Source organism: Dipodomys spectabilis, unplaced genomic scaffold, assembly GCF_019054845.1.
Source record: "Dipodomys spectabilis isolate Male_0828 unplaced genomic scaffold, ASM1905484v1 ptg000297l, whole genome shotgun sequence".
NCBI classification, from domain to species: Eukaryota; Metazoa; Chordata; class Mammalia; order Rodentia; family Heteromyidae; genus Dipodomys; species Dipodomys spectabilis.
The window spans coordinates 13,527,013-13,599,101 of NW_024870974.1; the positions used below are offsets into that span (position 1 = coordinate 13,527,013).

Here is a 72,089-nt window from a genome sequence, read left to right on the forward strand (position 1 = left end):
GGGCTGCGGTCCGTGCGGACCCTTCGCGGAGCCGGCCGTACCCGGCGGGGGGCCGGGGGGCCGCGGGCGCGGCTTTCCTCCTCCCCGTAGGAAATGGCGCGGTGTCCCCGGGGCGGGGTCCGGGATGGGCGGCACCTCCATCCTGCACCTGTCACACACAGGAAACGGGGCTCGCCTGCCTGGCAGACAGACAGACAGACACCCGACCCTCTCCAGGCGCGCTCGATCTCGGCCTAACCCTTGGAGAAGTGGAAGACGCTCGACCTCCGGAGCGCGGGGCGGTAGCCTCCTGGGTGCGGCGTGGCGGCTCGTCGAGCCATTTACCTGACAGGTGCGTCCCTAGTGCGGAGCCCCGAGACAGAGAGATTGTTGAGCCCAGGCCTTGGACGTAATTACCCTCGCGATCACCTTCCCACCAATGAGGGCCTCAGCCTCAGCGCGGCGGAAATTCCCTGCCAGGTCGGTTCCCCCCAGCCAGATCCCATCTGCCCGGGCTCAGCCTTCCTGTGAACTGCCCACACCCCCCCCCCCCCCCCCCGTCCTATGACAGATAACATTTAAAAATGATTCCCAGAGCACCAGTGATTCATGCCTGTCATTTTAACCACTCGGGACCCTGAGGCTCGGAGAATCATGATTTGAAGCCGGCCTGGGGAGAAAAAGTTGGTAAGGTTCTTACTTCCAAAACATCCAGCAAAAAGCTGGGCTGGAGGCATGGTTTAAGTGGCAGAGGATCAGCTGAGCGAGCACTTAGGTCCTGAGTTCAAACTCCATACAGGCATAAGAAAAAAAAATACCTCTTATCTCCCTTCCCCCCCCCACACACACACTGTCAGTGTGTACAAGTCTCACTTAGTCTCTACCTTACTGGTACCTTGTATCTTAAAGCTGTTCCATCACCTCATATTAAGTTCAAGTTAAGATGCAGCCACAGGTCTTAACTTCCGCCAAACACCACTCCAGTCAAGGAAGTTCTTCTCAGCAAACTCTTACTAAGACTTTATCCAAGCCATCTGTGTCTTCACAATCTAGTTTTATCTGTTATACTTCTGTGGGGGGGGGGGGGTTGTTTTGTTTTTTGGTAAGGGGAAGAGTTACTGGCAGCTGATGGAGATACTTTAATAATATCAGGACTGTCTCTTGGTGACACTGCTCTATATAATCCTGTAATCATGGAAGTATGTTGGCATATGTCTGCCCAAGCACATGGAATGCACACCATTCAAAATTACAACTTAACCTGGGCTCCAGGGGCTCACACCTGTCATCCTAGCTACTCAGGAGGCTGACATCTGCGGGGGGTAGTTCAGAACCAGCCCAGGTAGAAAAGTCTGTCAGACTATCTCCAATTAACTACCAGAAACAGGAAGTCGAGCATGGCTCAGAGTGGTAGAGCGCTAGTCTTGAATGAAAGAGCTCAGGGACAGCGCCCAAGCCCTGAGTTCTAGCCCCACAATCACCACCAACAACAACAAAAGGACATTTAATGGAAACTATGGACTGCATTATAATGGCATGTCATTACACACACACACACACACATACATACACACAAACACACATACACAAGGTATTTTGAGCACTAGTCCATATCACCTAAAAGGAGCTTATTTGTCATCATAAGCTCTAAGCTCAGAAGTCTGCTGAAATGGTATGAATACATGTATGCTGCATGAGCGCATTATGTGTGGTATCAATTTGTAACAATTCCATAAGAGAACAACCTATCTCTGGTCAGAGTAAATTCTTAATTCTGAGGTTCTGATCTTCTGTTTCCATTTCCTATGTCATTGACCTTTCCATGGAGATATTTGTTTCCTAATACTGAATTGCTTTCTTAATAACTTAAGGTGAAAATATAATTTTATTACAATATTACTATGCATAGTAACCCTATCATATCATATGTATCCATAGTTTAAAAATAATTAATTCCAATTGAAAATAGCATGAACCAAAACCAGTTGCTGTCTTCTGCTTTCAGGGACATACCACTACTGAGAGCATATTTCCATCTTAAATACAACTTGCATTTGGAATGTGTTTGTATTCAGGCAAGGAGAGGGTGAACCAATTTCTATCAGTAAAATAAAAGCCAGTGTGAAAGCTCTTTCACTTCTGAACTATTTTGTGTGGTAGACTTCAGCCCAAATTATTCACTTTTCATATAAAAAAAGTCCCTTCCAAGCAGCTAAAGTTTGGAATGTTTTTCCATTTGATCATTTCTGGATGCAGATGAAAGGACCCATTAGTCACTGGAAAATCCCAGAGATTTTTGTTTGAAAGTTGGTAAATTATATTGGGAGATAAGGATTTCTTTAGCTCTTTTTAAAGGCTGTTAAACTTATCTTTGGTGCATGGACAGTCTGCGTGTGGAAGAAGGGGTGCTGTTTGCTAGAAACCAAACCCAGGGGTCCCGACATGTTGGCATAACCCCACCTCTACCATCTCATTATAGTGAAAACATTGAAAATTCATCCTGCCAGCATCCTGAGAGATACAGTACATAATCAATATTTACCATCACCTTACCAGGCAATAATTCAGAACAAATTAATTACAACAAGAAAAGCAAGCTCATCGATTTGTACAGGTCAATGATACAATGGACACATCTAGCTCTTGTGTCACATAAAATACAGTCAGGAGTATTTCATCAGGAAATATTTTTTCTCATTAAATATGGCCAGCACTTAGCATATAAACCTTTATATAAACTGACAGAGTAAGTATATCATGAGCAGGCTCTCGATAGCTTACGGTAGAGTTATCATATAACTCAGCAAATTCAGTCCCAGTTCTGTATTCAAGAGAAATGAAAACATGTCCAATGAAAGCATTTCAAAGCCAAACAATGGAAATCAACCCCAGTGCCCATCGATTAGTGAAAGGGTATATATACAATGTGATTCCACTTTATATATTGATGTTAATTTGCTTTTAAAATAAATTTCTCAACCATTGTTCGGAAGCCTGTAGGGAAAACCATAGATAGCATCAGAAGCTCAACTGGCAGTTCATGTTAAGGAGAAGTCTTATTCGTCCTAGAAACAATCTCAGCCATGAGACCTTGGAATGATTATACAAAAGTTTTGTATCTGCAAAGGCTGAGACAGCAACAGGACAGACACAAAGTGTCTGTCAAAGACAGGGATCCTCAGCTTTTTATCCCATTTTCGTCACCCATCAGTTGCATTTCAGCTTTAGTGAAGAGTCTGTGGCGATTTCAAACCCTGCTGGTTTTAGGCATTCTAGTTTGCAAACTTGCTGGCTTTGCAGTCTAAAGTGGTGAGGTTGTTGGTTGGTTGCAGATACTGGAGCTTGAACTCAGGGCTGGGCGCTGTCCCTTAGCTTTTCACTCAAGGCTGGAGCTCTTCACTGGATCCATAGCTCTTTGCAAGTTAATTGGAGATAAAAGTCTTCACAGACTTTCCTTCCTCGGCTGGCTTTGAACAACAATCCTCACATCTCTCAGTCTCCTGCATAACTAGCTTACACGTGTGATCCACTTAAGAGCCCAGTTAAGTGTTCTCTAGAAAAGCAGCTGAAGGTATGTTACTGGCCCAGAGTGTATTTACTTTTTATTCCTTGTCTCGAAGGAAATATTCAAACTCTTCTCATCACCTAAGAAATAGAGGTTTTGAACGGATATTGGCTAAAAAACAATTCCAAATTATCTGGAAAACCAGATAATTTGCACGCACACAATGATAATGTAGAATAAATGTAAGATTCTTTTATACATGGGATTTTAACTATCAGGGGATTCACAACTTCATTCATCTGGAAAAGGTACATATTTTCTTCCTGTGTTTTATTTCAGAATCATGGCATATTATATATACTGTGTTGTAGGAGATTATTGAACTAATGTTATCTGAAGGATATGATAAAAATACAAAATGTGGGTGTGATACAGTTGACAATCTTCAAATACCCTTCTGGAAACAGGCTTGAAATATAGCACATGATCTTGAAATGTACCACATGATCTTTGTTCTACTATTTAAGTTTTTAAATTGCAAATGTTGTGAGAACAGTCTAATTTTCCCTTCTTGTCGCTTGTATTTTTGTGTCTGCCAGTCATCTAAGCCATATTACTTCAATGCAGAAAAATGGTCAGAGGTGTTAGCAATGGCTTATGATTTCCTGAATCTTCCTATTTTCTTTCTTTTGCTTAATGAAGCATGTGTACTGTTTTCCTCTACTCTTGTGGGGTTGAATTAGTCACTAATTCCTGGGGATTTTTCCCTCCCTCTCTTATCTTGTACGTTGTGTTCTTTTTCTTTGGGATGTAATAGGAGAATTATCCGTTTGGAAAGTCCCTGTCAACAGTACTGAAAACTGATTACTTGCTTGCTGTAGTTGTTAGAAATAGTTTCTGGAATTATTAAATCCATCATTTTGAAGCTATGTGCACTGTATATTTTTTTTCTCCTTTTGATCGGTGGCTTTGCTCCTAGGAATGTTAAGAAGTAAACAAGCTTACTTACATAAACACCAATAATAATATTTACTCTAGCATAGAAGTTAAATTTGTTTATTTTTAAGTTTTATTTTTTGTGGATTTTAAAAATACATTTAAGTTTATTGTGAAGATGATGTACAGAGGATTATAGTTACATATGTCAGGTAATGAGTACATTTCTTTTTGAACAGTGTTATCTCTTCCTTATTTTCTCCCCACCCCCTCTCTCCCCCACCAGCTGTAACATTCATTTCCAACATAGTGTCTAGTGAGAATCACTGTTGAATTCAAAAGTTTCATCTTTTAACCAGCATGTCATCTTAGTTAATTTATTACTGCCACTGTAACAGGAGGGCATTTTAAATAGTTTTTTTTCTAATAGGTCTTTAATAAGAGTCACAGCTCCACTTCTGGCTTTTGGGTGGCTAATTGGAGCTAGAATCTCACAGACTTTATTACTTGGGTTGTCTTCAAACCATAATCCTCAGCTCTCAGCCTCCTGAGTAGCTAGGATTTCAGGTGTGAACAACTGATACCCAGCCTTCTTTTATTTTTTTTTAAGCTGAAGGATTCTCTCCCTTTTGCACAGTTGGAGACTTCTTGATATAAATGAGTAAGAAATGGATTTATCATTAGTGGAGGTGGCTAATTGTGGTGTATTCTTTCCTTTTGCTGCACCCTGATGAAGGGGAACAAACATTGTGACATTATAAAGATTTCGCAGCAATTCACATCTGTAAATACTAATTAAGCTGTTATAGCTACAGCCTTGGGAAATGTTGTTATTAAATAGTCAACCACTTGAACACACAGGAATCCTGTGGCATGCATCCTCCATCTTCCCGAACAGATCTTGGAAGCCTCCCATCCTATAATCCATATGAGTTTTAAGGTTTAGAGTATTATTTGTGTATATTCATAAAGATTCACTGGAATTCTCTGTGCTTATCCTTGCTTATTAAGAAAATAAGAGATCTGGGTGCTGGTGGTTCACACGCCAAATCCTAACTACTCAGGAGTCTGAGTATCACTGTGATCCTCAGATCACAGTTCAGAGCCAGCTTAAGCAGGAAAGTCCTTGAGACTCTTATCTCCAGTTAACCTCCAGAAAACTGGAAGTGGAGCTATGGCTCAAAGTGGTAGAGTGCTAGCCTTGAGCAAAAGAGCTCAAGGACAGTGCCCAGGCCCTAGTTCAAGCCCCATGACTGACAAACTAGATAAATAAATGAGAGAAGTCTTGAGTATCTTTTCTGTTCTGGGTATGCTTCTTCGCAGTTGTGTGACTGAGCAACTAATCAGATTCCTGAGACTTTCTAATTTTTTTTATCAAATGGAACAATGGTCTTAATAGCTTAGTTTTTTATATTGATTAAATGAGATAATAAAATAATTCTAAGTAGTTAGTACTTAATATTGTAGTACTAATTACTAAGTAACTTTTCCCACAAAAATGTATGGTTAAAAAAATGAGCTCTTACTGGGTGTCAGTGGCCCACATCTATAATCCTTCTCAGGAGGCTGCTATCTGGATAATGATTTGAAGCCAACCCTGCAAACAAATCTGAGACTCTTCTCTCCAGTTATCTAGCAAGAAGCTGAAACTAGAGAGGTGGCTCAAGTGGTAGAGCACCAACGTTAAGCAGAAAAGCTGAGCGAAAACTCAAAACCCTGAGTTCAAGTCTCAGTACCAATTGATCAGTAAGCAAACAAATGTAAAGACCCCTCTACTGCTGCTAGTATATTTTATATTTAATAGTTTGGGCAGTTGGTCTCCAATTGCAATTGGCAATGGCGTTCATTATACATGACTACCCTTTGCCCCGTCATAATTAGAAATCACTCAAAGAGAGTGGTTTAGTGATAATTTATTTCATGTGTGAAAATACAAGTTTGAAGACAGGTTGAAATATCTTCCGTTGTCCACTCTTGGCCTGTAGATGATTAATCATGAATTTTCCTATTCAAGTGTCCTATTAGAAAAATGACAGTTCAAGACATGTCGGGTTTTTTTGGTCCTATCTAGGATCTGTTAGAAGAATACTTCTGATGCCAAGAGTATGGGGGTTCCTCACCACCACCAGTTCTTCTATGCCAGCCAGCTCCTCGGTGTAAGAAAAGAGAAAGCTGAAACAGCAAACTCAGATCAACAGGCTCTATTTGAGAGGAAAGCCTGAGAAGAGTAACCAAGTCTCCTACAGCCTGGCTGAAGGGGAAAGATGCCTCCCCTCCACCTTACCACTAGGATCTCTTTAAATATGAGGTAGAAAGAGTGGATTCAGGGGGGGTAGATGGAAGCCTGGTGAGGTGGAGCCAGGTGGGTCAGCTACAGACGGAGGAGAAACCAAGGTCTCAATAGCCTCTGTGTCCACCAGAGGGCGTTAGCATCAGTCAGGACCTTGGTCTCAGGCTTCCTTCCAAGACCACTGCATGCATCCTCTTTGGGAGCAGGGTAGGGGAGAGGGTGAGGCTGTGGGCAGCAAGCAAAGTTCTAAGATCTGGCTGTCGGGGAAAGGTGAGTGCTTGCAGTTCAAGTCATTTTCCATCACTCAACACCAGCAAGGTCCTAAGATTCAATTCTGACATCATCTGTCTAGAGTTTGTATCAGATCCTACAAGCCAGGGGTTCAGTCCCATAAGACGGCTCCAACTTCAGACGCCAATCACACGCCCTAGGCCTCCTCAGCTCCTGGACAGCCAGCTCTGCATTGGTAGTTTCTCTGAGCCTGTCTGTGGAGCGATCGTCTGCTATTTCAGCTTCCATCACTCAGAGGAGTTCACCGTCACTACTGCTCCATAATAAAGAGGCAAATGGAAGAGGTACTTGGGGTAAGGTAAATGGGGTGGGATGTAGAACTTGCATGCTCCCTTTGAACATTTCATCTCTTATCATCTGCCATGTTCACTTACCTAGGAAGACCTCAAAACCTATTCCAGGGGGTTTATTAAAGGTCCATAGGTGTGATTAATTAAATCAGAGGCTATTGGTGATGAACTCAGTCTAAAGCCCTCTTCCCCTCCCCAGGCCAGAGAAGGATTGCAAGTGAGTCTCTTAATCACGACTCCATATTGTCCTCTAACCATCCAGATAAATCTCCATCATGAAAACTGTCTGCAGCCCCAGGCACCAGGCATTGTATTAATAATATAAGAAGATACTACAACCACTCCACACATCCCAAAGGTTTTAAGAATGAAGACCGAGGGCTGGGAAGGTGGCTCAGTGGTAGAGCGCTTGCCTTGCATGCCTGAGGCCCTGGGTTCGATTCCCCAGCACCACATAAGCAAAAAGAAAAAAGCCGGAAGTGGCACTATGGCTCAAGTGGTAGAGCACTAACCTTGAGCTGAAGAGCTGAGGGACAGTGCCCAGGCCTAGAGTTCAGGCCCCACAACCGGACCCAAAAAAAAAAAAGAATGAAGACCGACTATTAGAACAAAAGATGCTCCTGTTTCCCCAGTCTATAGGAAATTACAATCTCTGAGCAAGAAATTCAGAACTAATACTAGGTATATACATCTTATTAATTCCCAGTGTGACTCAATCTAGCTTGTGCTAACATTACTAATTTTTTTTTTAAATCGCTGTAAGTAATTGGTTAGGAAGAAGAGCAATAAAGTGTTGAAAAAGATGGATGATGAGGCAGGGCTATTTTTATCAGATATGGAAGTGAATTATGAAGACACTGTTTAATTAAAGTGTTAGAAGGGGATATAGGAGACGAAGGGGGAAAATCAGGTAAAACACATATTAGCCGGGAAAAAAAGCCTCTGTGTGTGTGTGTGTGTGTGTGTGTGTGTGTGTGTGTGTGTGTGTGTGTTACAATGTAGAGTCACAGGAAGGCCATGGGTTTTTTCTCTTCTATACTGGAGAAGATTTTGCCTGTGCTTCCAAGGCCATTTCTGTTTGTGGGTTCTACACTGCATTACTCTGCCCTGCGGAAGTGGAGTCTGCACAGTGTGATTGATGCACAAATAGACTCTCAAACTCCACAGTGTCCTGTGGTTGGCTTTGGGTAATTAATGTAGGTAATTAATGCTGGCTGGGTTGGTAAGGAAAGTGAGATTTGGAAGAAGGATTCCAATGGGGGCTGATTTTTGTTTTCCCTTTTCCTCTCACCTTTCCTCTTAAGATAACATGTAATGTTGATGTTATTTGCACGCTAAATCTTTTAAAGCAGAGTCAAATGAAGCCTCACATATGAATAGCATTCTTTTAGTGTGTCGGAGATAAATATATATATATACATATACATATATATATGAAACAGAGGAGACAGTGATGCTGTCTTCATTGAAATGTGTATTGTTGTTACCAATAATTAGGAACTTTAAAGACCACAGACAATAGAAAACTTCCACAGGCAATCTGCAGATGTAAACCAGTGCGGGACTCAGCCCGTTTTCCTGGGCAATGAAGAAGGACCAGGAAGCCACCTGAGCCTGCTTACTGCAGTCTGGGCTGTGTGAATCCACACGGGGCCCCAGGCCCAGCAGCTTCTAGGAGCCCCTGTGTGGCTCCAGCCAATCAAGCTGCAGGGGAGGCTGGCTGCAAACCCAGTCACGTGACCCCACTGCTGGCCCACACTGAGGCTCGGCATTGAATTTCAACTCCAGCCACCCAGACACATGGGTTTTGTCCAGCCAGCTGCAAAATTACCCTTCTTAACTTGTGCCCAACGCTTCACCTGTCTTGGATCTTTGGATTGGGAGCTTATTCCCTAGCCCCCAATCAAAGCTTATATCCATGGAGTGAAAGTTTAGAATTTTGCTATCCCTTTCATGTTTTCCTGTTCTTCCAGATTCTTCCAGACCTTTCCAGAGAGAATGGGGGCTGGAGCACTGTCCATCGGTGTCGTGAGTACCTGACTTCTATGTGCACTAGGTGCTGTGAAGGGTTGGGGGGGTGGGGGAAGCGGGCGTGGGAGACTAGGAGAGAGGCTAGAGCAGCCTCAGTATTTAGGGCTTCATTGCTCTTAAAGAAACATGAGGTCGTACTTGGAAAACTCCTGTGGCCAGCTTGAGAAGGAACTAAAACAGCCATCAGCACACCACCTCTTGAGTATGTGAATGACGGTTTTCTATGGCGCAGTCACGTGTTTCTTCTGTAATTCTGGGAGTTCCGTTTTAGCATGGATGCTCACTGCGATGGTAGGCAGGCAGGGCTGATTGATTTGGTGTTCACAAACCCTTTCCCAACTTCAGAAACGTATACTGATCTTAATATAGTATTCAGCATGCCTGGGAGCCCTGCATATTTCTGAGACGAATAAATAATGCCACTGGTGTTTACTCCAAACTTTCTGCTGTCATTGAGTAATTGTCAGTGACACAGCCTACAGAATGTAAGCTTTCACTTCAATTTATAGAAAACGCATATTTATATGCATCATAGTTCTAGTTTGAGTTCATATTATTGTCTAAGAGATCATTTTATATTTGTTCCTACAGATACTAAATAAAAAATAATACATTCTTTTTATCACATTAACTGTTCACTCGCTTACTTTTTTTTTTTACTTAATCCAAATCAAATCAGATTTTAATTTTTCAGTTTTAAGAAGAACGGCAAGCTGTCATACATAGGTTGGTGATGCTCTACTGACTATGTAGAAACATCTGGTCAGTTGTGACTCACAGTCCCAGAATGGTCATGAGGTGTTGGGACAACCCCACAGCTAAGCTTTTCTTAGTGGATGCTGCCTCTTCTCGGCCTTGAGTGCATCCTGTGATATTCCCCCCCTCCAGCCTCCACATTTGTAGCTGTACACATCCCCTGCCTAGCTCTTATTCCAAAAAGTTCCTTCCAAAATCTGACTTCTCTACGGGTAAAATATTGGCTTCAATTTTTACTATAGAGCTGTATCTTCCACTATTCCAACTTATGAAAGAAATACTTAAGACTTGACATATAGAGAAAGAGACAATAGAAACACATTTATTATCACCTGACTTGATTGTCACCTCTGGTGATTAAAGACTATTTGGGTGTGGCCTCCAATCCATTCATCTCTGCTTTGACCAAGCAGAGACGGACCATGAATGAAACTCCATGCGTCCCCTCAATTTATACACAATGCCTGGGCAAAATTCCACTTGGAGCTGACATTAAACAAATCACTGTGGCAGATGAGTTAGGATCACGGATGGATAACACGGAGGGTTTGCTTTGATTGTGTGGTATCCCAACTTTACCAGCAGAAGAAATACTTTCATTTTTCAGGCGATTTACATAGCTTGTCTGGACTGTGATAGTTTTTGAAGTCCCAGACTCTGGGCTTTGTTTGTTTGTTTTGTTTGTCTTTTTGCTCTAACAATCAAGGTAGAGCGAAATCACTCATTAGGAGCTGATTCACTGTTTCTTAGTTTGGACTTTTCTGCATAGACATATCACATGCAGCCATATTTTTTGTCTTCTGACAAAATAATGCAGTATGCATGGCTGTGTGTGGGTGCGTGTGCGTGTGTTACGGACTCTCTGTGGGACACTTGTATATGCCTTGATTAATCTGCTTTCTCTTTCTCAATTCTTCCGTGCACTGCTTTCTCATGTGGCTTGTGTGAAATGGTTTTGTTGCTATCAGTCCTGCTAGGAGCTCACCAATAAACTTATTTGCATGATTATCCACATATGTAAAAAAAAATGTAAGCTTCTTACTGTGACAAATCTGTTTTTCCTCAGTAAACCACCTACCCTTTGGCAAAATGGGACAATTCCACTTGCCAATCAACATTATCTTGCACTTTTCTTGTTTGTGATGTCATTTTGGGGGTGACTCTGGCTCTCTTCAGTGACCCCTGAGCTGTAGATTTCCTACCCTTCTTGTGGCCCTGTGCACACTGGCCTGTGGGTGTTTGAAGGGCAGTGGGCAGCGAATGAATGGTGGTTTGTGTATACTTCCACACGGAGAAAGAAAAGAGTTAGAGCACTCGTGTATAGATTCGTCTACTCTGGATGCTGCAGTTCATGAATGAGCTCAGGGACCAGATATGTGACTGGCGAATTTGTAGGTCAGTTCTCTTGATATTGTCCAGGTCCAATGGTATTCTTTCCTCCATCTTCTACACCCAGCTTTTGGTAATCATGGAGTGTTTGTGGGCCAGCATTAAGTGTAAGTGCATGGGATGTGTCTAGAGCCCTAAGAACCCATGAGTCAATCATCATGGACAGGAAGGCTTAGGGACAGTAGTACGTTGGTGATGCACTGCTGAACAGCTATCTGAAGACATATCTCAAACGAAGAATGCATGAGACCCAAGTAAGTGTGATTATTAGGTGATTCACTTAAGAGGCAGACACTTGGTACCTTAGGAATGCTGGGTACTCACTGAGTCCTAACTAACTTGTCTGTATCTTCGTGTCTACCATACAACATGCTTGTGTGAATCCCTCTCCTCATTCTAGATGTTGACAGCCAGGTCCCATGTAATGGTGGTTGATGAAGTGGAAGCTTTTGGCACGATCAGTCGTGGTGGTGGAGCTCTCGCAGTAGCACTTAGCAGCCCCGCAAAGGGTAGAATTGAGAACTCCACTCTTTAACCTGTGAGGTCACAGCAGCAAGGTAAACCAGACAGCAAAACGGTCAGCGCCTGTATCTTACACATTTTCCACTCGCCAGCAATGTGAGATGGAAACCCCTCTGACCGAGGGATTTCCTGAACATCCTAAACACGGGCTGGTCCTGAGAAATGGCGGTGCTGCAGTATCAAAGAATGGGTGCAGCCTTGGAGCTGCTGCTGTATGGAGATGGTTAGAATTTGGGGTTCCGCTGGTCTTCCGTGCACACGCTCTCCTGTCCGATCATGGCTTCCCTACCATTGCGCGTGTCTCCCTTTATCCTTGTGCTCAGTGCCTTCACTATTTTATTGTGGGTAAAATATACACAACACAAAATTGACTGTTTTAACCATGTTTAGGGAATCTCAGGGCATTCAGTACGTTCACAATGGAAGGCAGCCGTGTCTACCCAGAGCTGTTCATTTCCCCAACATAAACTCTGTCCCCCACAAAGCGAGCAGTTCCCAATCTCTTTCCATCCCTCCTCTCTCTCTCTCTACCCCCCCCCCCCCTCTCTCTCTTTCTGGGAATCATGGTTCTACTTGCTGTCTCTCTGATGTGGCCCAGCCTAGATATCTCATGTAAATGGCGTCATATGACTTGTCTTTGCCTTTGTACTGCCCCTCTCTCCTTTGGATAGTATTTCCAAGTTCTTGCACTCTGTAACATGTATCAGAACCTTTTTCCACTTTAGGGCTGAAAAATATTCTGTTGTTCGTGTCTATCACAGTCTTATTTATCCATTCACCTGTGGACAGATATTTGGCTTGTTTTCCACCTTCAGACTTCAATGCTGCTGTGAGCTTTGGTGTCCAAGTATCTGTGTAAGTCCCTGCTCAAAGGAAATGCTGGATCATGTTTTTGCGACTACACAATGTTTTTTATTCTCCCCCACGGTGTTCAAGAGAAACAGTTTTTCTACGTTGTCACCAACACTTGTTATTTTCTGTGGGTTTTCTTTTGTTGTTGTTTTTGTGTATGTGTGTGTTTTGGTTTAGTTTGGTCCTCATGAATGTGAAGTGATACTGCATGTAATTTATATTTCTCTGACTAGTGACTGAATATCTCTTGCATGTGCTTATTAGCCAATTGATATGTTTTGAACAAATGTCTGTTTAAAACTTGCCCAGTTTTGAAGTGCATTGGGATGTCTGTTGTGGAGTGGTTTGCATATCAAGATACTTCATCCTTTATCAGACACACAATGGCAGGTAGTGTCTTCATTCCTTGGGTTCGGTGTGTCTTCTGATGCATGCTCTACAGTGTCTGATGTACTGGAGTTCATCTTTCTATTGTTGTTGCCTGTGTTGCTGGTGTCAGGGTGTCGCTAACTTTTTTGTTTTTAATGCTAGATTATGATTTCCATCAGCTCTTGGTACCATCCTGTGATCAGTGATTTCAGGCAAACTGTGAGGACCCTTGGTCCTCTTAAGAACACTGTCTTTGTGTAGAGGAGGGCCGGGTGCATCTTTGAAAACAGTGGATGTTTGTGGAATCAGGATCCAGAGTTCCTACAGGGTGCAGATTTCACAGCGCAGAGATACTCTCCACTATCCTCTGCCTCCCACTAAATGAGGCCGCCTGCCAGTCTCCCCGTTAGTGTCTGTTCCAGTGGTGTCCTGGCATCTGCCACCTTGTGGTGATTAGTGGTACTGCCTGCGCCTTTCCCACTTCCTTCAAGCAGTTGAGCCTTGTTCAACTCCCTTAGAGTAATGAATATTTGTGGGACCCCCCCCCCCCACTGCTTTCCAGACTCCCAACAAGACTGGGGTGATGTCTGGAATAAACTTTCTGCCCCCATCTCCACCTTCATTGGCGAATTCTAATTTGCCACTTTCCTCTTTTCTATTACTTTCTGTACACTTTCCTCATTAAAAAGATTTCTGTTGTTGTTTCAAAATAGGGTATATGTAACCTCACTATCAGCCATCTTGTTTTAGCCTCAACTGCTGGGATTACAGGTGTGCACCACCACATCAAGCCATGTGCTCTTCTTAATCTGTCTAGTTTCAGAGAAATGATAAAACGCACAATTTTTTTTTTAAAGGTTAGATTTGTTTTTAATAGTTTCTTAAGCCAGGCGCTGGTGGCTCACGCCTGTAATCCTAGCTACTCAGGACGCTGAGATCTGAGGATCGCGGTTCAAAGCCAGCCCAGGCAGGAAAGTCCGTGAGACTCTTATCTCCAATAAACCACTAGAAAACCAGAAGTGGCACTGTGGCTCAAGCGGTAGAGCGCTCACCTTGAGCTGAAGAGCTGAGAGACAGCGCCCAGGCCCTGAGTTCAAGCCCCACGACCGACAAAAATAATAATAATAATAAATGGTTTCTTAAATGTTTCAATAATAATAAAACAAAGACTTTTCTTTTTTAGGGACTTTGAAAGTACAAGTTGTAGAAAGTAGTTGGACTTTATTATAAATGAAATATGAGGTAATACAAGTTAGTTTAAAATGGTTTATTTGGAGGGGAAAAAATGAGCCAGGAATACTGGAAAACAACTTGTCATCCAGTCACTTGGGAGGCTGAGGCAAGAGGACCATGAGTTCAAGGCCTGTCCGGGTTGCATTGTAATATCCTATACACACACACACGCACACACACACACGCACACACACACATATATGCAAGATAAACATGAAAAATAAAAAGAGCCTGATGCAAGTGACTCGAGCCTATGATTCTAGCTACTCAGTAGACTGAGTTCTGAGAATCATGGTTCAAGGCCAGCCTGGGTAGGAAATGAGACTCTTATCAACAATTGACCAGCAAAAAAAAATCAGAAGTAGAGGTGGGGTTAGGTGGTAGAGTGCTTGCAAAAAATCTAAGGACAGCACCCAGTTCTTGAGTTCAAGCCCCCAGAACCAGCACACACACACGTGCACACACACACACACGTGCACACACACACACTCACACATGCACACACACACACACATACATACACACACGCAAGAGATTTGTTTTTTCAAATCTCTCAGTGAAACCAACAAATTTTATGAAGATTTAAAGATGATTGGCTCTTATATTTTCAGTTCCTAGATTGTTGTGACAATCTTATTTCTAAAACTATGATGTACCTTTAATGTTTAATGATTTATGGATTTCAGGTTAAGAATCTCTGACTTATACAGTGAAAACAGGGGTTATACCAAAGAAACAACAAAAAATCACGTAGTACCTTATAAATATGTCTTAAAAAACAATAGCAAGGAAGAAAAAACCATTCATGTCCCTATCTTGGGCTTCATTTCTGCTTAACATCATCTTATATGGTCATATGTACATAGCTTTTGTCTTTTCTCCCTGCATCTTGTATATACATTTTTCTACTTTAGGGAGGGGAAGGATAAAAACAAAATGCTTAAATGGGGGTACAGGTAGACCCATTGTAACAACAAGATGTACAAGACACTATGTTGAAAACAAACTTTACAACTTTGGTGGGGGTTAGGGGTTGTTGGGAAGGTGGGGAAGGAAGGGATGGTAGGGGAAAAACAAAGGAGGAGGCAACAATGCTTGATAAAAAATGTATTCATTACCTTACTCGTGTAACTGTAACCCCTCTGTACAGTATTTTCACAATAAAAACCATATTTAAAAAGAATCTCTGACTTAAATTTCTAGTGCACTTAGACAATCCCAGCAATGATATGTTTGTCTGAGGGTAACTAATAAGATATCTAAGAAGTGCTTCACTGGGATTACTGGTCCACCAACACACCCAGCTTTGCTGTATATATTTGTGTGTGTGTGTGTGTACGCATGCGTGCGCGTGCACACACACAAACGCCACTCCTGGTGCTTGAACTCAGGGCCTGGATGTTGTCCTTGAGCTTTTTTGCTCAAAGCTAACACTCTACCACTTCAGCTACAACTCCACTTCCAGTGTTTTGGGTTGTTAAATTGGAGATAAGAGTCTCATGGACCTTCCTGCTCAGGCTGACTTTGAACTGTGATCCTCAGGTCTCAGCCTCCTAGTAGCTAGAGTTATAGGCATGAGCCACCAGTACCCAGCTGTGATACCTGTTCTAAAAATGGAAAGTGTCCTCTAATTCCTCTACCTCTATCTCCCAATAAAATTGTTTATTTTTTTATCTTGCTCCTCATTGTTTGGCTTTCCTTACCTGTGCAACATCTTTATAGGCAGATGCTTTTCAGATCCTTTCTTGAAAGTAAATTTCTTTTCTTTTCTTTTTTGGGTGGTTCTAGGATTTGAACCCAGGGCCTTTAGCTTGCCAGACAGTACTCTACCACTGAGCCACTTCCCCAGCCTTCTTTCCTTCAGTTATTTTTCAGGGAGGGCCTCATGTCTCTTTGCTGACGCTGGCCTAGACCTTGGCCCTCCTCCTATGGGTCCTGCATAATTTGGATGGCAAGCCTGTGCAACCACACCCCGCTCGGTTGTTGACTTGGAGTCTTGCTGACTTTCCTGTACCAGCTCTAACTCCCTATTAGGTGGGATTACAGGTGTGAGCCACTGCGCCCAACCTTACACCATAAATGTAAAGGGAAGAAATAGGTTGGTGCGAATCTTTCACACCTGTCCATCACCTTCCTCAGAGCGGCGGGGTGCACTCTGCGGGGCAGGGGCTCCCCACAGAGGGGTGCTGGGGTGCACTGTGCGGGGCAGGGGCTCCCCGCGGCCGGGTGCTGCAGGGCAGGGCCTCCCGCGGCCGGGTGCTGGGGTGCGCTGTGCGGGGCAGGGCCTCCCGCGGCCAGGTGCTGGGGTGCGCTGTGCGAGCCGGCCCTCCCCGCAGGGGGGTGCTGGGGTGCGCTCTGCGGGGCGGCCCTCCCCGCAGCGGGGTGCGGGGGTGCGCTGTGCGGGCCGGCCCTCCCCGCAGCGGGGTGCTGGGGTGCGCTGTGCGGGCCGGCCCTCCCCGCAGGGGGGTCCGGGGGTGCGCTGTGCGGGGCGGCCCTCCCCGCAGCGGGGTGCTGGGGTGCGCTGTGCGGGCCGGCCCTCCCCGCAGGGGGGTGCTGGGGTGCGCTCTGCGGGGCGGCCCTCCCCGCAGCGGGGTGCTGGGGTGCGCTGTGCGGGCCGGCCCTCCCCGCAGGGGGGTGCGGGGGTGCGCTGTGCGGGGCGGCCCTCCCCGCAGGGGGGTGCTGGGGTGCGCTGTGCGGGCCGGCCCTCCCCGCAGGGGGGTGCTGGGGTGCGCTCTGCGGGCCGGCCCTCCCCGCAGCGGGGTGCTGGGGTGCGCTGTGCGGGGCAGGGCCTCCCGCAGCCGGGTGCGTCTGGCTGTCTCTTGGAAACGCGCTGTTGCAGCCACACCTCGGTCCCCGCCCGACCCCGAGGCGGCGCTGGGCGAGGCGCGGGCCTGGGACCGGGCTGCAGCCATGCCCCCGCCGGTGGTCAGCCTGGCCGACTGCGCGCTCTTCTTATGTCCCTGGAAGCCGCGGAGAGCGAGAGCGAGAGCGGCGGGGGCCGCCGCGGCGGGGCGGCCGGGGGGAGGCGCGAGGCGCGCGGGGGTCGCGGCCCGGCGAGCCCCGGCTGTTCGGGGTCAGCCTCCAGGAGCTCCAGCAGCGGGGGCTGGCCGAGAACGGGGTGCCCACCGCGGTGAGGGGCGTCGTGGAGTACCTCGCCCGGCACGGTGAGCCGGGGGCCGGGGCGCGGGGGCCCCGGGGGGGCGCGGGGGGCCCGGGGGGGGGGGCCGGGGGGACGCGCGTGATTTCAGGGTGTGCGATGAGAATGTTGGGGCAGGAAGTTAGTGCGGGGTACACTCTTCCCTTGAGAAAGGGGGTTCCTGCGGGGATCTGGGGGTGCAGAGCTTGCCTGGGGGAGGGGAAGGCGGGGATCTGGGGGTGCAGAGCTTGCCTAGCGTGTACTGAACTGCTTGATCCAAGGCAGCGGGGGGGGGGGGGGGGGTGGAGAGAGAGAAACAGGAGAGACAGACAGACAGATAGAGACAGGGAGAGGCAGGGGGGCAAGTGGAATAGAGAGAGGGAGGGAGAAAGCAGGAGAGGGGGAAGGGGGGCAGGGGAAGGAGGGAGGGAGGGAGGGAGAGGAAGGAATTGTGTGACTTTTTTTGTTTTTGTTTTTTACAGTACTGCTTCAATGCATCACATTAAACAAATCCTTGTAATCACTCTGGTTTCTGGTTGAGAATGTGTCCTAGTTTCAAGAGCTAAAGTACACTTCAAACAATCTGCTGTTCTGATACCAATAGTAGGTTCTTAATGGTTTGATCGTAAGGAGGTGTGTGTGTGTGTGTGTGTGTGTGTACTTTTTAAGATCCTTTTTTTAATGTAATCACTCCTGGAGTATCTCACTGAGCTGACATCAATTCTTAATTTATCCCATCTTTACTACCTTTGTGTCTTCAACAGGATGGGAAGGGGTCTCATTTCTAGAGTGATTTAACTTAAGTACGTGAAACATTTGGACAAAAATATAATATATAGCACCATTTGGAAGCTCTTATTATTACTGTCGCCATTGATGTTGTTTGGGGTGCTGGAGCGTGAACCCTAAACCTGCAGCATACAGAGCCAGTTCTCTTCTGCTGAGCTACGCCCCCAGCCCATCTCCAGCCCATCTTTTGGTTATTAACAGCAAGGTAGCCCACAGACCTTCCAGCCTTCATGTAAAGTAAGACTTCAACCTGGATGAGTGAGAGAATGGATACCTCCTGGACTGCGGAGGAGAGCGCCACACTCAGTAACCAATCTCAGTGAACTCCCAAAGACTCGGGAAGAGGATTCTGAGGGATAAGCTGGGAAGTATTGTCACTTCTGAGCTACAACATGGCCCTACTGTGGAGCAGAAGTAAAATCAATCGAGATCAGAGGACGTGGATAGGTTAATATGCCATTTTAAAATAGACTTGAGCATCTATGATATAGGTATCCACAGGGGTCCTAGAACCAATACCACAGCAGACAGTCTGGATATACCAACAAATACGCCCTTTATGGTTTTTTTTTCTCCTTTAGTGTTCCTAGTGGTTGAACCTAGGGCCTCTTATTTGCTAGGCTGATGCTCTACCACTTAATCCACAACCCCAACCTTGTTTTCACTGTTTTGGTTTTTTTTTTTTGGTCAGTTGTGGGTCTTGAACTCTAGGCCTGGGCACTGTCCCTCAGCTCTTCAGCTCAAGACTATCACTCTACCCCTTAAGCCACAGCACCACTTCTGGTTTTCTGGTGGTTTGTTGGAGTCTGTCCAGGCTAGCTTTGAACCACGATCCTCAGATCTCAGCCTCCTGAGCAGCTAGGATTACAGGCATGAGCCACCAGTGCCCGGCTCCCTCCTGGGTATGCACTTGAGTCAAGCTCTGCCTACTGTAGTCATCTGGTCTGTGTTGGGATCACAGGTGCCTGTCACCATGTCTGGCTGCCCTCTGGGGAGACAGTCTCCTTGACTTTTCTGTCCAGGCTGCTCCGGAACCACAGTCCTCCTAATCCCAACCTCCCACATAGCTTAGGGTGGCAGGTGTATGCCCTGGAACCATGCTATGGGTTGAGGTGGGGATCTCATGAATTCTGCCCAAGCTAGCCTCAAATCACGGTCCTCCAAATATCAACCTCCCAAGTAGCTAGGATTGCAGGAGTGAGCCTCTGTGACCTGGTAGAATTTCTTCTAGCCCATTTTTTTTTTTAAATCACTTAATTTCAAAATTATACTTCATAGAGTTTTACTCAATTTGAATTCTTCTCTGCTGTCCCAGTGTGTAGATATCATCCTTGGAGAAATTCTCTCCTGGTGAGCATTGAATTATTTTTACTAGTTTGTACCAGTCATTTTTAATGATTAAAATATGAGACAATCTGTGGTGGTATCTTTTCAGAATTCAAGATCATGTAGGACTTTATACCTGCCACTAGGGGTCAGCATGCACTTGGGTATTGTGCCAGTGTATCCTGGGCCTAAGGGAGCTAGCTGAAAAACAAATTCTGGTTTCCGGCATCATATTCATGTCATAGTCAGCATTCCAGCTGTATAAAGAAGAAGTGGTGCAGATGTTAACAAATGTCATTGTTCTTTCATGTCTAAGTCATTGTTAAGTCACTGTTACAGGATGATTAACCCTTATCTTCTGGAATCAAATGTAACAGCATCTCTGAAAGGTACGGGAGGAACTCAGCTTCATGAGACATCTGAATTCTGTCCTTGTCAGCATTTCTCTTATGGTCATAACTTCCTGAAGCTTTAGAGGAGGAAAAAATTTAAAACTTATACAGCAGGACTTACAATTCAGTTAACATTATATGGGCTTTGCAGATAACATATAGCCTCCTGGGAGCTTAAAAAAAAATACTTGTATAGATTCTATTTCCTAGATAATATCTTGGTGGGGAAACTTCCCAGCTTGAAACATCACCAAGACCACAAGAGTTGGTTTGGATGAGAAAAGTTCTTGAGCAAAGAGAACAATGCACACGAATAGCATGAGGTGGGAAGAAGGTTGGGAGAGGTTGACTTCAATGAGTTCCATTTAGACCTTATCTCCCTGCAAGAATGGTCCAGTGCCGTCAGGAGCTTTGAAGATCACAGGCAGCCCTTGAATCTGGACAGTTGTTTTGAAATTATTAGAAGTATTTTTATTTGAAGGAAAGTTTAAAAAAAGCCCAACCTTGTAGGAAGAAAAAGTCGAAGATCAAAGCTAAGAAAAGGTGGAATCAGATGAAACGAGCATTTGCTGAGCAAAGAATAGAAGGCAAAGTAGGCTTAGAAACTGAGCAGACACAGGGGTGGGACACAGAAATGGCTAGATTTTCAGGATTTGCACTTTGACCTGGAGTGGAAGGAGATACTCCTCTTTGTGTGTTCCAGATGTTTGATATCCGGATACCTTTCTGAAGTCAAAGGTAAACCTTGATAGAGCAAGAGTAAGCAGACCAGGAAGGCTTTGAACGCTTCTAGTAGCAGCTGACAATGGGGTAGCATATAAATGATCAATTGCTGCCTAACAAATGACCTCAATTGTGGATTAAAGCAATAACGTGTTATCTCAAAACTTCTGCGGGTCATGAATATGGACAGAGCCTTGCAGTTTCCCCAGAGTCCCTCCCAAGGCTCTGATGGTGAGTGACATGAGGCCGAGGTAGTAGTCCTCTCTGGTCCCATCCACCATGCTGTGGGTTGTTAGCACCAGGGTCTCTGATCATTGGTACTGATCATTGGCCAGAGACTACCAATAGCAGCTTGCCCATCGCTCTTTCCATAGATGAAATACATAGCAGCTGCTTTGCCATGAGTGGGAGCTGGGAGTCGAAAGCAAGCGAGCGGGATTGCCAGAGTTGTTTATAATTGAATCTCAGATGTGACATCAAATCGCATTTGCTGTATTCTGTGAGAAGCCAGGCACGGTGCAGCCCTCCTTCCACTGCAGCGTTGTGTATGATATCAAGAGGTGCAGGGATCAGGGAGAAGCAGCGCCTGCCACATACATTGTGCACACCCTGGAGAGAGGGCCCGGGGAGGGGGTTAGAGGTACAGGAAGAGACAGTCCTGCTTTGTGGTCAGGCTTGTCTTGAACTCCTGAATTCAAGTGACATTTCTTCCTCACCTTGGTAGGTACAGAATGTATAGGTGTATACTATCCTGGAGAAATAGACATTTTTTAAAAGAGACATAACATTTGTCCATCTTCATGAGACACGTTAGGGTGTTGATACATATGTGCAATACACGATAGTGAAATTTCTGTCTCTTCAAACATCTTCGTATTGGACATTTTATATTCTTTTCCAGTCATTTTCAAATCCAGCAACCTTTGTTTTGGTTTCTGTAGAGGGCTTTCCTAGCAGGTGTAAGGCCCTTTCTTTGATCTCTAGCACTGTGAAATAAAAGTCACCAAATTCTTTAAGCAAGAGCTACCCTCTTTGCTACAGGGAAGCTAGAAATAACCCCTCCTGTCTATTTTGGTGTCCATCATTTAGCGTCTTTCCACCCCTTCTGCTCTGTTTTATCACAGTCTCTAGGGACCAGCTGTTTGGGGTCCTACCACCGTCTCTAGTTGGTATATTGGGACCACTGGCTAAGCTCAGTGTAGAGCGACTCCTAGAGCTGGGGCCCTTGTACCCCAACTCATAATAATCGCAGATAGAATTCAGAAGTTTCTTCCACATCACTTACTTCCACACATTCCTGGAATGCGAGTACCGTGTAAGATTACACCATTAAAACTTCTTTAAATAACACTGCGTGTTCTCTGAATATTGCCTTATTTTTACTTTTTTTTTTCTAATATTCATGTATGTTCTCTTTAGTTCATGGTTAGTGGATGTCAAAACATTTGTGTAAGTGTGTGTGTGTGTGTGTGTGTGCACGGTGGTACTGGGGCTTGAACTCGCTCTTGTTTAGCTTTTTCTCTTCAGGTTGGCACTCTGCCACTTGAGCCACCCTTTCACTTCCAACATTTTGCTGGCTCATTAGAGAGTCCTCCTTGAGGACTTGGCTGCCTAGGCCAGCCTCTAACTGCGATCCTCAGATGTCAGCCTCTTGAGTAGCTAGTATTACAGGTGTGAGCCACCCACCAGTGTCTGGCAAACACTCATTTTTCTAAGAAAACTTTCTTTTGTAAAATATGAAAATCTCCCTATAATCATATTCTCAGACTCCTAGGCTGAGATTGATGCATTTCAGTTGTGGGTTTTTATTTGAAGATTCATGCTTGTTTATAGAAGATGATGAGGAATTATTTCCTGTCCCCCCCTTGGTGTTTCAGGGCTCACCCAGGAAGGCTTGTTCAGGGTGAATGGGAACATGAAGGTGGTGGAACACCTGCGGATGCAGATGGAAAATGGGGTGCATCTGCAGCTGGGGGCACAGGGGGAGGAGCAGGTGCGTGCAGCCGCCAGCCTGCTGAAGCTCTTCCTGCGCCTGCTGCCGGAGCGTGTGATCCCCGCCTCGCTGCAGCCCCGCTTCCTCCAGCTCCTGCAAGGTTAGTGCTGCAAATGCCCTGGGGCTGCAAACAACCCGGGTTTCTGGTTAAAGCTGTGCTGCAAAATGAGCCGGGCAAATTAAGCAACAGGAGCCAGGCACCAGAGGCTCATGCTTATAATGTAGCTGCTACTCAGGAGGCTGAGATCTTAGGATTATAGTTCAAGGTCAGCCAGGGTAGAAAATTGTTTGAGACTCCTATCTCCAATTAACCTCCAAAAAAAAAAGCAAGTGGAGCTGTGATTCAAGTGGTAGAGCACTAACTGAACAAATAAAGCTCAGGGTCAGCATTCAGGCCCTGAGTTCAAGTCCTGGTTCCTGCACTAAAGAAAAAAAAGGGCAAATAATATACACCTTCAGAGGTTTGTAATTTCTACGATAAGTACCTGCCATTTCCCACCAACTCTTCTCTCCTACCTAAAATAATCCCAAACTGATGATGAAATCCTCATGATCAAATGGAGTTTCTGAAACCATAGACAGGTAAAAACATTAAACCCTGACACCTTGGGGAGGAAGACGCTTCCCTGACAGGGAACACTCTATGGGGACGGATGGGATGATAGCTGGGGATCGACCTGTGAGCCTGGAAATGCACTGTGGGGTTGTCTGGATGTGCCCTGGTGGGGTTGTATGGACGTGCACTGTGGGGTTGTCTGGACGCACACTGTGGGGTTGTCTGGACGTGCACTGTGGGGTTGTTGGGATGTACACTGTGGGGTTGTCTGGATGCGCACTGTGTGGTTGTCTGGACGTGCACTGTGGGGTTGTCTGGACGCGCACTGTGGGGTTGTCTGAAGGTACACTGTGGGGTTGTCTGGACGTGCACTGTGGGGTTGTCTGGACGTGCACTGTGGGGTTGTCTAGACGCACACTGTGGGGTTGTCTGGACGTGAACTGTGGGGTTGTCTGGACGTGCACTGTGGGGTTGTCTGGACGTGCACTGTGGGGTTGTCTGGACGTGAACTGTGGGGTTGTCTGGACGTGCACTGTGGGGTTGTCTGGACATGCACTGTGGGGTTGTCTGGACGCGCACTGTGAGGTTGTCTGGACGCACACTGTGGGGTTGTCTGGATGTACACTGTGGGGTTGTCTAGACGCACACTGTGGGGTTGTCTGAAGGTACACTGTGGGGTTGTCTGGATGCGCACTGTGGGGTTGTCTGGACGTGCACTGTGGGGTTGTCTGAAGGTACACTGTGGGGTTGTCTGGACGTGCACTGTGCTGTTGTCTGGACGTGCACTGTGGGGTTGTCTGGACGTGCACTGTGGGGTTGTCTGGACGCACACTGTGGGGTTGTCTGGACGTGCACTGTGGGGTTGTCTGAAGGTACACTATGTGGTTGTCTGGACGTGCACTGTGCTGTTGTCTGGACGTGCACTGTGGGGTTGTCTGGACGTGCACTGTGGGGTTGTCTGGACGTGCACTGTGGGGTTGTCTGGACGTGCACTGTGGGGTTGTCTGGGCGTACACTGTGGGGTTGTCTGGATGTGCACTGTGGGGTTGTCTGAAGGTGCACTGTGGGGTTGTCTGGACGTGCACTGTGGGGTTGTCTGGACGTACACTGTGGGGTTGTCTGGATGTGCACTGTGGGGTTGTCTGAAGGTGCACTGTGGGGTTGTCTGGACGTGCACTGTGGGGTTGTCTGGACGTACACTGTGGGGTTGTCTGGACGTGCACTGTGGTTGTTTGGATGTGCAGTGGTGGGGTTGCTTGCACAAGCCCCCCTGCCTGGTTCCATCCCAGGACCACCAAAATTAAAAAGAGCAAGTAGCTTTACACCTGAATATACACAACATCTTTCTGATATTAAAGCCAAAACCAAACTGAGCAGCCAACATCCATCAGGGAAAGAAGTTTAGCAAAAGATAAAATTTAAATGTGGTCGATAATACATGGTGAAAGGTCTGACATTGGATGAGTAGTGGTTAAAATAGGAAATGATTTTGCAGGCTCGTGTGTGTAAGGCTTGGTCCCCAGAAGGTAGCACTGTTTTGGAAGGCTCTAGAAACTTTCAGAGGTAGGTCACTGGAGACATGTGTTTGCAGGTCATGCCTGGTCCTGAGTTTATCTACTTCCTGTCCACCATGAGGTCATCAGCCTCCCCCAAAAGCTCCTGTTCTGCCATGATGTTCTGCCTCACTGTAGGCTCAAAATAAACGTAGGCAAAGATGGTGTGCCGGAACTGCTAAACCATGAGCCAAAATCAATCCTCAGATCGTGTCAGCCAAGCATTGTGTCACAGCAATGAGCAAACATATTCAGCTACGGAACTAGTCTGTGTCTACAAAAAGTAATTTGTTGAAGATAGAAGTCTCGTGATAGAAGATTATAGGCTGTGCTGTGTAAAACAGTGGGATGTGATGATGCTGGCTTCTGGGAGATCATCTCAAAGACCAGCAGAAGTCCAGGCCATGGTCCTTAAGAACTTGCATCACATAAATGGTTACCAGTGGGGGCTTTTTCTTATTGTAGCAAAATATACATGGTCTAAAGTTTACTATTGGAACCATGCTTACATGTATAATTCAGTGGCGTGAAGAACATTTGCAGCATGGAAAAATTATAGCCACTGTCTATTTCCAAAATGGTTCATCATTCCACAGAAAAGGTTGTAATGGAGTTGAAAAGGAAGGCCTCCAGAGATGGGAGAAAGACTGTGAACAGGACATGGCTAAGTTAGATATGGCGGGAAAGAAAGAACTCAAAGATAAGCCTGAGGTTTTTGCATCCTGGTGACTTACACAGAAAGCAGCAATGTGGAGTCTCTATCTTTGGCAAGGCCCACACAGCCAGGAGGTCCCTAGTGGCAGAAGGTGATGTGTTAGACCATGAGTTGGCACCAATAAGCTGGAAAGGGAATTTTGAGGCAGTTTTGGTAGCTATGGGGAGAACTCACAGCGAATTTTGTGCTTTGACAATACTGGAGGCCATTCAGATATTTTCTGTCTGTACCTAGGGAAGAGCCATTGATAGGAATGGCAAAGTAATCCAGCCTGTCAGACCTGCTCTTTTGTCCTGAAAGTCAGAGATGTCTTCTACTTTCTAGGAACCTTCTATGGATGACTAAGATGCCGACCCTTTACCCAGCAAATTAGAACTTAACCTAGAAGTCCAATGTGCTTCCCAACTTGGTGAAATCTGATTCTTTTCTTGTGGGGACTTTATTGTCTGTGTCAGAGATACAGTTATTTTCACTGAAGAAAGAGGAGAGAATCTTTTTTTTTTTTTTTTTTTTTTTTTGGGTCCGGTCATGAGTCCTGAACTCTGGGCCTGGGCACTGTCCCTCAGCTCTTCAGCTCAAGGCTAGCGCTCTACCACATGAGCCACAGCGCCACTTCCGGCTTTTTTCTTTTTGCTTATGTGGTGCTAAGGAATCGAACCCAGGGCCTCATGCATGCAAAGCAAGCGCTCTACCACTGCGCCACCTTCCCAGCCCGAGGAGAGAGTCTTGATGTGGCATCTTTACCAGGGATCCCTTTATTGAAAAGGATGGAAGTCAAGAGGGCAGAAGATTGAGCTGGGCACCAGTAGCTCATGCCTGTAACACTAGCTACTCAGGAGGCTGAAATCTGAGGATCTTGATGTGAAGCCAGCTCAAGCAGGAAAGTCTATGAGACTCTAATCTTCAATAAACCATCAGAACAAAAAAGTGGGACTGTAGTTCAAAACGGTAGAGCACTAGCTTTCAACAAAAGAGCTCAGGGACAGAGCCCAGCCCCTGAGTTCAAGGCCCGTGACTGAAAAAAAAAAGAGTCAAAGGAGGAGGCTGCAATGCTTGGTAAGAAATGTATGCATTATCCTGCCCATGTAATTGTAACCCCTCTGTACAGTATGTTCTCAAATAAAATAAAATAAAATTAAAAAAAAAAAAAAGAGAGAGAGAGAGAAGATTGGGGGGGGGGGATATAGAGGATGTAGTAGTTTGTGAACCAGTTTGGACTATATAGTGAAACCCTGTCTCAGAAAACAGTAACAATAAATGACAATTTTAAAACATGAAAAGAAAACAACAATGAGAAGAAAAAAAAAGCCAAGCACTGGTGTTTCATGCTTATAATCCTTGCTACTCAGGAGGCTGAGATCTAAGGATCTTAGTTTGAAGCCAGCCTGAGCAAGAAGGTCCATGAACACCAGAAAAAAAAAAAAAAACAGATGTGGAGCTGTGGCTCAAAGGGGTAGAGCACTAGCTTTGAGTGAAAAAGCTCAGGGACAGTACCCAGGCTCTGAGTTCAAGTCCCCTGACAGACCAAAAGGGGGAAAAAAAAAAGATTCCAGGGCAGGAGGCCATGATGAGGGGCTCACTTTAAATGGATGAGCAGAAGGAAGGTTTGTGCTTGGGCCGAGGATCGTGAGGATAAGAGTCTATCCTGTGCAGACACATGGGCTCCTTTCCATTCTGGGTACCAATTATGGTTGGACAATGCTGAAGCTATAGGTAAATAACAACAAGCTAATTTGCATCGCTTTCCTTGCACATGAAGTACCTGCAAGGATTTTGCCTGGACGCCTTGTGTTTGGCAGCCTATGAGTGTCCGGGTGGCCTGGCTCATGGCTGTGTTGCCAATGGGTCATCATTGGGTGGAAACAAGAATTGTAGCTGGGTTGCGGCAAGGTCACTGCTGGCTTGCTGCAAGGTCACAGCCAGATTGCTGCCAGGTCTCAACTGGTTGCTGCAAGGTCACTGCCAGATTGCCACAAGGTTAGCACCTGGTTGCTTCAAGGTCGTGTCTGGATGGCCACAAGGTCACAGCCGAATTGCCGCAAGGTCACCACTGGATGGCCGCTAGGTGGCAGCCTGGCTGCCGAAACCTCCTCTCCACAAGGCCTTCTTCACACCCGAGGAGAGGGAAGGTTGTGTGGCCAGCCACGCGCCACGGAGCCAGCAGCTAGAATCCACAGAGCCTGGAAGTCACTGTGACTTCCAGCCCAGCCCACACTTCCCCATTGTAGTGAGTAAGTGACCCAGCCAGGGCTCCCCAAAACAGAATGCCACAGGCCTGCGTCTCACATACAGACATGCGATTTTTCTGCTCTAGGACCATGATAAAGGGGACAGTAGAGGGGCTTCTCGTAGGGTCCCCTCTATTTAAAACGTCCAAGAATCCTTTTCTATTTCCTATTATCTGGCCTTGCCAGCTCTGCCCGCTAGCTTTCTGGCCTGTCTGGGCAGCAGAGGGCTCCCTAGGCCTTATAGACTTCAAAATGATTTTTTTTATGCTGGTCCTGGGGCTTGAACTTGGCCTGGATGCTGTCCAGCTCTTTTGGCTGAAGGCTGGTGTTCTACCACCAGAGCCACAGCTCCACGTCAGTCTTTTTGGTGGTTAAATGGAGATCAGAGTCTCACAGACTTTCCTTCCCAGGCTGCTTTGAACTGTGAGCCTCAGATCTCAGCCTCTTAACTAGGCATGAGCCACCAGCACCTTCCTCAAAAGTGATCTAATTTTAATCACTTGTACCTACTTGTAGAGTTCTCTGAAATCTGTTTTACCTTTTCTATTGGTCTTTTTATGTCTTTTTTCTTTTTTCTTTTCTTTTTTTTTGGTCGGTCATAGGGGTCTTGGGGCTTGAACCCTGGGCCTGGGTGCTGTCTCTCAGCTCTTCTGCTCAAGTTGAGTACTCTGCCACTTGAACCACAGCACCACTTCTGGTTTTCTGGTGGTTTATTGGAGATAAGAGTCTCATAGACTTTCCTGCCTGGGCTGGCTCTGAACCTCTATCCTCAGCCTCCTGAGCAGCTAAGATTATAGGCATGAGCCACCAGCACTTGGCTTGCTTACCTTTTTTTTTAAAAAAATTGTTATTATCTAAGTGATGTTCAGAGGGGTCATAGGTGCATAAGTCAGGTGAAGGGAACATTTCTTTTTGGACAATGTTACCCCTTCCCTCGCTGTCTCCTACTTTCCCCCTTATCCCCACCTACAAGTTGTCTAGTTCATTTTCTACATAGCGTCCAGCGAGTACTACTACTGCATTTGTTCACCCTGTGTCCCTCCATTTCTGTGCACCTCTCTTACCCTCCCAAAGACAGATAAATGAACAAACAAGACAAAAAGAAAAGAAAACAAAGAAAAAAAACTGTTGTTTCCATGTCCTGGAGTTCTTTCCAACCAATATTATGTGATCAGAAGCACATAGGCATTGTGCTTTTGTGTTCCTCCCCTAAGAGTCTCCTCCTCTGGTCTTACCGTGAGTGCCGAGTCCTGCATTGCTCACCTTTCAAAATTGTTCAGCCCTCCAAAAAGTCTCTTCCTATAAAACAGTCATTATCAAACTCTAAGTGCTACTCTTTCCTGTTTTCACTCTGTGTCTTTTAGGCTTTCTGTCACCAAGATCAAATAGGTAAGCAATTTATTTTTTCCTAAGCAAAGACGTAAGGCTAGAGCAGCATGGCAGGGCTGGCAGGGGTGTTTCTAGGTGGCATGGGTCGGGAACACTGCAGTACAGGGGAAGCTAGCTTTCCACGTAGCACACACACACACGCTGGCGGCATGCCAGCTGGCGGGCTTCCACCAGACTCACATGACAGGAAAAAAAAAAAACCCATTGTATTGATGAGGGCTGACCCCTGTTATAGACCTTGATAAGCACGATATGTTCTTAGCTGAGTGTGCATAGCCAGCTGGACTTTCCTGGTAATGGTAGCAGCCTTTGACTGTGAGATAGTATCGAGTAAGGAGTAAGAGTACTCAAGCTTGCAAAGAAAAGCTAGGAGAGTGAGATTGTTCCACAGAAGGACAGCTGGTCTTAAGGATTGTGAGCAAGTGCATGATTGTGTGTGAATGTGTGTTTGTGTCTGTGCATGTGTGCATGCATTCATACACATGCCAATACTAGGGTTTGAACTTACGGACTTCTGTCTCTCATTTGACTTTTTTACTCATAGCTAGTGCTGCACCATTTGAGCCACAGCTCCACTTCTGGATGTTTGCTGGGCGATTGAAGATAAAGGTCTCTCAGGTTTGTCCACCTGGCCTGGCTTTGAACCTTAATCTTTAGATTTCAGTCTCCTGAGTAGCTAGGATTTATAGGCGTGAGCCACCAGCACCCAGCTATAAAACATCCTCCGACTTGCTTTTTCCCAGGCTTCATTTTCAAGTCTGTTTGACAACTTCAAGATGGAAACCACCCAACTTAAAATCAGCCCTCTTCAAGTGGACAATTCAGGGGGTGTTGGTATTTTTACAAAGTATACCCATCATCACTATCTAATTTTAGAACACTTATATGACCTCAAAAAGAAATACTGTGCCCATTTTGTACTCTGCTCCTTCCTGCCCTCGGCCCATCTCTGAGAAGACAGGAAGATACTTTATAGTCATTTGCTGCCCGTGGGCATTTCAACCTTGAAACATGGCGCAAGGTGTGATCTTTTGTGACTCATTTTCTTGACCTTGCATGATAATGCTTCAAGATTAAAGGAACTTCAATTCCTTTTTATGACTGCTTAGTACTTCATTCTAGGAGTGTAAAGCGTTTATGTATCCAGGAATCTGTTGACAGATATTTGGGTTATCTGTGCTATTTTAGGGCTGTAGGAAAGTTCGAACTCAAGGCCCTATGTTTGCTGGGCAGATGGTCTGTTTCTTGAGCGACAACCCAACCCACTGTTGCTTTTCAGTTTTGAGGCGTGTGTGTGTGTGTGTGTGTGTGTGTGTGTTGTTTTTTGGTTTTGTTTGCGGATTGTACCCCACATTTTTTGCCTGGGATCAACCCCAGACTAGATCACTCTTAACTATGCCTCGGTAGTGTTGCCTGGACTATATCTGTATATCCTCACATCCAGCTTGTTGGTTGAGATAGGATCTTGCTAACATCTTGCCCAGGTTGATCTCCAACCAGGATCCTCCTGGTCTCTGCCTCCTGAGCAGCTGGGATTACAAGCCTGGGCTACCATCCACAGCCCGTTTCTGCTTTGTAACTACTGGTAAAATATAGTCATGAACATTTTTGCTCAAGTTTTTATATGGACATACATTTGATCGGTGCTTAGGAGTAGAGTTCTATCATGTGATAACTTGGACACATTTTACACCTTGAGAAGCTCTTTTCCCAGAGTCTGTATTATTTGACATTCTCATCGGTAACCAATGAAAGGTTTGTTGGTGTTGATTTGTACCAGTACTGAGACTTGAACTCAGGGCTTGGGCTCTGTCCCTTAGCTTTTTCTATCAAGGCTACAGCTTCACGTCCATCTTTTTGGTTATTAATTGAAAATAAGAGTCTTAAGGTAGTTAATTGGAAGTAAGAGTCTCATGGGCTTTTCCTACTCATACAGGCTTTGAACTGTGATCCTTAGATCTCACCCTCCTGAGTAGCTAGGATTACAGGCATGAGCCATGGTACCCAGCTGAATGAAGGGTTTTGATTTCTTCATATTCTTGCCAATGCCTGTCTTTTTTATTTTAGCCATCCTCTGGGTATAGGTGTAGAACTTTGTAATAGTGGGAAGAGTATGGACTTGAGGGTAAAATTAAAATTAAATTAAAAAGGGAGACCAGCTACCAAGAAGTTTCTGTCCATTGGAGATTTAGGAATAAATTATTATCAAATTGGTAAGGTCTTTAATAAATTCCTTATTTTCCCCTAAAGCTTCTATAGGAAGGAATAACCTATTTGCGTTAGGTTGAAAGAGAAGACAAATAGCCAGAAAATGAATTATTTTAAAAGTATACACCTGAGTATCTAAGATTGCAGGTATGAGAATCAGGGCCTGGATATGTTTCAATTCTTGTTGGGGGTCTTGGTTCTTACAGACATGAAAGTTCTTTCTGGAATAAACAAGTATCAGGTGATTTGACGGCAAATTACCTCCACGTTGAAGTGGTAGAGTAGCCTGCCATGTACAAGGCCATAGGTTTGATCCTCAGCACTACAAACTAGATAAATAAAAACACAGCCTTGCACCATGCAGAAGTGAATCAGCATGATTAAGATGGGCGCTTTGTGTTTAAGGGTAGATGGTAATGCAATAATTGTTATTATCATCTTGCCCTTTGAGAGATCCACGTGAGGCCTCTGTGAACCTTGTCACAGATTGAGTTGCAAAAGAATGTCCCTTCTGTGTAGGGAAACATGGGTCTCCTTCACCTTAAGTTGCATTTGGGCTTTCTCCACCAGCTTCCCTGCCTTTCAGAGAAGTGAGTCCCCCCCCCCCATGAGTAAACACAGAGGGAAAACCCAGCCTCACCCATGGGCACCTGCCTCAGATTGACCCCAGCTCATTCTTCTGCGAATGCATCTCTACAGAGCAATACCATTCACCTTTTGTCAGTTCTTAGGCACTTAAAAAACATTCTGGGCCCAGACAAACTGGTAGACTTGTATGAAGATGCCATTGCTTCCTGCTCCCCCCAATCAACCTATAAAGCTGCAGTTTATCATCACCAAATTCAGAATCCCATCCCGACCACCCCACAATTTGGATTGCTTATTTGTTCATTCAGGAAACATTTATTATATACTTATATATGGGAGACCCCAAGTTGAGAACCATGTAGCAGCAATGATGATAGCAGCTGATTGCAGAAAATGTGATCAGAGTCTAGGCCCAGGCTGCTTAAAGCAAATGGCAGCCCAGTTGCTGTGTGGCTGGCGAGTATGGATGCTGGGTGCTGCTGTTAGAGTCAACTTGTCTACAACTGGGCATCTGCTGGATTGCTGCTGCTGCCATAATAGAGGACCACAAACTTGCTGCCATAAAACAGTGTAAATGTATTAGCTACTGCCCTGCAGGTAAGAAGTGAGTGGACTCAGCTGCTTTCTCTACTTCTGGTCTTACAAGGTTAAAGTCAAGTTCACAGTCAGCCTGAGCTTTTTCTGGCGTGCAAATCTATTCCTTAACCATTTGGGTTATAGGTAGTTTGTGTTATGCGTAGAGTTGGGGACATTGCTTCTAGACTTCTAGAGACTGTCTGCATGCTCAGATCTGACCTCTCAGCCTCAAAGCCTGTGGTAGTTGGGCATGCTAGCTAATAGATTAGCAGGTTTTCATAAGCCCTGTTTTGTTGGGTGGGGGGGCTGAATGAAGCAAGGGAAAACTACTTGGATAAATACAGTACTGTGGAGATAAACTCTGTTTCAGTGGCTGAACTCTTTGCTGCAAGAAGTAATGGTGGAGAGACTGTATCCCTGTATTTGCTCCTTTATTTCTCCCAAAGCTAGGATTATAAGTATCATTTCATGTTCATGGACAAGTGAAGGCATGTGAGAAATACTAGACACAGGTCAAGATTAGACCTGGGTTCTGTCTGGTGATGCATGCCCAGATATAAATGCAGCATTGCTGATTAAGATCATAATCTCTCTTTAATGAGAGCAAATGCTTGTGACATGGTTCAGTATCTGCTACTTAGCCTGGAGCACAAGAGTTTATGGTCTTCCAGTGCTGTATAGATTTTTCAGCGAATGTGTGATGTTCAAGTCTGTAGATTTTTCAGTGTACTCTTAAAACTTTTGGACTTGGGGAAGGAAGGGATCGTAGGGGAAAAAACAAGGATGCTTGACAGGAAATGTACTCATTACCTTACTCATGTAACAGTAACCCCTCTGTACAGTATCTTTACCATAAAAATATTTCTTGAAAAACCTTTAGACTTCTGAATTATACTATTCTGATTTTTCTTCCAGTTTAATGTTAAGGGTAATGGCAAGTTTGTAACATCAGAATATGTTAATGTCTCTGTTGAGGGGCCCTTCTTAGGAATTCCATGGATATCTGACCACAAAGCTCTTTTTCTTTTTTTTTTGAGTCTGGGTCTTTCTATATTATATTGCTCAGAGTGGTCTTGGACTCCACAAGTTCAAAGGATTCTCCTGGCTCAGTCTCCTGAATATCCAAGACTAGAAATGGGACCCACAAGCCCAGCTTCAAATGAATTGTTTCTTATTATTGAAAAACTTAGTGTAATCTATTTCCCACATAATATTCCAACCGAGTGAGTTCTATAAATAAACTAATTGTTCCACATTCCTTTAGAATAGATGTAAGGGATAAATGTCAATGTCACTTTGTCTATGCTAGTTCATCTTCCCGTGCCTTAAAATTGTGTATCACTCTATTCAAACCACTCTTTTTGCTGTTGTTGTTGTTGGTGGTGGTGGTGGTGGTGGTTGTGGGGCCTGAACTCTGGGCCTAGGCGCTGTCCCTCAGCTCTTCAGCTCAAGGCTAGTGCTCTACCACTTCAGGCATAGCACCACTTCCGGCTTTTTCTACTTATGTGGTGCTGAGGAATCGAACCCAGGGCTTCATGTATGCAAGGCAAGCATTTTACCACTAAACCACCTTCCCAGGCCTAAAACCACTCATCTTTTAAAACTTATCTTTCAGTAGTTATGCAAAGGGATTTCCATTCAACAGGTCCATTTTATGAGTACAATGCATCTTGATCCATGTCACTCCTTCCATTGTTCTCCTCCAGCTCTCCCAATTCCACCCATCAAGTTACCTGGTCCAGTTTACATGTGTCCATTGAATATTATGACTGTGTTCACCCATATGTCCTCTCTCCATCGTAAAATGATCTGTCCATCACTTTTTGTAAGCTAGGTATGAGAGGATTTAAGAAATGATTGAAACTCAACTTCCACCTCTGAAAGCTAGCTTGAACTTTACCAACAGACATCAAACACCCTCTCTGTCACACTTCCTAAGTCTTATTTCTAACTCCAGTCACCCCTCCTCACCCAGCCCAGGGTTCTACCAACCCTGGTACCACATTTACTGTTCCATCTCTCCTTGGCTAGAATAAACATGCTGTGAGGATAGGGATTTCTGTTTATTTTACTTACTGATGAATTTCACGTAGCAGTTGGTATAGTGTAGCCACTCCGTACTTGCAGGAGGGTGGAAGAAATAATCTCCTCCCTGTGTTTTCCATCTATAAAACAAACATTTTTTTATAACTAAAGCAAATGGTACCCAGGATTGCAAGCAAGAGAAGTCATCTTGTTATTGGTACCACCATGCCCCCATTCAGTCCTCTATAAGCCGAGTCTATAAAGCATTGAGCAACGAGGAATCTCACACTTACAAGATCTTGCCCTGCAGGCTGACAGTGATGCTGATATTTATCACATCTTTCTAGAAACAGTACACATTTTGGAGTCACAGTAAGTTAGCACATAATTAATCTGCACTAAATGAGGGGAAGAGAAAGGCTGTGATAATAATAAAAGTCTATAAACTGCCAAATCATGGAAACCTAGATTCCAGGAGTTGTGCATTATAAATATTTACAGTTGGGCATACATGTACTTATGTCAGTCACCAGGCACACATCCTCACCCCACGATGTGTCTTCTGTTACAACAAATGGACATGCTCTGGGGGAGAATAAGGCGGGTGTGTGATAATTCTGAGTTACTAGATTATTGTTTGGGTTTGGTTTCTTAGAGACAAGATCTCACCACATAGCCCAGGCTGACCTCTAACTCACCTTCCTCCCACCGCAGCCTACTTACTGCATGCTGAGATTACAGGTGTGAGCCACCACACCCAACCTCTCAGTGACTTGTCTGTGGAGAACACACTTAGTGATTCTTCTAGTCAAGCAAAGGGTTTCATGTTATTTTGTTCTTACCTGTCTTCTTCCCCATAATTGTTAGTTTTATTTCTTGGAAATAAAAAGACTAGAAATACATGGTGAATGTCTTAAGTTCTTTTTCAAAGACAGTGTCATAAATTCATAACTATTTGGAACATTTGTTTTAGTTGATCTGGTGTCTTTCCAGATTACTTTTTTCAAAGCTGGAAGTAAGCAGGTGATGGGTGTTTCCCTCCCCCCAGCATGAAGACAAGATGGCAGACCCTACCATCTACCATGGGACCAATATGGCGCTGGCCAGACCTGACCTCCTTACTTCAGTTTGATCAAGGAGAGAATCTTTGTTGAGATTCTAAAGTTATAAAGAAATTTCCTTTACTTTTCTCTGGGTCCAGTACTTTGATTGTTCTGGGAATCAGGAAGTCTCTTGTCTCGAGTTTTATTCAAACTAGAAATTTGGTGGGTTTTTTTGTTATTTTTTTGCAAAATCAAAGCCTAACTATTGTTTTAACTCAGTGAAAAAACACACAAAAACCGAAATACCAGCCTATTTTATGTACTGCATAAAAATCATGGAAATTTGGGGATTTCTTGAATCAGTAATTCTTCCTTGAAAAAAAATAATGAAATGTTTCAAGACCTTGCTGACTCTCTAAGGAATTTTGTTTTTCTGAAGGAGAGATTTGCGTTGTTTTTTTTTCCTCTGTGTGCTTTCATTGTTGTCTGTGGAATATGCCTGAGAACATTTTTATGTTATGTTTTTCTTCCAGATCGCAGCAATGGTGTGCAGGAGACTAGCTTAAGAGACTTACTGAAAGAGCTCCCAGCTAGCCACTACAGCCTGCTCAAGTACCTTTGTGGGTTCTTGACACAAGTCGCTGCCAACCACGTGTACAATCGAATGGACATTCACAACCTCGCCACCATATTTGGGCCAAACTTCTTTCAGTAAGTTAGTGGGATTTTGCTGTTAAGATCATCATGTCTGCCTTTCTACTTACTGCTGTCTGAAATGACCAGGGATGCCAAAACCGAACTTCATCTGAGAAATCCTGCAGTCTGGGTTGGGCGAGCTCCATTTTGATTTGGGAACACATCAACCTTGTTTCAATTTCAAGCTTAAAGAGTGCAAATAAGCCTTCTTCTGAAACTATCATTTGCAGTAATCCAAAGTACCTTCTTTAAAATTGTAGACATGTTTTCTTTTCATGAAATGAAGTATTTAAACATTGGTAATCTGACATGCTTTTAGCAGGAAGAAAGCAGAGAGGAGACAGCAGTTTTTATTTTTATTTTTTGCCAGTCCTGGGGCTTGAACTTAGGGCCTGGTCACTGTCCATACCTGAGCTTCTTTTTCTCTCTGGTACTCTACACTTGAGCCATGGCACCACTTCCAGCTTTTTCTCTTTATGGGGTACTGAGGAATCAAACCCAGGGTTTCATGCATGCTAGGCAAGCACTCTACCACTAAGCCTCATTTCCAGCCCAAGCAATTTTTTTAAAGCATGATAAAATTCAGATTATTGCTCTAAGGTGAAGAATTGGGAGAAGAATTGTGTCAGTGATAGGGAAATCAAATTTGAACTTCATTTCTTTTCTAAGCTTCGAGTAGTGGGAAGTGCTATGTTGCTAGCCACAAGAACTTTTTTTTAAAACTTTTATTTTCCTTGTTATTTCTCAAAGCTTTTTAATTGGCAATAGATGAAACATGATCACTGCAATCCAAAGGCTTTGCCTTTGCTCTCTTATTAATCTCCACTGACATCACACCTGCTCCACTTGGAAAATCTCAGCAAGTGTATCCTCTCCTTTGCCTCAATCACTGTCTGGCTCATTCGGCTGGCCAGAGCTGGGACTAACACAATCCTCCGAATGTTGAAATACAGACCATGGCTTACAGCATGAAGCAGGGCCATCTACTGCCTCATCTGTAGAGAATGCCTATGTTTGCAACTGTCCTGTTGGTGACTTTTAAAGATGCTCTTGTGTGTTTGTGGTATTTGGGGTTGAATTTAGGGCTTCATGCTTGCTAGGCAGGCATTCTACGACTGGAGTCACACCTCAAGCCCGTGTCTCATTTTAGGCCCATGCTAGCCCAGCCTGAGATCTGCATATTTGTGCTCCACCCTTGCATCGCTGGTGATGACAAATATGACCAGCCATTGTGTTTCCCCAAAAGCTGGGATAGCAGGAGTGTGTCACCTTGCTGAGCCAATCAGTAAGAGGGAGTCTCAAGAACATTTATGCCTGGGCTAGCCTCAAGCTATGATTTCTTGATCTCTGCCTCCAAGTAGCTAGGATTACAAGCTCAAGTCACCATGCCTGGCTAAGATGTTTATTAATTTTTTTGGACAGGTCTTGGGGCTTGAACTCAGGGCCTGGGCACTGTTGCTGAACCTCATTGTGCTCAATGCTAGCTTTCTACCACTTGAGCCACAGAGCTAGTTCTAGCTTTTTCTGAGTAGTTTATTGAAGATAAGATTCTACTGCCTGGCTAACTTTGAACTGTGATCTCAGCCTCCTGAGGAGCTAGGATTATAGGCATGAGCCACCAGTGCCCAGCTCATGTTTGTTAATTTTTAAATAATGTTATGGCACAGGCTATGTTAGGGTCCTGGGAATAATGATCTCAAACACAAGCTCTACTAATTTCTGATTCAGGAGCTCTGTGAAACCAAAAAATCTTCGTGTGTTTTTTTTCCCTCCACTCTGCCCAGTAAAACCTTTGATGGACTACAGGTGAGAAATAAAAGTGTGCACAGAAAGTTATTCAAACATATGAGAAATAAAAGTGTATGCAGAAAGCTATTCAATAATTTTGAAAACCTAGGTTATAGAAGAGATTAAAATAAGTTTAAAACTAAGGGGAACATTAAACACAGATCCACACATCACTACTGACTTATAGTTGGGCTGGAGCTAGAATTTTGGGTAACCTGCTGAAATTAATCAAGTGTCTAACTTATTTTTACTTAACATAATTTACCCATGTTACAGCAAATAGCAGTATTTTTCTCTTTTTCGTTTTTGTTAATGGCTAAATAAGATTTCACTGTGTTCCATACCACATTTTCTGTATTCATTTACCCATCATTGGATATCAAAGTTGATTTCATATCTTAGTTACTGGAAATAGTATTGCAATAATCATGTGGAGTGTGGATGTATTTTTGACATACTGACATATCCTTTAGATGTTTATCCAGAAGTGGGATCACTGGATCGTGTGGCAGGCCTTACTCTATCTTTTGAGGGTCTCCATCTTCTTTCTTTCTTTTTTTTTGGGGGGGGGGTCCAGTCATGGGGCCTGAACTCTGGGCCTGGGCACTGTCCCTCAGCATTTCAGCTCAAGGCTAGCGCTCTACCACTTGAGCCACAGCGCCACTTCCAGCTTTTTTCTTTTTGCTTATGTGATGCTGAGGAATTGAACCCAGGGCCTCAGGCATGCAAGGCAAGTGCTCTACCACTGGGCCACCTTCCCAGCCCCTCCATCTTCTTTCTATAATGACTGTACTAATGTACTCTCCCACCATGAGTGGAGAAGGGTTCCCTCTCTTACAGCCCTGCCAGCCTTTATTATTTTGTCTCTTTGATATTAATTCTTTGAATTGGGATGAAATAATATGTTTGAGATTTGCATTTGCATTATCCTGGTGGTCAGTGATTTCGAACATTTTCTCAAGTACTTGTTTGCCTTGTTTATATTTTTTTTGACAATTATCTATTTAGGTATCCACTGAATTTTCAGGTTTTTTTTCATTTATTTGAATGCATTAGGTATTCTGGATAGTAACCTGTTTCAGAGTGGAAATTATGGTTCTCTTTGCCCTGTTTCCTTTGCTGTGCAGAAGTTTTTAAGTTGCATGCAATCACATTTGTCAGCTTTTCATGTCATATCTAAAAATCTTTGCCTAGAATTATGTCCTAAAGCAAAGCAGTCCTCTGTCTTTTCTATCAGTAGGTTTTCTTTTATTAAGTTTCAGGTCTTAGAGGCAAGTGTTAGCTCCATTTTGGGTTGATTTCTGTATATCCTGAGTTAGCGGCCCAACCATTGTTGGGCTATTTCTTTGGAAGTAAGCAGGTTTGTTTCTGGATCTTCTTTTCTGTTCCTTTGGTCTATGTGTCTGTATTTACCCCAGTACTCACTGTTTTGGTTATTAGAGATTTGTAGGGATTTGGTTTTTTTTTTTTTTTTTTTTTTTTTTGTGGGGTTCTTCTTGTTTTGTTTTTGGATTTGGATTGAGGTTCTTTTTTTAAATTGTTATTATAAAGATGATGTACAGAGAGGTTATAGTTACATAAGGCAGGTAGTGAGTACATTTCCTTTTGAACAAAGTCACTCCTTCTTTCACTCCTGTTTTTATTTTTGACAAGGCCAGCTAGTCACTTTCCAAGGACCCTTGTAGATATTCCAGGGAGACTGATTGACAGCTTCCTAGACCTAGGCTGGGAGGGGCTAATTGACAGCTTCCTGGCCTAGGATATTGACAACTTCCTGGCATAGGGTGGGAGGGCTGCTTCTCCAACACAGCAGTACACCATACTGTATTCAGATATCTCAGTTTGTCCTGACAACATCTTTTAATGCTGCTTTTTTTTTTTTTTTAATCAAACTAGAGCCCAGTGGCTCATGCATTCTGTTTGTTAGGTCTCCACAGTATGTCTTTTTTTTTTTTTGTCAGTCTTGGGGCTTGAACTCTGGTCCTGGGAGCTGTTCCTCAGCTCTTCAGCTCAAGGCTAGCACTTGAGCCACAGCGCCACTTCTGGTTTTCTGGTGGTTTATTGGAGATATGAGTCTCACAGACTTTCTTGCCCCAGCTGGCTTTGAACCGCGATCCTCAAATCTCAGCCTCCTGAGTAGCTAGGGTTACCAGCGTGAGCCATTGATGCCCGGCTTTTCTGCAGTATGTTTTAATAAAAAAAAAAAAACAACAGCCATCATATATGTTCACCAGCCCACAGTTTGCTTTTCTTTAACTACACTGAATTTTTTTCCCAGCCACATTGACTTTGAGGACACCAGACATTGTTTTGTGGAATAATGTATATTCTGAATTTGTCTGCGCTTCTCATCATAGAACGTGTATATCTTTTTTTTTTCTTCCTCTGTCCTTTGTGTTTGCTGAAACCTAAAAGGCAGATGGATATGAATCTTGGTTAGAATCAGGTCGGATGTTTTTGGAAAACGGCTTCATGAGTGATACGCATGCTTTGCGGTATACTCATGCCTAGCTGTTCTCTCAGTCAAGGTCACCAATTTCAGATTCCTCTACTGTAAGTTATTTCTGCCTTGCAAGTAATCTGATGAGTGATTGTTTGCATAAGTGTCATACCCATCCAAACTTCCCACACTAATGGTTTGTTCATCTATGGATCTTCCTAGTTTGAATCAATTCTTTCTTATCAGGTTACAGTATTCTAATTCTATTAAACATTTCTTTTTCCTTTAAGAGCTATCATTTATCAAGAAGCCCTTTCCCTCCTCAATAGGAAACAAGTAACATTATATTTCATAGGTATTACCCCCAAGTTGGACAAGTTGTGAAAGGTCTGTGAAGGCTGTCTTCTGTGTTCCTTAGAACTGACCTAAAATAACCTTTCCTGTCTTTCTGACTTAAAAATGATTTCTCAAGATGGGATTAGCCATTTCTTCTAGAAGCCTTTCTTTCTTTCTTTTCTTTTTTAGAATGGCTTTTAGAAGCCAAGTTCTGTGTGCTAAGTTGATTGTTTCTAAGCCTAATGACTTCTAGTGCCAGGAAGTAATAAATGAATTATTGAATGACTGACCATATAAAAGAAATAATGGGGTTATATTGATATTCTGCCTTTAATTTTAGCATTATAAGATTTACATGACATAGACTGCTTTGATTTTTATATTTGTATCTCCATCTCTGGCAATAAAAAAAAACCTTGCTTCTTAAAAATATATGCATAATTATAGATTCATTTTCTTCCACTGCCTAGATAAAATGAATATTTTATGTGCAGATATAAGTAAAATGTCATGTCATCAATGAAACCATTGGGTCAGGTTGAAGACATCAGTGAAGTCTTTACTGTCCTCACTTAATGTATGACTGACTGCTGGCATGTAGTCTAAGTTCTGGATGTTTCTCTTGTGAGTCCCATAGAGTTCAGTTCACTTGTTTCAGTTAGTTTGGAGATGCTCTGCTTACGTAGTGTAATTTTACTTAAAATTTGGGGGAAATGCATGGTTTAAAAGTAAAAATTATGTCCTGCTGCTGGTGGTTCACACCTGTAATCCTAGCTAGTCAAGAAGCTGAGATCTAAGGATCATAGTTCAAAGCCAGCCCAGGCAGGAAGGTCCTTGAGACTCTTATCTCCAATTAATCACAGAAAAAGCTGGAAGTGACACCGTGGCTCAAGTGGTAGAGTGCCAGTCTTGAGCAAAAGGAGCCTAGGGGCAGTGCCTAGGCCCAGAGTTCAAGTCCCAGGACCAACAAAAAAGTAAAAATTCTGTAAGATACTATACTAAAACATTTTACTTTTATCTCTACTCTCAAATGTGCTTACCTGCTTTCTGTCTTCAGGAAACCTTTGCATTCATTTCTACCTTACCAATCTAGTCATTCCCTTGGTAGGAACCAGGTGCAGGTGACTCAGGCATATGAGCCTAACTACTCAGGAGGCTGAGATCTGAGAATCAAGATTTGAAGCCAGCATAGAACAGACAATTTCACCAGACTCTTGTATTCAATTAACTCGTAAAAGGCCAGAGTGGAATGTGGCTCAGATGGTAGAACAGTAGCTCTTCTACCAGGGAGGAAGCGGAGGCAAGAGGATGAGGCCTGGGGTGTAAGCCCCAGTGCAGACAGATGCTCATCATGCATGTGCATATGGTGTCTGGTTCTGCCATCTTCCTTATTCTGTTTCCCACTTTGCTTTTCCTCTGAAAATCTTGGAAATCATACCCTACTCGATTTTTATTTCTTTTTTCCTTCCTTCCTTCCTTCCTTCCTTCCTTCCTTCCTTCCATCCAAGTCACGGCACCATTTATGTTAGGTTTTTAAAAAGAGGTAGCCGAGTAAGAACAGCAGCACGCACGTGGTATTCAGGTAAGGGTAGGTTTATTCAGTAGACCTGCTGGGACCAGGCAAGGTTGGCACTCCACGTGGCTGGGAAAGGCCTGGGAATGAGAGAGAGCTGGGAAAGAGAGGAAAGAGAGAAGAAAGAGCTAGAAAAGAGCAGAGAGAAAGAGAGCAGAGAGAGCTAGAAAAGAGCAGCGAGAGAGGGGAGAGAGAGAGAAGAGAGAGAGAGAGCCGAGAGCAGAGAGAGCAGAGAGAGCTAGAAAAGAACAGAGAGAGAGCGTCTGGGCCTGGGCTAGTCCTTATCTAGGGTATGGGCGGAGAAAGGTGTGGCCACATCAAATTCAGATGTGACCTCAGGGGATGCAGATGTGACCTCTTCCAGGTGTGCCAGTTGCCTAGGTAACGCAAGTACTGGGTGGAGACTTTGCTGCCAGGAGGGTGGAGTCTGCTGGCCATCCAGGAGCGGACCTTACACTTCCTTCCTTCCTTCCTTCCTTCCTTCCTTCTTTCCTTCCTTCCTTCCTTCCTTCCTATCTTTTCTTTCTTCCTTTCCTTCCTTCCTTTCTTTCTTTCATGTGTGTGCTTCTATGGTCACTGCTTCAATGAAGTATGCTTTATTCAACAGTACGTTCCTAATAATCACTTTGTTTGCCATCTTGCTGTGAGATTAGATCTCCTAGTGAAGGAACTTGTATGCATGGGTCATCCAAATATGATTCTTCTTGGTCATGGAATAAATAAATCTATGATATCATGAAATGTCCTCAGCGTCCCCTCTGCCGGGGAGGGACACTTGGCACCAGTGCGCCATCCCTAGCAGCACAGAGCAGAGCATTTTAACAAAATTTTTGCAGATGCTGTCAGTCTAATAGATTGGATGTGGTCTGGTGGTATAGATATATTTAACAATGTTATTTCAATCTAATTTATACACTGTGGAATCCATCATTTAGAGTACAGTATTATAATTTGAGGGGTTTTAGTATATTGTATAACCATCGCCACAATCCATTTCAGGATACTCTCCCATCTCCCATGTTTCCCTGGGCATTTACTTCCAGTCTCCTCCTAAGCTCAGCTGGCCCATTCCTAGATAACAAGTCACCTGCTTTCTGTGGTCTGCCTGCTGTGGATATCTTATGTAAATTTTATGCAAATGCAAGCAGATAATAGGAGGGCTTAGGTTGTTATTGAACTCTGTCCTTAAGCACAATGTTTTCACTGTTCTTTTCATGGTATGGCCTGTTTCAGAAAGTTATTCCTTCAGTAACTCTGAATAATGCCACTGACTTAGGTTAATAATAATGCCAGGGACTTAGGTTTTCCTCTCGCTTGTCTGTAACAGGGAGCAGACTCACAAGGTAACTTAGTAGTGTGACTGTACCAATTTATGTTTCTATCAACAATACAGTCAGGGAACCAGTTTTTCGACATCCTGGCCAACCCTTGTTATTGTCTGTCTCTTTTGAAAGGAGTCCCAATGGGATTGGAGTGTTATTCCATTGTGGTTCTGTTTTACGTTGCCCAAGAGACTGTTGACTGAATACCTTTTCCATGAGCTTCTTGGCCATTTGTATATCTTTTTTTTGCTTTTTTTTTTTTTCCGGCCATGGGGCCTGGACTCTGGGCCTGGGCTCTGTCTCTCAGCTCTTCAGCTCACAGCTAGTGCTCTACCACTTGAGCCACAGCGCCATTTCCAGCCTTTTCTGCTTATGTGGTGCTGAGGAATCAAACCCAGGGCCTCATGCATGCAAGGCAAGCACTCTACCACTGAGCCACTTTCCCAGCCCCCCTCATTTGTATATCTTTGAAGAAATGCCTTTAGATCGCTTGCTTAATTTTTTTTTCTAAGTTGAGCATTTTGATTCATTTGAAGGGGTGTTTATATACTTTGTGTAAATATTCCACAGCAGATATAAGATTTACAGGTAATTTCTTTCATTCGACGAGATGCATTTTCATCTTGTGGATTGTGTCATTTCAAGCACAAGTTTGTTTATTTTGTGTGCTAAGGGTCAAACCCAGGGCCTTGTATTTGTTAAGCCCATGTTCTACCATTACATCTCTAGCCATTACAATTATATCTCTAGCCCCCAAGTTTTTAATTCTGATGGAAAACATTATCTATCTTTTCTTTTTCTTTTGTCCCTTATACTTTTGGTGTTACATCTAAGATTTTACCCAACCGAAGGCCGGGAAGAATTAGAGGTTTTCTTTTAAGCGCTTTATGGTTTTAACTCTTCACTTGAGGTCTGTGAAGTTAATGAGAGTTAAATGTAGTGTGTGGTTTGAGAGACCATCTTCATTCCTTTGGGTGTGAACATCCAGTTGCTCTAGAAGGTTTCTCGATAGCACTTTGCCCCACTGAATTGTCCTAGCACCCTTGTTGAAAATCGGTTGACTACAGTTACTAGGGTTTATCTGATACATTGATCTGTGTGTCCGTTCTCTGGCCCATAGTGGACTGATTTACTGTAGTTTCTTCTAGGCAGTGTTGAAACCAGGAAGCATCGGCCCTCCAACATCGTTCTTTTCAAAACTGGGCTATTTTTACTCCATATGAATTTATGATCAATTTGTACATTTCTGTTAAAAAAAAAAAAACCCAAAGCCAACTGGCATTTTGATAAGGATTCTGTTAACTGTTGACCAGTTTGGGGAATATTGCAGTTTTATTAAGTGTTCCAATGAACATGGAGTTGTTTCCAGGTATGGAGAGCTCTATTCAACAGTGAGCTAAGAGGTTTTAGAGAAAAGGTTTGGCCCACAGGAGGAAATTAACAGAGTTGTGTTGAAAAACATGGCTTTTTGTTTTATTTTCTTAGGGACCTGGAATTACAGGCATGCGTGACAATACCCAGATGAACTAAACATGCATTTAACTGCAGACATTTCAAGTAGTATTAAGGGAAAGGTCAGGGTTTGGTAGACTGTCCATCATACCAATTAATGAACTGGCTCTTTAGAAACATGAGATGAAGTTCGTGACTTTTCTGTGATCTCAGTTGGGATAGCTTTCAATTTCTTCTTAGATTCAGAGCACATTTCTGCAGTACTGAATGTGTTTTATCATACTTAAAAAGTTTTGTTGCCCAATAAAATTTCCAAACACATCTTTACCTTTAAAGTACCCACCCTAGAAATTATGAATCATCTATGCAGGTGGCTGATTGTGCTTACTGTTGATTCCAGTTCATTTGCCCATCTACTTGTTAATTGATAGTTAGAAGATCATTAGAAGGTCACTTGTAATGATCTTCAGCTTAGGTTTTGTTTTTTTTTTTTAATGTTTGTTAATATTCTTGGCTCATTGTAATAAAACTATTGTGCCCATTTAATTAGTTTCCATGATTGAATACTGTAGATACTCTTAACCTGTAGTAATTAAAGCATATTTGCCTGATGAGTCATTTTTCACCCAATTATGCTCCATATCCTTGTTTGTTTTTTTAATTTCTTAGTCTTTTGCCTATGGATCAATAAAAGAATCCTGCCCTTGAGACCCAATGCTAGTCAGTAATATTCCCCAGTATTCTGGAAGCCAAGTGATCAAATATTTCTTACCTAAAATAGTACATAAGAAAGTCTTCCTCATCTGTTAAAGCTTGTAAATGTTGTACAGTGACCAAACGTGTTTGGTTGTCTTGTTTTTACTTTGTTTTGCTCTGTTTCGTTTTGTGACAAGGTCTGGGGCTGTATAGCTTGGGCCAGCCTCCAACTCGCCATCCTCCTACCTCAGCCTCCCAAGTAGTAGGATTTCAGGCGTGTGCCACCACACCTGGCTCAAAGTGGTTTAAAACCATCCTGGCCTTCAAATCTCAAAGCAAAACACCACCCTGTGTTAGTAAAACCAAATCATGAACTCATAACCAGTAGTCGCACACTCTGCTTATGTGTAATTAGGTATTTGGACAAAGTTTACATACATAAACCGGATATGTAAGCAGATAAACCTCTCACATTCCCGTCTCCATGGCTGCTGGACCCTGCTAGGCAGCTTTATTTGTTTTGTCATCCAAATGTTACTTTCAGATATTGGTTATTTGGATTTCAAAGTAAAAATAGCTGAAAAATATTTAAATACAGCCTAAGCTCTCGTCTCCTATATTTATAACCTATTATCCTATTTATAAAATACAAAATTATCCACTGAATCTTTAGCATCTGCACTTCCATCCCCCAGAAACATGTCTTGAAATCCTGAAGAGGAGATGATTTTGTTTTCTGTTTCTGTCCAGCAGTTAACTTCATTGCCTGTCACTCTCCTCCCTGCATTGTGATAAATTGATGTCTATTTGTGTCCTCCCCTTAAAAAGAAAAGTAGATATAAACTTACCTGTTTACTATTAAAAAAAAAAAAACACATCGTCCTGGTAAAAATAATGTTTTTTAGACCAAAAAGATTCCATGGCCTAAAGATAAACAATTGTCCTTAATTCTAAGCAGATGCCAAGTCACTGTTGGTGTTTGATGATATGCTTTCATAGTTCTTTTCTCTGTAGGCTTACATATCTACTCCTATTTGACTGCTTTATAACCCACACTATTTTTGTGACTTTGTGTCAGTTACTAGGACTTGAACTCAAGGCCTGGCCACTGTCCCTTAGCTTTTTCACTCAAGACTGGCATGCTACAACTTGAGCCACAGCTCCATTCTGGCTTTTTGCTGGTTAATTGGGAAGGAGAGTTGTCACGGACTATCCTGTCAGGTCTAGCTTTGAACCACCATCCTTACAGTTCTGCATCCTCAGTAGCTAGGATCAGAAACATGAGCCATCAGAGGCGTGCATGTGCACCTGGCATAATCAGGAAAATTTTTAGCAGCACCTGTCCTGGCACTCTTCCATGCTTATAAATATAACTGTACATCATCATTTTTAATAACAGTATAGCATTAGAATCTCTTGATCAATATTCTGTAATCCATTTTATAAATGCCATCCTAAGATTTCTGGAGAGCCATAACAATAAATAATATTTGTTTCAGAGTTACTGAAGAGTGACTAAGTTCCTGGCAGTCTGTTAAGTATTTCTGTAAATGTTTGCTTACTTTAGCCCTCAGACCCCATGAGGCAGGTGCTATTATTTACCTGTACCTTGCACAAGAGGGCTCTGCACCCCAGAAAGTTGAAGTTGCCTAAGTCATGTGTCTGGCAAGAGGTGAGAGTTAGGATTCTGAATCCAAACAGCTCGGCAGCTCATGCCCAAGCTCTTAATTGATGCTTTCCTTTATCCCCATCCACAGCATGGCAGGACTGTTCCTAAGAGAACATTTTCTTTTCACACTGAACCAATCATTTTCTTTGACTGTCATCTTACAAGATTGGCCTGGTCAGAGAAGATGCATGTGGTCCAATCTGGTGTTCAGGAAAGGAAACTTTTTTCTCAATTTATTCTTTTGGGACAGGCTAGTTTGGAAAAGTCTTGTTTTCCTATTGAATTCTTCATTTGTAAAATGTCTTCTCATTTTCTCTTTTTGTTTTCCTGAGCTAGTGCTCAGCTTCGTTGCTGAGTGCTGAGTCCCTTTTGCAATTGAACTGTCAATCTCATGAAGATTAGAAATGTTTCTACCCATTTATAATATATGTTTGTACATTAGTATTATTTCTTTGGGCCTCTGAATATTTCTTAATCTCATATTCCAATATGAGATACTCACTTATCTACCTTCTTCTATGTGGTTTAATTTTTTAATTTTAAAATCTTGAACAGATGTAGAAATTCTTTTTTTGGAGGTTATGTTTTAGAAATCTAAAAGTTATTAAACATATTCACTTGTATTTCTTGGAATTTTTGAAGTAGAGGAAATGAATGAATGATTTAGTTTGTCCAATAATTATTAGCTTGCTAACTAAACAACATCTAAACATTAATTAATACTTTTATCAAGTGATTCAAATGTCACTTTTATCATTATATTAAGTTCTTAGGTACAGTTTTTTCTTCATGCAGGATATGGTCATCTTTATTCTTCATGGCTCAGAGTTTTCTTGCATAATTATGTGCATACCTTCTTTCAGAAGAACACAGACATTTTCTAGATTTTATTAGTCTTGTGGAAGTTTTGGCTTTCATTACGATTACAAATCTTCAATATCTGAATCTTTCACCTAATAAAATGACATCCCTCCATTAGGTCTATTGGTTTTATTTACAAATTTTTGTTGCTTTAAACATTAGCATGTACTCTTTTTCAGAAAAAGAGCACATAAAAGTGTGATGTAACAGTAAAATCCACAGACTTATTCACAGATTTATAGCACATGGCTTTAACTAAGTGCAGTAAAAATAAATAAATTGAGAGGGAAGGGAGAGTGGGAAAACAACAAGGGAAGGGGTAACAATGCTCCACAAGAAATGTACTCATTGCCTTACTCATGTAACTGTAACCCCTCTTTACAATAAAATAAAATCTTTACCATAAAATAAAATTTAAGAAAATTAAAGAGTAAGTCAAAAGAAATTTCAAAAATAGTTCTAAGTTCCTGCATGCACACTATGCAGCCCAGAGAAATCCTGTCAAACCTTCGTTATTGTCAATATGTGTTTAAATCATTGTGTGATGTGCAGTTTCCCTGCTGATCTGCAGTTTCTCCGCCCTTTGTTTTATAAAAATATGCTTTCTTGAAAAGCAAATGGTACCCCCAAAGCGAGGTAAATGTTAATGTGTGTGACTGTGGTGATTAAGTGAAAGTTTTAGATTAATTGAGAGATAGTGTGTCTGTAATGGGAGCTGGGTGTGTTGTGGGGAGAGTTGGAGGGGGTGGGAATGGGTGAGTCACGCATGCTCAGTCCTGAGGACATGGCATCCTGAGCATGCGCAGTGTTTCCTCCATAGTGAGCTCCTTGGAGCCTTATAACCATTAATACTAAGGGTTTACTGTCCGAAAAAACAAAGCATACAAATCTTATTACTTAGTTATAACTAAAGTGTTACTCCATTTAATTCTGACATGGACCTCATATATGTATATCTTTTAAATGATCTTGGCTGGACTCAATCCTGTAATCTCAGTTACATGACGGGTGGAGACATTTGGGGGCAGCGCAGGTACAACGTTAGCAAGATACTACGTCAATGAACTGGGAGTGGTTTCATATGCCTATCAACCCAGCTGTGTGGAGAGGCCTAGGTAGGAGGATCATATTTCAAGCTAGCCCTGGGAAGAATCGAAGACCCTGTTTGAAAACAAAATGAATGGAGGCACAAAGTCCAAAGTATTCATACCTTCCCCATACCACAAAAAAGTAGGATTTTATTTTATGTATTTTAAAAAATCCTGCTTTTTTTTTTTTTTTTATTGTAAAGCTACTATACAGAGGGTCACAGTTACATGAGTGAGGTTATGAGTACACTTCCTCTTGAACATTGTTACCCCCTCCATTGTTTTCCCCCTACCATCCCCTCCCTCCCTCCCTTCCCCGAGGTTCTTTTTTTTTTTTTTTTTGTGATTAAATGATTACATAATTTCAAAGTCACAAGTTCATTCTAACTTCCCTGGAGCAAATTGTCTACCACAGTCTGTAATATATAACAGTGTTCACATGTTATATACCATATTTGTGATCAGCAGCATGAGGATATTTAGTAGTGGTTCAACCAGATGAGCGGGAGTTCTTTGTTTCTTAAGTCCTGTTAGTTTTGTCGTATCACTAACCTTTTGGATTTAGCATCCACTTATGAGGGAGACCATGTACCGTTTGTCTCTTCGTTCTTGGCTTACCTCGCTCAACATGATTCCTTCTAGCTCCATCCATTTCCCTGCAAATGCCATTATTTTGTCATTTCTAATGGCTGCATAATATTCCATTGTGTATAGATACCACAATTTTTGGATCCATTCATCTGTGGTGGGGCACCTAGGTTGTTTCCATATCCTAGCTATTGCGAACAGTGCTGCAATAAACATGGAGGTGCACGTGTCCTTGTATATTGGTTCCTGTTGTTCAGGGTAGATGCCTAGAAGTGGTATGACTGGGTCGTAAGGGAGGTCAATCTTTAGCTTTCTAAGGACCCTCCAGACTGCTTTCCAAAGTGGTTGTATAAGTGTACATTCCCACCAGCAGTGTAATAGGGTTCCTCTTTCTCCACATCCCCTCCAGCATTTGTCGTTGGCTGATTTGTGGATGTGGGACATTCTGACTGGGGTAAGGTGGTATCTCAGGGTTGTCTTTATTTGCATTTCCTTCACCACCAGGGATGATGAACATTTCCTCATGTGTTTCTTTGCCATTTTTATTTCTTCATTTGAGAAGTCCCTCTTTAGTTCCCTTGCCCATTTAGTAATTGGTTTGTTAGGTTTGGGAGGGATTAGTTTCTTGAGTTCCCTGTATATACAGGATGTTAACCCCTTGTCTGATATATTGCTGGTAAATATTTTTTCCCAATTAGTTGGTTGTCTTTCTAGCTTAGTTGCGATAGATTTAGCTGTGCAGAAGCTTTTTATTTTAAGGTAGTCCCATTTGTCGAGTCTCTCTCCAACTTGTTGTGACCCTGGGACTCTGTTCAGGAAGTTCCTTCCTGTGCCTATTAGTTCAAGTGTCTCTCCTACTCTGTCCTGCAGTAGTTTCAGAGATTCAGGTTTAATGTTAAGGTCTTTAATCCATTTTGAGTTGATGTTGGTGCATGGTGATAGGCTGGGGTCCACTTTTAGTTTTCTGCATGTGGCTGCCCAGTTTTCCCAGCACCAGCGGTTGAAGAGGCTGTGTTTCTTCCATTGTATGTCTTTGGCTCCTTTGTCGAATATCAGCTGGCTGTAGGCCTGTGGATTTATATCTGGATCTTCTATTCTGTTCCATTGGTCTTCGGGTCTGTTTTTGTGCCAGTACCATGCTGTCTTTGTGATTATAGCTCTGTAGTAGAGTTTGAAGTTCGGCATGGATAGCCCTCCCATATTGTCTTTATCCCCTAGAATTGTTTTGGCTATTCTAGGTCTTTTGTTGTTCCATATAAATTTTTGGACTGTTTTCTGTATTTCAGTGATGTACGTCATTGGGATTTTAATAGGAATTGCATTGAATTTGTATATTAATTTTGGAAGTATCACCATCTTTACTATATTAAGTCGGCCTATCCAGGAGCATGGGAGGTCTTTCCATTTCCTAGTGTCTTCTGCAATTTCTTTCTTTAACTTTTTATAGTTCTCATTAAATAGTTCTTTTACATCTTTGGTTAGGTTAATTCCTAAATATTTTATTTTTTGGGAGGTTATTGTGAATGGGGTTGCTCCCTTTATTTCCCTCTCTTCCTGTGCGTTATCAGTGTATAGGAAGGCAACTGATTTTTGTGGGTTTATTTTGTATCCTGCTATTTTGCCGAAGTGACTTATGATTTCTAAAAGTTTGGGGATGGAGTTTTTGGGATCGTGGAGGTATAGTATCATGTCGTCTGCAAAAAGGGATAGTTTCACTTCTTCTTTCCCTATGCGGATCCCTTTGATGTCTTTTTCTTGCCTTATTGCCCTGGCTAAGGGTTCTAGGACTATGTTGAAGAGGAGTGGAGACAGTGGACATCCTTGCCTTGTTCCTGTTTTTAGGAGGATTGGTTGTAGCTTTTCCCCATTAAGTATAATATTGGCTATTGGTCTGTCATAAATGGCTTTTATTGTTTTTAGAAATGTTCCTTCTATTCCTATTTTCTCCAGAGCTTTTAGCATGAATGAATGTTGAATTTTATCAAAGGCCTTTTCTGCATCTGTGGCGATAATCATGTGATTCTTGACCTTGGCTCTGTTGATATGCTGGATTACATTTATTGACTTACGTATGTTAAACCATCCCTGTGTCTCTGGGATGAAGCCTACCTGATCATAGTGTATTATTTTTTTTATGTGTTTCTGGATTCTGTTAGCTAGAATCTTGTTAAGGATCTTTGCATCTGTGTTCATCAAGGAGATTGGCCTGTAATTCTCCTTTTTGGTTGGGTCTTTGCCTGGTTTGGGGATGAGTGTGATATTGGCTTCGTAGAATGAGTTTGGGATAGCTCCCTCCTTCTCTGTTTCTCTGAAGAGCTTGAGGAGTATGGGTATTAGTTCTTCTTTAAAGGTCTTATAGAATTCTGCTGTGAATCCATCTGGTCCTGGGCTTTTTTTTGTTGGAAGACTTTTGATAGCTTCCTGTATCTCATTATAGGATATTGGCTTATTTAATTGGTTAACTTCTTCTTTGCTCAGTTTGGGTAACTTGTATTTCTCTAAAAATGCATCCATTTCCGCCAGATTTTCTTCCTTTAGAGAGTATAGCTTTTGAAAGTAGTCTGTTAGAATTGTTTGGATATCTTGGGTACGTGTTGTGATGTTTCCCGTGGCATCCCTAATCCTATTAATATGGGTTTCCTCTCTTCTTTTTTTAATTAATCTTGCCAACGGGCCATCAATTTTGTTTATTTTTTCAAAGAACCAGCTTTTTGTTTGGTTTATTTTGGTTATGGTTTTCTGATTTTCTAATTGGTTAATCTCTGCTCTCAATTTGGTTATCTGGCTTCGTCTAGTAGCTTTAGGTCCCATTTTTTCTTGTTTTTCTAGCTGTTTTAGTTGCAACATGAGATTATTTACTTGGTCTGTCTCCATTCTCTTGATGTGGGCACTGAGGGCAATAAATTTGCCCCTCAGGACTGCTTTTGCTGTGTCCCACAAGTTTCTTTGTGAGGTGTTTTCATTTTCATTGAGTTCTAGGAAATGCTTTATTTCTTCTCTGATCTCTTCTGTTACCCAGGCCTTGTTAAGGAGTGTGCTGTTCAATTTCCATGTATTAGAGAAATTTCTGCGGTATGCTTTGTTATTGAGAGCTAGCTTGATTCCACTGTGGTCAGATAGGATACAGGGGATTATGTCGATCCCTTTGTATTTGCTTAAGTTCCTTGAATGAACTATGATATGGTCTATTTTGGAGAAAGTTCCATGAGCTGCTGAGAAGAATGTGTACTGTGTTGTTTTAGGGTGAAATACTCGGTAGATGTCAGTTAATTCCGCTTGAAGTATGGCCTCACTTAATTCGGTAGCTTCTTTGCCAATCCTCTGGTTGGTAGACCTGTCCTTTGGTGAGAGTGGCGTGTTAAAGTCTCCTAGTATTATCGTATTGGGATCTATTTTATTCTGTAAGTTTGAGAGCATTTGTTTAACATATCTGGGTGCACCGATATTTGGGGCATATAAGTTGATGATGGTTATATCCTCCTCTTGGATTGTTCCCTTTATTAATATGTAGTGTCCGTCCTTGTCTTTCTGTACTGATTTTAATGAAAAGTTTATTTTGTCAGATATCAGGATAGCTACACCTGCTTTCTTATTGGGGGAATTTGATTGGTAGATCCTTTTCCACCCCTTCACTCTGAGTTTGTTTGTATGTTTGGCTGAGAGGTGGGTCTCCTGAAGGCAACAGATGGATGGGTCTTGTTTTCTGATCCAGTCCTCAGTTCGTTTTCTTTTAATTGGCGAATTCAGCCCATTTATATTAAGAGAAAGTATAGAGAGATGCATTGTTGTCCCTGCCATTCCGTTTTCCTAAGTTTTTCTTCTTTCCTTTCCTCCTGTGCTTGCTCAGTTAGACTTTGAGTAATGCCTGTTTGGGGCAGGTCCCAGTTCCTGGTTGCTTTCTTCAGGTTGTGTCCCCCCTCTTAGAATTCTTTGTAATGCTGGCTTAATGTTTATGTATTCATTTAGTTTTTCTTTGCTATTAAAAGTTTTCAGTTCTCCATCGAATGTGAATGCTAGCTTTGCCGGGTATATCAGTCTGGGTTGGCAGTTATTGGCTCTCAGGGCTCGTATGGTGCTTTCCCAGGCTTTTCTTGCATTCATTGTTTGTGTGGAGAGATCTGCAGTGATTCTAATTTTTTTCCCGTTGTAGTATAGCTCCTTCTTCATTTTTGCTGCATGCAGGATTGTTTCCTTATTATTCAGATCCATCATTGTTACTATTATGTGCCTAGAAGTGTTTCTCCTGGGATCTTGCTTGTTGGGTGTTCGATAAGCTTTTGTGATGTAGTTAAGATGGTCGTTTTTGAGGTGGGGAAAATTTTCATTGACTATCTTGTTAAATAGGTGTTGCATTCCCTTGCTCTGGAATTCCTCACCTTCGTCCACTCCGATTATGCGAAGGTTAAATTTTTTAGCATTATCTGCTTGCTCTTGAATTTCCCTTTGGTTTAATTTGAGTGATTTTTCCATATCTGTCACTTTTTGGTCCAGTTGGTGTATTCTGTCTTCTGTATCTGACACTCTACCTTCCATTTCATTCACTCTGTTGACCGTGGCTTCTATTGTGGTTTGCATGATGGAAATGGATCCCTTTATGGATTCAATGTTGGTTCTCAGAGTACTGATCTCACCTCTCAATGAGGTGATATCAGTATGCATTACCTCTAATTTGGCGTTTATCTCACTTCTTACTGAGGTTTGTGCAGCTTCTATTTTTGCATCCAACTTTTGTTTGATATCCTGTATATCTTTTGATAGTTCATCCTTGTGCTCTTTCAATTTCTGATCCATTTCTCGCTTTATTTCTTGAGTCATTGCCTCCAGCAACCCTTGGATGTAGTTTTTGTCTTCCATTCCTGCTTTGCTCCCACTGGGGCTCTCCCCTGCGTGGCTGCTGGCTTTTGAGGTGAGCTTGCTGTCCTGGGTAGTGGTAAACCTTGTGATTTTTCTCTGTGATTTTCGCATGGGGGTTCAGGAGACTGCTCTTCAATCTTGTTTTGGTGTGTCTGTCTTTGCTTGGTTGCTGATTCTCTATTGGTAGAGAGAGTCTGTGTCTGATCTGGATTCTGTTGGGAGCCTATTTCCAGCTGCTATTCACTTAGGATTCTCAGCTCTCTGCTGTAGCAATTCCCGCCTTTGGAAGGGTTGAGCAGCCTAGACTGCTTGTGTTTGCTCCTGCGGGTGCTCTTGGGAAGATCAGATGCTCTGGATGCACTCTCCCAAATACTGGAGTCTGCTATGGGCTCCTGATGTGTTTTTGTTTGTTTTGGGCTGGTTGTGGGCTTGAACTCTAGGTTTGGGTGCTGTCCCTCAGCTCTTCAGCTCAGGGCTGGCACCCTACCATTTGAGCCACAGCCCCACTTCTGACCCTTTTTGCTTTGTTCAGGCGCCGGTCCCCTGGCCTGGTTCCGGCCCCAGCCTGGAGCGCGCTCGTTAGGCCTGTGCTAATGTGTATACCACCTTGGTTATGCAGCCTGGAGGACACAGTTCAAATTTCTTCTACTGTTGGTAGTCTTGACCCAGGGGCACTGTTCCTGGCTTGAGCATTTAAGCTCCCTTCCCGGGGCGCTCTTGCTCTGGCCTGGCCAGCAGAGTGTGCTCCACCGGCTGGTGGGGCTCTCGAACAGTTCCCAGTTTTAGTGGGTCCTGTGGTCCGGGTGTTGGGGTAGGGAGTCTAGGTCAGGGTCTGGGGATTCCCTCCAGCTCTGGTCTCCCTTGATGGATTCCCTGTCCCCTGATGGGTACTCACCCTGTAGGTCGTCAGTTGTTGTTGCAGTCCGTCAGTTGTTGTTGCAGTCCGAGTTCAGTTGGGGTGGTTGCGGGCTGGGTTGGGCGGCCCCCCGCCGGGTCGTTGCGATCGCGACAGGTCCCTTTGTGGCGCTGCTGGTGCCGGGCGGCTTTGGCGGGATGGAGCCTCTCCGCTCCGGTGGAGAGTGATGGGTGGGGTGGGATCCTCCTGGAGACTCCCGGCTGGTAGGTTTCTCTGTTCCTGGCGATCCGCTGTTCTGCAATCCGGTACCTGGTGATCTGCAAGCAGCCCCCTGTGTCTCTGTGGCTCCGGCAGCCCCTGCCGGGCCGGCTGGCCGGCGGCTTAAAAATCCTGCTTTTAAGGAAGATAAATCATTAAATTATAAGGGTTTCCCATATTATTTACAGATTGTAGGTTACATTATTCTTGCTTGCAACCAGGACTTTTTTTCTCTTAATTTATCTTGAAGTAGTTGTACAAAGGGTTTACCAAAACATTAGCATTCACAAACTAGATTTCACTCATCTAGCCTTCATAATGAATCGGTAGGCATAGTTGTGGTAACGGCCTTGATAGATTATAAAACTGAAATGCCTAATGTTATATTTTAGGATCACAGAGTCAGAATAGCATTTATATAATTGGTTTTAGCCTGTTCCAGTTGAAATTTAGGACCAAGCAAGAGAAAGTTTTGTTGATTTTTGTTTTAGAGAAAAATTGTGTAGAAATAGTCCTATATTTTCATTGTTCCTTAGTGAGTTGGATGAAAGTTGAACTGTACAAAACTACCATTTTTCTAGTTTAAAATGACCAAGTATTGTAATTTCATATAAACTGGCCTATTCTAAGTTCATCCTACCATTCTTTAGTTTAACTAAGAATATGAATTTGTATCACATAAGAAATTAAATGTCTTTAGCAAATATGATTCCACAGATTATCTGTGAAGCATCCATTTTTTTCCCCCTTAGGACTATGAGATTCACAATTTTATATGGATGCTACACAGTCTTCTCCACATAACTCTGTGTGAAGGGTAAACTTGCTTTAAGGTATTTTTTTAAAACAGCAGTGATCTGAAAGACACCTTTTAACCATGGGCTTACTCAAGAGGAACCCAGTGCTAAAATGGGCCCCTTACACAACCAAGATGGTTGGTTAACAAATCTTCAGTTCTTGGACAATACTCCCCAACTGACAGATAAAACTACCCTACACACATTAAACTTTTTCCTATACACACACAACTATGATCAAGTTTATAAATTTAACAATCATTGAGAGATTAACAACAGAAACTAGTAATAAAATAGAGCGCCTACAGCAATATACTATAATGAAATCTGCACTTATCAAGATCTTTACTAAGAAAAGCAAGGGTTACTTGAACATAAGCACTTTTATAGCTTGACTGTCAATCTAAGATGTCTAGTGGGGTGGGTAGCATATATAGCATAAATACACTGGGCAAAGGAGTGATTCACCTCCTGGGCAGGATGGAGCACAATGTGAAATTCCTAGGGCTTCTCAGAACGATGTGCAATAAACTTACAAATTGATGATGGCTAGAATTTTCCATTTAGTATCTCTGAACTACATTTAGGCACAGGTAGCTGAAATTGTGGAAAGGAAGACTAGATAAAGGAAACTTTTGTCTAAAGTAGTAGCAACCAAGTTGTATCAAAAATATGCATTGTAATTTCAATTTTTCTTACATGAAATAGTTTACTGTGTTATACTGGCAGAAGCTGTGATTGTTCACCCCTGATGTTTCCTCTACTTCCCACGCCCAGTAATGTTAGCTCAGTAAATTTATTGTCTGTCCTGGTGGGAGGGAAGGTGAAATAGATATTTTGCAGGTATTTTGCCCCATCTGTTGAGGTAGGAATGTATGGGACCCCTATTCAGGAGAATACCTCTTTAGAGAATAACCAGTCTTAACAGTCTAACACTGCTGACTGGATCCAGAGTCAAAAGTTTCTTATCCTTTTAAAAACAATCCCTTGAATCCTTCCGTCTCTGTGGGAATGCACGATTAGGCAACAGCATCTGTTTGGCAGTTGGCGATCATTTGGAGAAATAAATACTCCAGCATAAATTCAAGATCCTTTAAGTCAGCTAAAGAGTTACTCAACCAAAACATATCAGCCCTGCTCTACTAATGTTTTTTTTTTCTAATGAAATTACATATTTCCCTTCAAACATGCTTTTGAAGTTCTATATGTTAGCCACACAAGGAGGGTGAAGAACAGATCCTCTATAGGATGTTGTATTGCTAAACCAAGCTGTTCCCAGGAGAGGGATGGGAAATGTACATCCAACCCACCATAGTTTCAACTGGTGATGAGTTATGGAAGGGGCCTCTCTGGTTGGCAGGAAGGAAGCCATAGAATGCTTTCTTTTTAATTTTGTTCGTTCATTTATTTATTGTTAAATATGATGTACAGAGGGGTTATGGTTACATAAGTCAGATAAAGAGTGCATTTCTTTTTGGACAATATCACCCCCTTCTCTTGCTTTCTCCCAGTTTTTTCCTCCCATTCCCACCCACAAGTTGTATAATTTATTTTCAACATAGTGTCTAGTAAGTATCACTCCTACATTTATCCACCCTATGTCCCACCATTTCTGTGCCCCCCTAACCCTCTCAAAGACAGATAAACAAATAAGCAAGACAAAGGAAATGAAAACAAATACAGCGACAAAGAAAAACAAACACCTCGTTTCCACCTCCCACAGTTCATTTTGATAAATACTATATTATTTTATATGTTCAGATGCACATAGTTATTGTGCCTATGTGATCCTCTCCTAAGAATATCCTTCTTTGGGCTCACTCTGGGTGAATGCCTCGAGACCTGTATAATTTATGTGCCACTGTATGGTTCATAAGGAAATGAAAAGACTTGGAAAAAAATGACATTAAGCAAAGTAACTCAGACCTAAAGACATAAAGGTTGCTTGGGTATGGTAAGTAGAATGTGCCTATAAATCTACAAGTAGAATGCTTTCTAAATTCTACTCTGGTGTGTCTTTCTGAAGATCATGTTTCATCTCAAGAGAACACTTCACACATTGCTATCTATTACACTGTACTTTTAGCTCATCAGTTGTGGCTTCTATGTGGGAATAGCAAGCTTCATTATGTCTCAGGCCTTCTTTATGAGATCTGTATGTGCTTAGCGTCAGTTGCTGACTCAGTTGCTCTCTAAATTTCTTATTTATTTTTTAAATTATCCTTACATAATTGTACAAAGGAGGTGCCATATAACAAAGCAGTTTATGAATATAATGCAGCTTGATCAGTGTCACTCCTTCAACATTCTCACTCCCTCCTCAACCTACTCTTGTCTTTACTTTTCTTAATTTTATGCTATGTACAATGAACTCTTGACTGCATTCTCCTCCTCTTTCCCCCTTCATTCATCTGCTTCTCTCCCTTTGGGCCCCACCCACATCTTGGATGTACCCATTTTCTGGTGTTTATTTTGTTGGGCTTCGATTTAGTCTTGCTAAAAAGATTATGCTATTTGAGCCTTCTTTAGAGTCTATTGTAATTCACCTAATTCATTTGTAACCACTTGCATCCTACCCAGTGTGTTTACTTACAGATTTAGGCACATTCTAGCTACCACAAATGAGGGAAACCATGTAACCTTTGTTTCTCTGGGTCTGGCTTACTTCACTTAATTTTTTCCAAGTCTTTCCATGTCCTCATGGATGGTACAATATTATTCCATTTTGTGTGTGTGTGTGTGTGTGTGTGTGTGTGTGTGTATGTATTGTATATATATAATATATATATATACACTGTATATATATATTATATATATATATATATATATATATATATCACATTCTCTTGATTCATTCATCCATTGAGTGGCATCTGGGCTGATTCCATAGCTTGGCTATGGTGAATAGTGCTGCAATGAGCATGGTTGTGCTAATGGCTTTACTGTCACCTTCTTTGTGGTTCTATTGGGTAAATGCCCATGGGTGGGATTGCTAGGTCATAGGGTACTTTTATGTTTAGGTTTTTAAGGAAACTCCATGCTGCCTTTTAGGGTGGTTTAACAAGCTTACATTCTTCCCAACAGTACAGTAGAATTCCCTCTTGGCTGTTCCCTCTCCAACATTAAGAAAGAACAAGCTCCAAGGGCAGAAAGAAAGAACTACTAGCAAATGTTCCGTCAAAACAAGAGGTTCAAAATGGAGGAAGTAATTATTCTGTTCTCCCTCCCTCCATCTCAGCTTGAGTCTAGGTCAGGGCCAAGATCATTTCAAAGCTAGCTGCAATTTGACCTGGCACCGATCTCTGTTTTTATATGTGCTACATTGGGAAACAGTGGCTGTCCTAACCCTACCCATGCCTGACTCCTATTCCTGCTCCTATACGTCTCCTCAGTTATTCAGAATGTGTGGCAAAGATGAACCTTTAGAAAGATATTCTGTGTGAGCCAACAGGAGAAAAGGAATGTCTTAACCACACAATGACCTTTGTTTGCAAGAGGCAGAGGTGGCGCTGACTGAAAGCAGTTTTAATAACTGAAGTATTTGAGGCCCTCATGCTGGTCTGTGTGTCAGAGATAATACAAATAGTCTTTTTTTTTCATTATCTTCTCTTCCTGGTCACTGGACCTGTAGGCTTTTCCGAGGTGTCCACCTTCAGTCAACAGAACTTTGATAAGTTGATAAGCCTGGCTGGATCCTGGGCATCATGGCAGGGAACAAACAGGAAAGAAAGTAAGTTTGACAGTGGACTGTGATTAGAGAGAATAAACATACCTCCAGGGCCTCAGTCCCTCAGTCCATCCCTCGGCTCAGAGCTTCTTAGAGAGGTGATTCCAGAAGGGGCTGGGGGAATAGGTAGAACACACTCCCAGTAAGATCAAGTGACATCGTTTACTGGGGGGGAGGGGCGAGTTATCCTTGTCTTCCTTCTCTTCCACCCCCTGCCCACCTGTCCTTTCCTTGGCATTGGCAGTGGGTACCTGATAAATATTTGCTGGATTGAACTGAGCCCACTGTTTGCATTTCCATACAGTGAGCTGCTTGAGTGGTTCTCAGCCATCTGGTGTAGATGCACAAGTCTATTCCCCCTGAGCGTCCCTTATGCCTGTTGCCTAACTTAACCAGCCTGGCTGCAAGTACTTCCATTCATTTTGTTGACTGTTGAGGAAGTTTTTGTTTGTGTTGAGTGGAAGTCAGACTTGGTGAGTTTTTTGGCCCTCGGGCAGTTGTGTATGGTTTCTCATTTCCAGTGGCCCTATTGTTCACTAGGACCTGTCCCAGAGTGTGCTGTGCAGGTGACACTTCACCCTGAGCCTTCCTGTCTTGGGGCCACACCCATCAATGACTCCTTTCCCCTTGCACCTGTTAGGAAAAGTGCAAAGCTGCTAGCTTCAAAGACATATTTTCCCCTTGTGGTTGTTTTTTGGTTTGGGGATTGTTTTTTGGTTTTTAGTTTTTTGAGACAGGGTTTCACTAACCATCTCTCCATCTACATGGTCTATCTACATAGTCAAAACCAGTTTTGAATTCTCCCTCCTCTACCTCCTTAATGCTGAGATTACAGACATGTATCACCTACCCAGCTTGAAACACTTCTAATGTGATACAGTATATTGTGGCAAATGATATAGGCATCTGGCTGTATTATTTATGTTTTAGTGTGAAGAAATAGATTGATCACTTCAACATATAAGTAAGAGGCCATGAAATATATATCCCGTTCCTCTATTTATTTTTCCATTGTTAAGTTAACATGTATTAATGGTACACACTCATAGCATTCAGTTTGATGTTTTCCTTACATAGAGTGCAACCTGATCAAATCCAGACCCTTTTTTCTTCCCTCCCACCTCCAAATGCCTCATGATCCCAAGTAATCACTCTGATACTTTCAAGTTGAATTTCAGATGAGAACATGAAGTATTTGTCTTTTTATGTCCTGTCCAGTTCACCTTACTTAGCACTATATCCTCCAGGTCTATCCACATTACTGCAAATAACAGAAGCTCATTCCTCATGGTGGAAGAATATCCCACTGTGTACTTGTGCTGCACTTTCTTTGTCCAGGACAGGCATGCAGGCTCAGTCTATGTCTTTCCTGTTGGGAATAGTGCCACAGTCAAACGTGGGTGTCTACCTATCTCTTTCATGTGCTGACTTCATTTTGTTTGCATAGACACCTACAAGTCAGATGTCTAGGTCATATAGTTGATTTATTTCTAATTGTTTGAGGAACCTCCATACAGTTCTCCATCGTTTCTTTAGCCATAAACAGTGTGTAGGAGTTCTGAGGATTAAGGGTGTAATTCAGTGGTAGAAAACTTGTCTGGCATGCCCAAAGTCCTAGAGTTAGTACCACCAGTTCACATACACATAACATAAAATGTTAGCAAGGCTCCCCTCTGACCAGTGAAAACATTTTAACTCACAATATAATACACCATTATTGTGGTTGGTGCTAAAATATCAATGTACTGAACTGTAATTTGAATAGATTGGAGAGGGTTGACATTAACACCATATTTTCTTTCCTACAAGAGAGTGTGTTCTGTATCCCAGATGACTACCATACAGTGTAAACGTTTGAAGCCTATATTCTCATTCACGCCTTGGGGCTCCCTGAATTCAGGCAGATTGTATTTGTGTTCTGAATTTCCTTTGGAGTGAAACGAGATCTTCTCCAGATGATCTACTGTCAACAAACCTGAAGAGAAATGGAAAGCTAGTTAGTTCTATGTATTCTCATATCTAATTCTGCACTGCAAACATATAAGAAAATATAACATGTAAGAAAACATGTAAGAAAATATATTTAAAGTGTCATGTAATTAATTCAAGCTCTTCTGAGTACCTCTATTCTTCAGAAAGATCCTTATGAGTGTCATACAATTGTGAACCACTAATGTCGCTCTGTGGCAAGTTTTGCCCTTGTTTGACCTAATAGAGTGATCTTCTGATGGATTAGAAAGATGAGAGTTAAGGAAGAGGGAAACATGGGTGTTGTGTATGTGGTTGGAGGACTGGGGGGGGGGTGGAGGCTCAGGAGTTGGAGGTTTATATAACAATCACTGTTCTTTCAGCTTTTTATAGAATTTTGAACATGTTTTCCTCATGCAAGAATCTGAGCTATGCACTTCAGAAGTGACAGGGACTTGCCTGGCCCCCCAGCACTTTGGTTGCTTCGTGGATGGTTGGATGGATGAATGGGTAGACAGATGATGGCTTAGTTAGTATATATTTGTTTGCAGCATAAGGGATTGAACCTAGGGCCTAGAACATGGTAGGTAAGCATCTACTACTGAGCTACATACACACCCTTAGAAGACTTTCTAAGACTAGTTCTTAGAAAGTTTCCCCGTTTGTCTTTGGGAGCTTTGTTCTATATATATTTGGACTGCTCTAAAGAACAGAGTGTGTTGGCGGTCACACAGCCATGTGTGAAATGGACACAATGTTCTTTGGCTTAAGAACTCGACAATATATAGCTCCTACGGTGATACTATATGTTTCCAAACTGAATTGTCTGATTTTTAAATTCTCTCAGGACTATTTTGATTTAGCTGAACTCAGACTTCAGGGAGTCTAGCATTTTATACTTTTTTTTTTTTTTTAAAGAAGGGAACAATCTCACTAAATGTTTCTCTTTCATTGCCAAACATTTTGGCTCTTTTAGCTGGAGTCAAGGCTGGCTGTAAATGTTATGCTGTGTCCTTATTCCATTCTTTCTCTTCCTGGTATCCAAATACTTGATTGCTATTTAACTCTTCAATATAAGAAAAGACGAGGCACAAAACTAAAAGGTGGAAGCGCAAGAATGCTCATCAGTGATGATAGATTGCTAAACAAGATGAAACATACGTGCAATGCATTATTTTTCAGCCTTAAAAATACAGGCTGTCCAGTCACAAGGACATGACCTTCACAGGCAGGTAAGGAGCCTAGTGAGATAGAGAAGATGCAGCCCAGAGCGAGCGCTCTGGCTCTGTGCCTGTTGTTCCTCCCAGTCTACAGCAGAGCAAAGGAAAGGGCCTCACCCCCTCACACCAGAGCCTGGTGTTCTGTATGAGGTTTTCTTGTCCTGTGCTAGCTGTCCTTGAAAGCAATGTGCTTCAAACTGCACACAACCCCAATTGCTTCTAGGCCTTGTGATTTAACAGGAGCTGATGGCTCACTCGGTTTTTTTTCTCCCTCAAGCTGCTGATCTAACAGCAGCTTGTTAGAGGGCCCTTCAGATCAGCAGTCTACATCTTCCACAGCCTGCCTCTGCCACTAATTCTGCGTGTGGTTTCTTAAAACCCACCTACTTCTTACCTCCCTGGTCTCCTCACCACCATCATATGTCAGTGGACAGCTTTCCTATAGGACACAGGAGATATTTTATTGTCATCTCATCTGGCATTGTTATAAGAAATCAAGAAATCTTGAAAATGAAATCATGATATCCCAATTTTTGTGTTCTTTTACATATCAGTTAAATTGCCTATGATTTTATTGTTGACTCATAATTATCCTCAATAATTATCAGCTAAGACCTCTTTTCAATGTTGTGGTTGAAACTATGAGCGTCAAATACATTGAGACACACTTAGTTAACTAGAAATTTATCTTAAAATATGATTTAATATTGAAATAATTGTGTTTTTTTACTGTCAAATATCTAGAAATTTCAAAGTACCTAAGAATTACAACAATTTTTCCCTAATTTATGTGATTATTATTATTCAGACATGATTGTGTAATTGGTAGTCTAGAACTTTCATTTATGAAGATATATGTACTGTTACTGCCTTAAGAAAGAAAGACTGTTTGGTAACTTGGATGAATAAGTAGTTTACAAAATTCTCATATTAGATATATGCAACCTATAACTCAAGCTCCTAGGAACAACACTAGTATTTCTTAACCAAGTGAACATTGCCAAGGGTGTGGCCAGATACAAAAGCAATTCTGGAAACTTTAGTTTCTATAGCCTCACCTAAATACTAAGAAACATGATGAATGTTTCCATCCATAAACAAATTGTCTAGCTTTTCATCTATAACATACAAATGGATATAGGCCAGCCACGGTAGATTCCGAGACAGGGCAGTGCACATTTCCAACCTTTTGTACCTTTCCAAGTGATTTTAATCTTAGCCTGCTGCTCATTCTCTGGTGACTCACACCTGTAATTCTAGCTACTAAGGAGGCTTTGATCTGAGGATCGAAGTTCAAAGCCAGCCTGGGCAGGAAAGTCTGTGAGACTCTTATCTACATTTAACCACCAGAAAACTGCAAGTGGCACTGTGGCTCAAGTGGTAGAGCCCTAGTCTAGAGCAAAAGAGCTCAGAGACAGCGTCCTGAGTTCAAGCCCTAGGAATGAACCAAAAAAACAAATCTTTCTTTTTAGCAAGGAGCCATATAGAGAGAAATATCTCAACATGTCAGCATTTTTTAATCGCCAAGCATTGAGAACATAATATCTGTATGGAGATCATGTGTCAAGACTGGGCACTTTCATCAGGTAATAAGGTGGTTAGGTGCATTCACACCTGGGTAATTAATTATATTCTCAATAATATAATAAAATGATGATACCTTGAAAAGAAGGTACAAATGAAGTATCTCATCACTTTTTAATCTGTTTATTATGCATTATTATTAATGACTTAGACATAGAACACTCGGTTTTCAACTTGTCTCCAGCTTCCATATTTTTTTTTCCTGAATATCCTTTTGGACTTTCTTTTTTCTACTCATCCTCCATTCCCATTAAATTTTAACACCGAAGGAATGTCATACACATCTCACTCTTAGTGATGGAATTTGTGAATGTTTCCATATTTGGAAAAGAGTCTTTGCAGAGGTGATTAAGATAGGGATTTGAGATAAGAGGATTATCCTGGATTATCTGAGTAAGCACTAAAGTGTAATCACCTATATCTCATATATCAAAGAGACAGAGACAGGAAGGCCACGTAAACACAGCGTAGAAAAGGGTTTGAGGAGCGATGGTGGCTCACAACTGTAATCCTAGCTACTCAGGAGGCTGAGATCTGAGGATTTCGGTTCAAAGCCAGCCCAGGCAGGAAAGACCAAGAGACTCTTAACTCAAATAAACCACTAGAAAACAGGAAGTGGCTCTGTGGCTCAAGTGGTAGAGCGCTGGCCTTGAGCTGAAGAGCTGAGGGATAGTGCCCAGGCCTAGAGTTCAAGCACCACGACTGACCAAAAAAAGAAAAAGAAAGAAAGAAAACGGTTTGAGGGCGTTGGCCTTGATCAATGAGATACCAACCAAAATGAGGGGAGTAGGAATCACCCAGCTGATGCCTTGGTTTTGGCCTAATGATACTGATTTTGCTCTTTGGACCTTTAGAGCAGGCAGGCTACTTTTCTCTCTTATTTTACAACCTCTACAAGAAGCTAACAGAAACATTACTAAATGATACCTAAGTGTTTTCTTGAAAACACTTAGTTTATAGTTACACAGAAGGGAACTTCCTTGTTCTTAGTGTTACTTTTTACATGCCTTTCACTGGTTACTCATTGAGACAAAGAATTCTTTCATATTCTTACTCACAATTCGAGTGGTTTTTTCCTGCCATTTTTTTCTAACTCATGCCTTTTGTCTTTTATTCCTTTGAATGTATTCCCTTACTTAGATTAGTAAATTCTCTTTATGTAGCCTAAGAACAAATTCTCTATCAGATGTACATGTTCCTGAAGAAAACACTTATTCTTTTCAATTTGTGCCTTATCTTTTTACCTGGTTGATGTGTTCTACGTTCAAACTTGTATTAAATTTCTATTTATTATGGAAAGTGTTTAACACACCCAAATGGAGAAAGAATAAATAGCATAGCCTATCTTCTATGTATTGCTGCTCAGCTCCAACAATGACTGAGATTCCTTTTCCCCCCGGAAGTAGTCACTTCTTCCCTTAAGGTTTGTATTTTTATGCATGATCTAGAAATCCTTCAGTAAAGAGTGCATTGAGATTATTTGTATGGCTGGAGATTTCTTCCAGAATAACATTCATTCTGTAAATATTATCCTTTGTGTAACCATGTTTCATGTATTCAGAGCATCTGCAGCATTAGTGTTATTCTCTCTTGGAGCCAGGTTTTTCTCTAGTCAGCATAAGCTATTGATTCCAATCTTGGGAACCAGTTGTCCCAACAACATATGCATGTTACCATAGTGCTTGTTGGAAAAGCCTATGTATCCTGGTAAGGTTATTCATTCAGAAGATGTCAAAATAAGAGTCTGAGTCAGATACACTGTCAGTGTTGTTTTCACTAAGTAATCCCTCTCACCTTTTTTTTTTATTATTATTATTTCTAGAGTGCCAATTGGGACTGAAGGCATGAAAGAACAAGACCTTTGCAACAAAATAATGGCTGAAATCCTAGAAAATTATCAGACCTTGTTTGAAGTAGAGTATACAGAAAATGATGCTAGTCAGCACTGTGAAAACCTGGCGAGGCATATCTTAGTAAAAGTAAGTAAGTCTGGTATTTAATTTTCAGCATTGCTACAATTTTGATAGAGCATTTTTATTTAAATTGTTTGGGCTATAATTCCTATGTGTGTTGAGTTCTTTGTTATTGTTGTTGTTCAGCGCTTCTCTTAAAAATCAACTCAAATGTTAATTAAGCTGGTATATATTCTTCTAAGATTCAAGACTGATGATGGTTATGTGTATGCCCAGGCAGGTAGCTATCAATCCATCTCAAAAACACGTTTAGGAGCAAGTGCTCTGTGGTCGGTTGGTCACGCTGCCCTGTCCAATGCTACAATGGGCTGCATGCATAAGGCTGTGCACGGACGTGCTAGCTTGACTCCAGGTTCCAAATTCCTGAGGACAAATTACTCAATTTTATTGTGTCTCTTGTGTCTGTCACACTTTCAAACTCAACCTTAGATTTTAAGCTAAGACCCTATATTAGTCTATGGTAACTATTATCAGTAAAAGACGGTATTTCCAAGACCTATGAAGAAATCCTTCACAATGCTATCTATCGTGATATAATGACTGCTAATTTCTTATTTATTTATTTAGTTAGTTGGTCGTGGGGCCTGAACTCTGGGCCTAGGTGCTGTCCCTCAGCTCTTCAGCTCAAGGCTAGTGCTTTACCACTTGAGCCATAGCACCATTTCCGTCTTTTTCTGCTTATGTGGTGCTGAGGAATTGAACCCAGGGCCTCATGCTTGCATTCTACCATGGAGCCACCTTCCCAGCCCATGACTGCTAATTTCTAATCTATCTTTTACACATTGTGTATCTACAGGTCAATCTCTAAAAACCTACCTTTGAACATCAGAGGTGAACATCCAAATCTTTCTGCAATGGGAAAGGAAGGAAAACACCTTGTTTCTTTCTTGCTCATTTATGTTGAGGTGAATCTTGAAGAGGCACGTTCTCAAGAAAGCTCCTGAGACCTCTCAGATTTTACAGACTACACTGTACCCTGGCGGTTCCTATGCAATGAATGAGAAAACCAGAGCCACTTCCTCTAGGCTTTTCAAGGGGCATTTTAATCTCTACTTGAAGTTGAGGCCATGACTTTGAAATAGGGGGAAAAAGTAAAGGGTATCAATTAGCAACCTACCAATGAGAGGGTGAGGGGAGAAGGACTAAGTTAGGTTCATAACTCTTGAGTTTACACTGTTAACACAGCACATTACCAGGAGGCAGAGAGAACATCTGAGGACTGAGAGCCATGCACTCAGCAGGCGTTTTGCCAACTTGAAAGGGAGAACTTTAAACTAATACTTGAGGTGTGGAGAGAATAATGCTCAGGTAAAATACTGAATAAGATCACTGAAAGGTATCTGGTATAACCTAAGTTACAACTAAAACAGTAGCTGAAAGAGCTGTGCCATTGACTCACAGGGGAAAATCAGGGAAACATTTGTTTTGTTTTGTTAAAAAAACTTTAGCTTTGCTAGAAAAAAAAAATAACTCTTCAGTGCCTGTCTTGGGGCTTGAACTCAGGACATGGGCACGGTCCTTGAGCTTTTTTTTGCACAAAGCTAGTGCTCTTCCACTTGAACTACAGAGCCACTTCCAAGATGTTGATTGTTAATTGAAGATGAGAATCTTACAGACTTTTCTGTTGCAACTGGCTTCAAACTGCAATCCTCAGATCTCAGCCTCCTAAGCTAGGATTACAGATGTGAGCCACCAGTGCCTGGCAATAAATTCTTTTTTTTAAATGTCAACTTTTAAATTTGCCCATCTGGTGCTTATAGCACTTTGCAAAGAATCTTGTGTGTGTGTGTGTGTGTGTGTGTGTGTGTGTGTGTGTGTGTGTGTGCGCGTGTGCGTGTGCGTGTGCGTGTGTGTGTGTGCGTGTGCATATACGCACACACTAGTCCTGGGACCTGAACTCAGTTCTTGAGTTTCATTTGCTCCAGGCCAGCATTCTTCCACTTGAGCTACAGCGCCACTTGCAGCTTTTTCTGAGTAGTTTATTGGAGATAAGAGTCTCCCGGACTTTCCTGTCCCAGCTGGCTTTGAACCACAATCTTCAGATCTCAGCCTCCTGAGTAGCTAGGATTATAGGCATGAGACACTGGTACTCAACACGAATCTTGTTTTAAGCATTACAAGGTGATTGACTTGGTTACAGCTAAACTCTGCTCAGCATTCTTTATTGGGGCCCATAAGATAATAAGGCTTTAGGTTTACCGAAGTCTAACTTAAGTAGACAAATATGATCTTAAATACAGTAAACTTGAAATACAGTTTAGCACTGGAATATGGCAGTGGAGACTGAGCTGCGAGGAAGAGTACCCTTCCAGGATGCCCTGCAGTGGGTGAGTTCCAGCCTGGTGGAGATCACAGGACAAGAGTGTAAGAAAGCCACGTAAACAGATAGAGTCCTGGAAACTAAACACAGGCATCTCAGAGTGCTGAAGGCCTTGATTGCTCTCCTAATAGAACTTTCAGATCTGGCCTAGAGCAGGGAAATGTACTTAGAAACTCTCTGTACCCTGTCTCTACCCCCTCCAGTACAGCAGAATTTTCACATGTACTTTTTGTTGTTGTTGTTTTTGGTCGTGGGCCTGGGTGCTGTCCCTTGAGCTCTTCAGCTCAAGGCCAGCACTCTACCACTTGAGCCACAGCACCACTTCCGGTTTTCTAGTGGTTTATTGGAGATAAGAGTCTCACAGACTTTCCTGCCCCGGCTGGCTGTGAACCATGATCCTCAGATCTCAGCCTCCTGAGTAGCTAGGATTACAGGCATGAGCCACCAACACCTGGCACATGTACTTTTTTTTTTTAAGCAGATCTCTCTGGTAGTTTCTCTGGTAGTGAATGGAATAAGGGAATGGGGATTGAACTCAGGGCCTAGCTTTCCTGTTTAGGTTTGCACTCAAGGTTGCACTTGAACCACATCCCCACTTCTGGAGTTTTAGTGATTAATTGGAGATAAGAATCTTTTGGATTGGTCTGCTGGGGCTGCTTTGAATCTCAGATTCCCAGATCTCAGTCTCCTGAGTAGCTGGGATTATAGGTGTGAGCCATTCAGCTCACTCATTCACCACTGAGTCTGCATTTATTTATAGCCAATAAAGATAAAATAGAAAGCATGGAAACATTTTAAAAGATATGCTAATGTTATTTTAGAGTTTATAAAGAGTAAGAGGAGAGCATGCAGACCACTGTTAGATGTGTAAACCTGAACAACACTTAAGAGTCAGATTGTGTTTTAGTTCAAATGATCATAGATATTTCTATGAGAGAGAGAGAGAGAGAGAAGAGAACCCATGTCTCCTCCTTTTCTTTCCTAGAAGCCTTACTCATTTGTCCTAAACTGGAATTAACCGAGATGTCCTTCAATGGATGAGTGAATACACAAATAATGGTGTATCTAGCCAATGGAATCGTAGTGATAAAATCCCTAAACAAGCTTGCAAGCTATGACGACTCAAGGAAACATCTTAAATCCATATTGTTAACAACAGAAACCAGTATGAACCCTGGAGAGAAATATACTGAATGAACTAAGTCAGATAAGGAGGATACAACACGTGTTAATTCACAGGAAACCCCCAGGAGGAATCTAACATAGTCAAACTGATGTAAGTGGAGTGTATAAGAGTGTGCGAGAGAATGGGAGGCAGGAGGTGGAGAATTGTTAGTCAGTAAATGCACAGGTTTAGCCAAGCCAGATAAATACGTTCTAGAGATCGGTTCCACTACCCTGCCTGCAGTTCACAATATGACATTGTTCTTTGTAAAATGTACAAGGGCAGAGCTCCTGTTGATTATTCTAACCACAATACAAGGCAGGACAAATGCAAGAAATAGAACAGGAACGAGTCAATGGCTAGAGTCATAAAGCACAGGCTAGATGAACTGGGACTGGGTTTGAGAGGCCACCCTTTGGGTACAAGCAGGAGGTTGATGTGATTTTCAGTGGAAGATTTTTGGTCACACGCTGTCCTGATGTCTAGGAGGTCCCTTGATGTCTAGGGATCCCCTGATGTTGAGTTCTGGTTGTCTGTGTCTTGTCAGTACCTACAAAACTCATCATGGCTTCCACAGCACATCCATCAGCCTTTCTTCCAGACAAGATTCCTCTTCCAAGAGACCAGAACAAGAGTACACCTTCAACTCTATTTCCCTACCATTCTTTGGAAATGTGTCTTAGTCCATACAATGGTTTTCCAGATTCCAGTGGTTTCTTCCATTGAATATGATTACGCCAATGAAAGGAGTCTGGGGCAGATCTCGTAGTGCTGTTGTTGCACTGGGAGAAATCTGTGGTGTGCAGAGGAGGTCTGGGAAATGGTGCTAGCTCTTGGCATTTGGGTCAACATTTTGCAGAACTTGGCAACTGGCTTCATACTTGGTGGTCTACCGCTGTTTCAGTTAAGATGGAATGTTCTTTTCTTCCTGCTATTATTTTTTTTCAGGTTGTTTTAAGTTTCAAGGAATGAGTATAGGTAGAAATTTTTGTTTCACCAAGCTAGAGAGTTGTGGCTGTCTTTCCCAATAACTGTGTTAGGAGAACTGCATCTTTCAAGTAGCTATCATTTGATTTCTCTAGCTAAGTCTAGATATTTCTCTTTAGAAGATGATGTAAATCCAGACTGACATGGTAGTTTTTCTTCTTGTCCACTCAAGAATTAACTTTATCTCC

General features: G+C 42.6%; 1 protein-coding gene across 1 annotated transcript; it reads left to right on the top strand.

The window, feature by feature from the left end:
* Window positions 1–6,895: 6,895 nt before the first annotated feature.
* On the top strand, window positions 6,896–36,398 carry LOC122127088 (protein FAM13A-like). Its single transcript, XM_042701599.1, has 4 exons — window positions 6,896–6,980; window positions 9,080–9,319; window positions 22,687–22,902; window positions 36,217–36,398. Exons 1-4 carry the CDS (start codon window positions 6,896–6,898, stop codon window positions 36,396–36,398), a joined length of 723 nt encoding a protein of 240 aa, XP_042557533.1.
* The last annotated feature ends 35,691 nt before the right edge of the window (window positions 36,399–72,089 follow it).

Excerpts from the sequence above, each read along its gene's own strand:
- LOC122127088 (XM_042701599.1), top strand. The coding sequence starts at position 6,896 with ATGCATCCTCTTTGGGAGCAGGGTAGGGGAGAGGGTGAGGCTGTGGGC. Across the intron at positions 6,981-9,079 it reads GATCTGGCTGTCGGGGAAAG|CCACCCAGACACATGGGTTT; the intron begins GTGAGTGCTTGC and ends TTTCAACTCCAG. Across the intron at positions 9,320-22,686 it reads GAGCACTGTCCATCGGTGTC|GGCTCACCCAGGAAGGCTTG; the intron begins GTGAGTACCTGA and ends TTGGTGTTTCAG.